Source organism: Equus caballus, chromosome 5 (assembly GCF_041296265.1).
Source record: "Equus caballus isolate H_3958 breed thoroughbred chromosome 5, TB-T2T, whole genome shotgun sequence".
Classification (NCBI taxonomy): Eukaryota; Metazoa; Chordata; class Mammalia; order Perissodactyla; family Equidae; genus Equus; species Equus caballus.
In genome coordinates, this window is record NC_091688.1 from 29,421,502 (window position 1) to 29,482,449 (window position 60,948).

Below are 60,948 nucleotides of genomic sequence, written 5' to 3' on the forward strand. Positions count from 1 at the left end.
ACATCTACATATTCAGTAAACATGAAAATAGCCACACTCAACTTGCCTCTGAGGCAGGAGATAAAAAAGAAAACAAAGGTTAAATGGGAGACATTTAGGGATCACCAGAAGAGGAATCTCTTTTAAGAACAGAATCATAAAAAAAAGTCTCTGAATAGATATTCCTCTCTTTAAGAAAATCCAAAGATCTCATAGCTTCCTGGTGGCAAGCTAGACCCACAATCCCAGATGCCGGACTCCCTGTCAGAAGCTAATGAGGATAAAGTACCCTGTCCAGTGTCTGGAACATAAACCGACTCACTAGGTACGATTCCCCTTTCGTGCCCATCTAATTCACACCCATTGCACTGGCAGCCTTCTGTCATATGCAGTGCACCCTCAGATGGACAGGTGGTATTTTAACAGGGTAATGAAGTTTGATGATATGGAAATCAGCATTGGCATTGACCTTCTATTCACAGTGTACAAACTTTCTGGTTCTCCATGTTGGTAAGGCTCATAGAGAACATCATCGACCAAGAGGCCATGCCAAACCAAGTTATTAGAGAATTCCTTAAAGTCATCCATTGGTGGGTACCAAAAAATTCTATTTTTTGGGGTAAAATCACAATGTGATTTTATCCAGATTTTTGCATGTGCTTGTATCTTTAAAAGAATATTGGGGCTACCAGCTTAAGTACACAGGGGGATCCTAAATTGCACTAGCAGCAGAAAATCTGGAGATGCTCAAAATACCCTCCAGCTAGCAGGGCCCAGCCAGGAGAGGCTACCCTGAGAGGCAGGAACCATCGATACTGTTTGTTGCTTCCCTTTGGTGCTTATTCTGTTTATCCATGTTTGCATTTCCGTCCGCCCCCATCCTGTGTGCATCCTCACCCTCCCCCTCTTCCCATCTGCAGGCTCCCTATTCTTATGAAAAGCTGCTCCTCTTCTCCAGATCATGTAATGCCCGTTACCATAGCACCCGGGGACTTCGCATTATTAAGACAATCTCTTTATTAGTAAGCCTGCTCCTCCCAGGAAGCCAGGCGCTTTGAAGACCATTTGACAAAGTGATGAACCTGTGTCTCAGGAGGCTTAGGGGTTTGTCAAGGGGTCAGGACAGACAGGCCCAGAGGGCCTGGACCTCACGTCCCACTCCTGGATTTCACCTCCCTGCTCAGAATAAGACTCTCACAGCCACATTTCATTTCGTTGCCTTTTCCTTTCATCATGCATTCATAATAATTATACATGTTATCACACTTCACATTTCATAAAAGACATTCAAATACATCCCTTCTTTCAATCCTGCAATATCCCCGTGAACTATCTATTTTGTGCTCATTTTAGAGGCTGAGGAAACTGGAAACTGACATGCAGAGTTGCCTGACCATTCAAAGTCATACAGACACTGAGGGGCAAAGCTAGGACTCAAAACAGACCCTCTGCTGTCTCTGTAGCCAATTCTCTTATCGTAGACAAACAGATAGGTAGACAGGCACACAGGTAGACAGACAAATAAATCTATGCCTTTTTGCAGAATGGGTGATCAATTATTTGTTGATTTAATAGATTAAATGTGTCTACTCTTGAATCAAATATGATGTTACTGACCCACCATCCCTGGCTTTGGATTGCTTTCCCAGTGGAGGCGTTATTTTTCTTTTCTTTTCTTCCTTTTTTTTTTGAGCACCTGCTATGAACAAGACACTAGTGGAAGTGTTGGGGGTGTACAGAGTGCCCTCCTTCACCTGTGTTCTTAGACAGTGGAGGGTGGATGAAATATGTATTACAGATTCAAAGCTATAATCCGGCACAGAGTGTGATAAATGCCATTTGCCAATTCATCAACTGTTTATTGCCTACCAACGATGGCCCAGGATTCAATGATGAATAAAAGAGATATGGGCCCTGCTCTCATGGAGCTTTCTATCTGTGGACGGAGGCAGGTGTTAAAAAAACAGTTATACAATTATTTCATTATAATTGTGATATGTGCTGGAGAGGAAGAGTAGATATAGCTTAGGAGCATAGAAATGGAGGTTTTGACCTTGGCTGGGGTGGAAGGATGGAGGTGCAGCATGGAAAGGAAGAGACTTTGATCTGAAGAGGAAGGATGATGCGCTTCATTCCCTCTCGAGATGGAAAGTGAGGTCCCTGCCTCATCACAACCAGGCCAAGCCCTTAGTGAAAGATGAGGAAACAGCATGAATTAAAAAGGCAAAAGTAAAGGGCATGAAGGATGGGTTTTCATGAAGCAGCAAGTTCAATGATATCTGTCTGTGAGTATGCTTCATGTTGAGAAAACCCAAAGGTCACATGGCTAAGCTGGTTGTGGATTGGAACAGAGAGGTGCTTAACGCTAGAGGCAGAAGCAGGGAGAGAAAGAAAGAGATACAGAGAAACACAGAGAGGGAGGGGGGAGATCGAGATAGAAAGAGAGACTACCTAGCTGGGGAGGATAAGGAAGAGGAGGCATTTAGGATGCCCAGAGAAGGATAAGCTAGGATTCAGCTAAAGGGAATGGGTGATGGGAAGATGGTATTCTGGAGGGCAAAGCAGCTTGAATAAAAGCAGGGAACAAAGGAGCATGCAAGGGATGTTTAGGGAAAGAGGACACTGTCACTGTGCCCTTTTCTGGAGATTAGAATGTGCTCAGTGAAGGACAGGGCTGAAGGGCTTGGAGAAGTGAGATGGGACCCAGTGTAGATACCTCTGTGGGCAAAGGGGGAGCCATTAAGAGTATTTGGTCCAAGGAGTCATATCAGAGTTATGCATTAGGAAGATTAATCTGTCAGGAGTGCACAGGATGGATGGACAGAGAAGGAGGAAGGGCGGCAGCTGCCCCTACCATTGCTGCCCCTCCAACTCATTCACTGCATCTTCTTGGTCTGCCACTGGCAAACTGATCAATAAATGGAAGTTTTCAAACAGTCCTCTGCCCCTCCTGCAATGGAAAACGGGTGATTAATTTCTAGCACTAAGCATGATTGTTTTCTTGATTACTAGGCATGACTGATCCCTCACTGAAGTATAAAGAGGGTACATCCCTGTCTCTCAAACAGGTGGGGTGATAATGGATGTCCAAGAACTACTTGTTGGATTAATTGAATTTCCGCCCTTTTTGCTTTAGCTTTTGGTGGCCTAATGTCCTTGGAAGATATTTTCTCCACCAGGATATCAAGGGCAAGTCCTCTCTGCCGCCGTTGTCTTCTCCATCTCTGCTTTCAGAGCCCTTCCAGTCTTGGCTGGCTGAAACCTGCAAAGGATCTAGACCAGACACATCAGTGCAGGGCCAAGGTGGGAGGAGGGCACTGTCAGCCTCACATAGAAGCTTTGATTTGGTGTCAGAATGGCTCCAGTCCCTAAATATCTGCGCCCCAGCCTGCTGATGTGCCTGAAATTCCACCTTGAGAGTCACTGATGTTTGGGCAATTTCAGAAATAGCATTGTGTACTTAACAGCTGCTCATGGGTGAAGTCACAGGCAGCCAGAAAAGCCTTCCCCTCGGCATGCCATTGCATCAGGAAGCTGCTTCTAGATCTGGCCCCTCTCCTCACCAACTCTTCAAATCCTCCAGCTCAGTCTCTCTATCTGGAGATCTTCTGGGACTGCTTTTCAGGCTGTGTCTCTTCACCCAACCCTCTGTATACTAAATGCTTTGAACTATTTCTTGTCTTTGGGGCCTACTTTCTCCCAACTAAGTCTTTCCGAGACCTGTAGCTGCAGCTCAGCACCACCTCATTCCCAACTCACCCTACATGCAATCTACTTTCCAGAACCTTCATGTGACCAGAGCCTGAGCCTCCTGCTTTCCAGGAGCAGAGGTTTGGACAGTTCAAGGATTGCATCTCCAAGGTGAAGTGTAGTGGAAAGAGCACCGAATTTAGAGTCAAAAGAATTGGTTCTTAAGCTTGACTCTACTCCTTAATAGCTGTGATCTTAGGAAATCAGTTAGGCTATAAAAAGGCATTAATGCTGGATTTACAGAGCAACCAGGAGATGCCAATGAATAATCCCCACCGCTGTAATATGGCAGACATACCCAGTTAAAATTTGGCCTTCTTCAAATACCATTCTGTAAGGCTGTAATTCTCAAATTTCCCTGCTCATAGGAATCACTTGTGGAGCTTGTTAAAGATGCATACGTCTAGGTACTCTCTAGCCCCAAAGGTTCTGATTTAGAGAGTTGAGACAGAAATCTCTGTGTTTAACACACCTCCCAGATGAATCTGATACAGATGGTGCCTGGATCCTTTGAGCAATCTAGCTGCAAGGGGGATGTCTCGGATCCCATCTCCTCTACCTCCCACAGAGCAGATACCACTAATTCTTGGTGTGCTATGGTTGATACCAGCTACCCTGGGGCCAGTCCCTCTTCTAAGGCTAATACAATGCACTAAACACAGAGACTCCTCAAATTCTGTCTGGTATTGCTAGACAATCTGACTGTAAGGTCTTCCTTGTGCCCTCCTCCACACTTCCATCCTCCACCCCAGATCAACTATTTCTCTACCTTTAGCTATTTCTATTCATTTTTGCTTGGACAGAGTTACCTGAATGCTGGTGGTTAACATACTTGCTCAATTCCTTCTTGAAAATACCTGCTTTCTGGCCTTTTGGGATTAGCTGCCTGGAAATAGAGATGGTTCCACAGTGTTTGGCTTTTTGCAGTAAGAGAACTATGTCTCAGCTGAACAGTAACTCACAAGGTCTTCCCTGTGATAGAGAAAATCATTACAGCAAGATAAATTCTCATGTGCTAATATCCAACATCCTTTCTGACTGCAGCCCCCTTGGATTTTGCTTTTAACAATATTTCAGACCTCTTTACAAATAAGCTACAACAGCATGTTGTAGACTACTAGGTGTTATACACATGGGAAATTTCATTACTATCGCTCATGTAATCACAAGATCTTCCTGCAATATAAATGCCTGAGAACAGAACAAGGTCAGTTTTGCCTAAGTCCTCCTTTGTGGCATCTACATGCTTTGCTCAGTGGATCTTTGAAGGGGACGAAATAATGGTTGTATTTGCCATCCAAAGCCCATGACCAGGATCTGGGTTTTTAAATGAAAACCCAGTCAAATATAACAGACACTTGCCCTTATATAAATATAGCTGTACAAGTGGTGGGGCCTTTGGGCTGTACTGAGGTTAATGGTGAGGCTTCTGACGTCCCTGCCTGCCCCACCCCGCTCAGCTGCCAGCAACGATAATCTGCCTCCCACACTCACTGGAGGGTATATTTAGAGTCTCTTCCCCAAGAGTAAGTGGGATCTGAAAATAGATTGCTTGGCCTGGGTGCGATTGGGTTGCAGCCTCCAAATCTACACCTGAACACGTGTAGCCAGTAGCCAGCTCAATCCATGTCTATTCAATAGAATCCAAGTGACAGTGGCCTGGTCTTGGGGCTGGGCTCTACTCCAGTACTACTCCCTCTCAGGGACTTGCACAGGCCTTCCTGAGGCCTAGAGCTGACTCTTTGGCTGGGACTCCTTGGATCTGGACCCAGTCTGGATTACAGTGCCCCATATTTGCACTGTTAGCCTCTCTCTGGAAGGGACCAGATGTTTCCCTCTGGTCTCAGCCTTATTCTTCTCTCAGCATGATCATAGTTGTTCTGTATCATGAGAGCTCCCATGTGCTTTGCAGCTGTGGTTGAGTTGTTTACGACAGGGAGGGTTTTATGATCGTCATTTGACTGGGAACCAAGAGATGGAGGCATCTATGTAACTGTTCCTTCTACCTTGAAAATGTGACAATGTTATTTAGTTTGGAGTTAAGGGTGGTTATAAGTTACCCTTAAACTCATAGCTTATAGCTCCATGAGAGCAGAAATAAAGCCTGTCCTGTTCATAGTTGTAATCTCAGCATCCACTCAATAAGCATTTATCAAATGCTTACTGTGTACAAAGCAAAATGCTCCATTCTTTGAGAACAGAAAGATGAATAAGAGATTGTCCCTACACTCAAGAAGAGATTTCAGTTTAACCACTAGTTATGATACAAGGGGAAATTAAACTAGTGCTATAATAAGTATTTAAGCAAGTTTTTTTGGAGAATAGTGGAAGTGCTAACTATTTGTTAGGGAAGATTGACGGAGGAAGCGGCCTTTAGGTAGTGCCTTTGATGAGTAAGATTTTGACAGCAGAGGGGGTGGGGTGTGAGCTTGTCATGCTGAGAATACAATGCCAGCAAACCTCAAGCGAGTATATGCTAAGTCTACACGGCAGATGGCCTCAGCCACCACTTCTCCTGCTAAACAAGAGCTTCTTGAGTTCATGCGCCTCGATTGTGTACTCTAGCAGATGGGCAAAGTGGATCTTATTGGTCCCTTGGAATTATCCTGGGAAGTGGTTTCTCATTTTCTGCTTATGGGTCCTCCTTAGCTTCTTATTATAGGGAGGTTTTCTTTAAGTCAAGAGTTCCAAACTGATCTGCACATCAGAATCACCTGAGGTTCTTTTAACAGTTCCCAAACCCAGACCATAAGCCCAGACCAACTGAATACTCTCTGGAGGTGGACAAAAGCATCTGTAATTTTCTAAGCTTCTTGAGTGATTCTAATGCACAGAGAAGTTTGGGAACCACTCCTTTAAGGCAAACTTAACTCAGTCAGCTGGCTTCACCAGTCACTGGAGCAATTAGGAGGATACAAACATGACTGGTTGCTAAGCCATGGATGACACCTCGTAGATTTAGCTTGTGCTTTTGGACACATTTCAGGCCTTGTAGAAATGGCCCGGTTTTTGATGATCGCTGTGACAGTTCTAATTTAAAGTTAATCGGCACTCTTTCTGAATCAGGCACCTCATTTCTGTCCTCAGAGGATCTCAGTCACCAAGACTAAGGTCTTGTACTAATGCCAGTGTCAAGCCTGTCTACACAGGAATCTATGATTCCAGGCAAAGCAGCCTGTGAAAATGAAATTTGGGCTGTAAAAACTGTTGGAACCTATGAACACTCACCTCCTCATGCCTAGTGCCCTAGAGTCGACACCAGAAGATCTTAGCATAGCCAATGAACTTTTATTCATTCATTAATCACGCATTTACTCGATTTCTACTAATTGTTAGACTCTGTTATAAAGGCTGTTGGGGGTACAAAAATGACTCAGATCCAGTTGCCAGTCATTTAGGATTTGCTGTCTAGTAAGAGGGGTTTTCAGAAGGCATACACAGTGATAATACAAGGAGGCACGTGTTGAGTGACACAAGAGTGGTTCCAACCACAGACGATGGGACTCCAGGAGAGAGAGAAAGTGGTTCAACCCGAGGGCACCTGAAAGGTTCCGTGAGAATGGCCTTGGGGAACGGGCAGCATTTGAACAGATGGCAGAAAGACAGGAAGGCTGTTTGGAGCCGAATGAACAAATACACGAAGATGGACTGACGGGGTGGTACCATTGGAAAACAGAGAGTCGTCTGAATTTGACTAGCCTGTGAAGGGAGAAAGCCAAGGAGGCAGGTTTCTAGCAGGGCACAGTTGACATGGCGTGTTGAACACGGAATCATGGGGGACACAGTAGAACCATGCAAATCTTGAAGGCTAGATCATCTAAAGGGGAGACCTCAACATTTTACTGCCCAGCTTCTTGAATGCACTGAACTCATTCCCTTCTCAGAGCTATCAGACCTACTCTTCCTCCCGCCTGGTACACCCTCTCCCCACCTCATCCTTTCTCGCCCAAGCTGAATCCTCCTCATCCTTTAGATCTGAGTGTAACTGTTATTTCCTCAAAGAAGTCTGCCCTGACCTTTCAATTTAAATTAGATTCCCCTGCTATAGTCTCTCATCTCATCCAATTATTTTCCTTCATAGCACTTATCATGGCTTATAATGATATATTTCTGTCTGTGACTATTTGTTTGATATCCATGTCTCCATGTCCTCTATCAGACTGCACAAGCTCCATGAGGTCAGGGACTTTATATATCTTTTTTGTGTATGTGAGGAAGATTGGCCCTGAGCTAACATCTGTTCTCAATCTTCTTTTTGCTTGAGGAAGATTGTCGCTGAGCTAACATCTGTGCCAGTCTTCCTCGATTTTATGCGGGATGCCACCACAGGATGGGTTGACGAGCAGCGCTAGGTCTGCCCCTGGGATCTCAACCTACAAACCCCAGGAGGCCGAAGCAGAGGGTTCAAACTTAACCGATATGCCACAGGGCTGGCAACAGGGACTTTGCCTATCTTCTGTTAGTGTATCCCCAGTGATTGACAGACAAAAAGCTCTCAATAAGCATTGTCTGAACAATAATTGAGTGAATGACGGACAGCAAAGAGAAACAGTATACAGGATACCACCCCCCTCCCCCAACACACACGTATAATAGAAACATAGCATGAATAAGCGAAGGATCATGGTCTGGTAAAAGACATGTTGGCTAGGAATCAGATTGTGCTGGTTTTTAAACCCATTTCTGTCACTTCCCAGCTGTGAGACCGCATCCCAAATCCAATTTGTTAGAGTAGCTATCTTTCCTTCTCTGACTTCACAGCCTTGGTCTCAAATTCCTCGTTTCTAAAACTGGGATAATAGCACAACCAGAAGGACCTACAACTAGAATCTACAACTATGTAGCAGGGGGCTCTGGGGAGAAGACGAAGAAAAGCAAAGAAAGATTGGCAAGAGATGTTAGCTCAGGTTTTAAAAATAAAGTAAAATAAAACTGGGATAATATAGTCTGCCCTATTTAACTTTAATATTTTGGAAAACATGTTGAAAGTTTGTATACTGTTATGTAGGTAAAGTACTACACAAATATAAAAATATTGACCCATATCATCAATGTGGAGATATTTGCATCCAAATTTTATATCTAATGTCTATTGGCAATTATCAAACAAATGACTTTGATCTTTCAGTTGCATTTGTTGCAAAATATTATTTTCTATTGCTACTGGTCAGAAGCAAAAAAAAAAAAAAAAAAAAAGACCATGGTAAAGCTACATCCTTTCATTACCAGGGTGAATATAAGATATTAGGCTGAGTCTGTGTCAAACATACTGGTGAAAACACATGCCCTTTTCATTTACTCAGAGGGACTAATGGCTTTAATAAAAGCAGAATATATCATTTAAGAGGAATAGAAAATTAGCCTTCACAAGAAGTAAGCTCAGAATTCTTATGAATGAGTTAGCTAATTCCCACTGTGGACATTGAGTGTTTGGTCTTTCGTTTGACATCCTAATGAGAATTCAGTAACAGCTGGAGACACAGGAGTGGCTGAAGTCAGTGGGGGTGTCTGGGAAGGGCTTAGGTTAGGATAATGTTGTTGTATCAATGGTTTTAGACAAGACACAGTGGTGCCGAGCAAAAAATGTGGATTGAAAAGAAAAGCCACATTCATATTTCTTGTACTTTAGGCAAAGTTTATGGCTTGTTATGGGATGTTGGACCATATGGAAGGTGTCATGGGGAAAATATGCTGGGATGTTTTTGGTATAAGCATATCAAGCATTTTTTAATGCAAAATTATTTATTGAGTACCTACTGTGTGTCCGAGCATTTATGTGGGAAAACAATTTATATGGGAAAACAGGCAGGAGAAGGTAAATGGGCATGAAAAATGAATCAAAAGTTGGAATGAACATACTGTGCTCCCACAGTGAGCAAAACAGTCAGACCAGAAGGGACCATCAGAGAAAGGGAAGAAAGAACAAGAAGAAAATATTCCTTCCTTGTTTTTGTATAGAACTTTACAGTAAAACAAACATGCAAACAAAAACCCAAAACGAAACACATGCACAACTCTCAACACACTTCACATTCATCATCCACAAAACAAAAAAAAACCCCAGAAACGTCACTGAGGTCAGCAGTGTGGGCACATTCCCCAGAGAGTAAGTGAGCCTACCCAAGTTCACACAGCTGGAGAGTAGTGTTGCTGTGTGTACCCTGGGCCTTGTGATTACTCTCCCAGAGCATTTTCATCTGCATAGAACTCAAAAGGTGGGTTGAGACACAATGCTGAGGCCTTCCCACCCCAGGCTAAGGAAACTGGTCTTTATTCTGGAAGGAAAATAAGTAGACGGTGTACTTAACTTGGTAAGAAAGGAAGAAAGTAGAATCTACCACAAACCACCAACAAATCATCTTGATGTTGATGTTGACCATGGGCAAGGCTCTAGAGAGAACGTTTTTCTTTAATGAATTTTATTTGTTTATTTTTTTGGTGAGGAGATTGGCCCTGAGCTAACATCTGTTGCCAATCTTCCTCTCTCTCTTTTTTTTTCCTGCCCCAAAGCCCCAGTACATAGTTGTGTATCCTAGTTGTACGTCATTCTGGTTCTTCTATGTGGGATGCCACCACAGCATGGCTTGATGAGCAGTGCATACGTCTGCATCCAGGATTTGAACCAGTGAGCCCCAGGCTGCCAAAGTGGAGGGAGCCCCTAGAGAGGACTTTTTTTTGTTTTTGCTGAGGAAGATTTGCCCTGAGCTAACATCTGTGCTAATCTTCCTCTATTTCATATGTGGGATGCCACCACAGCACAGCTGCCAACGAGTGGTGTAGGTCCACACCCAGGAACTGAACCCTGGGCTGCCAAAGCGGAGTGCACTGGACTTAACCACTAGGCCATGGGGCCAGCTGCTCTAGAGAGAACTTCTTAAAGGCTGGTTTTTGAGTACTTGGAGGAATGCTTGCCAGCACCAACACACCCACAAGCCACCATGTTGGAATAACTCGTTTCCTTCTCTGACTGGTGTATGATAGAAAACTAGTTTGTACTTCAGTGAGATACTTGCTTCAGATACCTCTCTGGAGAAAATGGACAATTATAGAATGGGTGGCAGATTAATTTGCATTGAATTTTAAAGTTAAAGGGGATTTTAGAACTCATTTAGCCCTGCTCTATCATTTTACAAATGAGAAAAAGGAAACAAGGGGTAACGTGACTTGCTTAAGTTATATCGTCGTCATCATCATAAAAATAGCTTACACATATTGAGAATTTACTATGTATCTGGCATATTCTAAGTGATTAACATGCACTGATTCATTTAATCCTCACAACGAACATATGTGGTAACCGAGGCCCAGGGAGATTCAGTAACTTGCCAATATCGTGAAGCTGGAAGCAATGGAAGTGGGATTTGTACCCAGCAAAGCTGGCTCCTGAGTTGGTGCTGTCTCTACAGATACAGCCTCTCCAGGCCACATCACTAGTAAATGGCAGAGCAAAGTGTCCATGGCACTAATGAATGGAGTTTCTGGTGGTATTTGTAAGACATTGTCTTTGCTACGTCCTTTTCAACATTTTTTATCAATGAATTGGATAAAATATGGAAAGCGGGTCATCAGATCTTCAGAAATTATGAAATGGGGAGAGCAATAGGAAATACGCTGGACGAAAGGAGCAGAATCCCATAAGATCTGGGATGATGAACGAATCCAAATGTTTTTATTTCAGAGGAATATAGGAAGGTATTGCATCTTGGCCCCCTAACCAATCGCCCAAGAATGGGATGGAGAATGTGTATAAAAGAGAACACAATTTGAGGAGGGGAGGATTTGTCAAGTTAGTTCCGCATGAATGAACATGTGGGGCTGCCCAGAAGCTAATGCAAGTAAGCAAACGGTCCTCCTGTGTTCTGCACTGCCCATGTCCACAATGGTTCTCCAATGATGCTCTGAGCCAGCAACTACCCCAGGGAGCTCCAGGCACTGCAAGGCTCTTCACAGTGATGGGTCTTTCTTCCTCCTTCCTGACTTGTTTTTGCACTGACCCCCATCTTGGTCCCTTCCCCCCTTGTTCTTAGTTTTCGTTCTGGATTCTCTGAGCATTTGGATCTTGATTTTTTTCCCATGGGGCCCTGATTTGACTTACCTCTCTGGCTCTCTCTGTGCCAAGCTGCATCAGGAGAAAACTTCCCATCCTTGTTCCAGCTCCTCAGAGCTCAGCCCATGACACTGACTCCTGATGTGGGGGTGACAGCACCCAAATTACCCTGCCAACACATACGTCATGAGACGATTTGGCCAGATCTGGAACAGTGCATCCAAGTCTGGCCAACCTCCTTCCCCATCATGAGGGTATCAGTGTAAACTGAAGTAGTTTCATAGGAAAAGGATAGGTTGTGAATAGACTTGAACTGTTGGTGATACGTGGAATGAATGAAAGAGGCAAGAATGCTTAGAGGTGGTTGAGGATGGGCATGGGAGATTTGTCCCTGAATTTGTGGAAGATCCCACGGTGCATGACCTCACAGGCTTCTCTTGTGCAGCTCCAGGGAGCAGCCTAGAGCCTGGGGGCAGAAGCTGCAGACAGGAGGCAGATGTCAGCTCAATAAAAACGTTCCTCGTGATAAGAGCTGTCCAGAAAGGGAACGGGATAGTAGTGAGCTCCCCATTATTGGAGGTGTTCAAGTATAGGCTGAGCAGTGGCTTGTGGGAATATATAATAGACTCAAACATCAAAGGGGTACTTAGACTCTTTGATCTGTGGGTTGGTTCCACCCAAGAAAGTCTCTAGTCAGTGAGGACTTAGAGGTGCTTTTTGAACAGGTGGCACAATGACAGTGGTATATAAGGAGAATTCATCCCTCCAGTGAAACATCAGAGAACGACCATTGTGTTGAGCCAACAGGTCCTTCCTACCTGTCTGTCTTCTGTGTGAGCCAGCTGAGCTTCCATTGTTAGAACACAAATACTTCCAGCCACCAAAGCCGAGAGGCCTACCCCAAATCTAAGGGCTGCTCTCTTTTAGTTTTCCATGGCTGGGGATGGAGTCTCACACTTTTCCCATCTCGTGCTTATGAAAGAGCTCTATTCTCTCTTGGCCCCCGCCCCCCACCTCCTTTCGCAGATCAAATACCAAGCGCATTGGATAGATGGAAGTCGGAGAGAAAACGCATTTTAATAAAACCCCATTGATTGGGGTGCGTGCAAGTCGAGGAAAAGGTACCTAAAGCGTCTTCTGCCCCCTGCCACCTCCCCCGACTCTCCTGACCTGCTCTGGGGCGGTCACACATCGATTGGCTTCCTAGATAATAGATCCTGCCACCGGTAGGGACCCCTGGGGAGGCGCAGAGAGCTGGAAGAGTCGCACGCAGCAGCCCAACCCTGAGTTAATCAAACTAGCAACAGGATCTCAAGCGGCAGCGACGGCGGTGGCAAGAGTAGCAGCAGCGGCGGCGGCGGCATTATGCGTGGTTACTGACAGGCACCAGCTGCTGCCGCCACAGCCGGCTCCGACGCACTATGTGGACTCTCAGATCGAGAGGCAGATTCCTGACTAATCCCAGAGGGCTGGGCCAGCCCCAGCTCCCCCGGCTGCGAGGAAGCGATGACCACTCTTGTTAGCCCAAGTTGAAGGGAGCCCGGCCGCGCCTGGGAGCCGGGAGAGGCCGTGCTATTTAGAAGACGCATGAGAACGGACTATGAACTGAAGAGTAAACATGTATGGCAATTATTCTCACTTCATGAAGTTTCCCACAGGCTTTGGCGGTAAGTATGTCACTTGGGCTTCCCTGTGTGGACCTGTCTGGAGAGACGGAGGGGAGGTGGGGAAATAGGGATAACCGGATTAGTACCGAATTAGAAGAAAGGCGTAGGTGTTTATATGCACATACAGTGTGTTTTCGTGTGAACGTGTGTGTGCGCGCGTGCATGAGAGAGAGGAAGAGGGGGAGAAAGAGAGGTAGAGAGAGAGAGAGAGAATGGTCCGTAGGTGAGGCTATGTGCATATCAGAGCGAGCGAACAGATGAGAGGAGATGTGGATATTCTAAGGAGGGTGTCTAATCAACATGCTTGAGAATATATCTGAGACAAAGATAGAATAAGAGCATTGTTATCAGCAGTGTGTTTGCGTGGGTGTGAAAAGTGGGAGAGTTGAAGGGAAATTACTATGATGTGCCTATGATCCAACTTGCAATGAGAAGAAATGTGATTAAGAGGTTTCACCAATATACTAAGGGTCCCTGGGATACTTCATGACTACGGCGTGATGGTTTTATTTAAAAGCAGATTTCCCTGTAATTGGATTTTTAAAAAGAAAACATAGCACTTTAATTTGCCACCGTGTTTTCCTTCCTCTGTTTTCTTCCTTTTTGATTTGCTAATAGCCTCTTGTCCCCTCCCCTGACGCTGGTGCCCCCAATTCCCTTGCAAGGGTCTCTGCTATCATTTGCTCTCCAAGGGTCAGGATCTCGGGATCTAGGTGTGGGGGGTCTGGGCTCTTAGAAAAGCGCAGACTCAAGATCCGAGTCGCCAAGCCAGGAAAGGCAGCCTGGTCACACTTCACGGGGCTGCCTTGATGCCCAGGCGTATGTGACCCAAGGCTCCCCGGATTCAGTGACAGAAGCAGCAGTCGCCCAGCTCTGAGTAAATGGAACCAACAGCTGACCAACTGGCCTCTCACTTGTCAGTTGGTGGCACGTAGACCGTGTTCTTGGGAGCCAAAGTGGAGCTTTTGCCCTGCGGATGCTGGCAGGCAGGACAAAGCAGAAATCCTTGTTAGTTCTTGAGAACTGAAAAGTCCCTGATCTCCTGACCTCCTCCTGTGTGGACAGATAGGCAATTCATCTGAAGGCTTGGGAGTAAAGCTTGCCTACTTCCCTGGGCAGAACCCTCTATGAGGCACGTGGGGACATTGCAAGGTGGCTGCGGTCCCTGCCTGGGAGGCGTCGGGCCAGGGGGCTTGCTCATCCGTTCAGGTGCACCAGGTGCACCTGAGCCAAGCATGGTGTTAGACGCTGGGAATATAGCTGTGAATGAGACAGTCTCTGCTGCTTGGACCAGGGTAGACTTATCACACAGATGCATTGTAGTGCTGCGTGGTGTGTGCCGTATCAGATGTACAAGGAGGTTATTGCTTGGCGACACAGACTGGAGGGCCATGACGCGTTCCTCAAAGAGGCAATGTTTAAGTTAGTGGGTCCAGTCTTGTGACATGACCCAGTGAGAGTGGTGGCCAAGGCTGTGACCTGGACATCTGATCTCCAGTTTATAGTTGGGTCCTGGGTGTGAAAAGCCTTCCCAGCTCCCGTCTTGGTCCCATTCACAGCTTGGAAGCGCTTTTTTCTGTTCCCTCTGAGTTCAGTTTTCTGAACAAGATTCTCGTTCCATGAGATTCTCGGGACCCCTGAGGTCTGTGAGGTTACGGCTTCATGAATGTCAAGGAGACCCTCTGTGGCAGTTGGGGTGAAGAAAAGGGTTGAAGGCAGAAGGATTTAGAGAGAGAGCCAAGACGAAGACCGGAGAAAGAAGGTCTAGTCCAAAATTCAACGGAGGCTGCCCACTGGAATCTTGAAACGCTAGCGTCAGAGAGCTCAAGGAGCATCTTAGACGTCTCATTTATAGATGTGTAAACTGAGGCCTCGAGGAAGGCAGGGACTAGTCTAAGTTTATGTGGGGTTGAGTGGGAAAGCCCTTCCAGAAAATCCCCTGACTCAAACTTATCACAATATTCCTTCAGTCTGATAGAGTGAAAAAAGCATGAAAGACAGAGAGACAGAGAGAGAAAACTCAGTTGGGTTCCTAGATTTCACTTAGCTGTGTGACCTTGGGCAAGGTATGGAACCTCTCTGAGCCTCAGTGTGTTCATCTCTAAAATGGGGCTTATAATCCCATTGTGAGTACTATTGTGAGAATTAAATGCACTAGTACATGAAAAAGCAGCTACTATGATGTTGCCCATATATTTGGTACTTACCCCTCCATTTTGCTCCAGTACTAACATGCAAATTAATTTAAAAGTCAAACATTGCTATAGAATTAGGAATTTGGTGAAATAAAATTAAATCCACAACGACCCACATATGTTGCTGGTTCAGATTTTCATAATTGTGGGAGCTCTGATACTTAGTATAATTAGGTTTCAGATAAAAGGAAATACACAGTGCAGTGTGGAAGAAAGGGGGTTGCCACAACATGGGGAGTGGGAGGGTAGGGTCATCTAGGTTGTTTAAATGACTCCCTCTACTGCTGCTTTTCCTTGTCATTCCTGAGGGAGGAGAACAATTATTTTGATTAGTTCTGTTGATTTTTTCCATTTTGTCTGCGTGCACCAGTTAAGTGGCTGCTGAAACACTGGCCCAAGGGACACAGCCCCCATCTGCAGGGAGGTCTGTCTGAGCACTTGCAGTGAGGAGGGAGGGAAGGAGGGAGTGAGGCAGGACTCGCCCACAGGTACAGGGGAAACCTGAAGATTGGAGCGGGTGTCACCTGCAGCCTCTCCCCACCTTTGCCCCAATGCAGTGAGTTGCGCCGCACACATTAAATGACTTGGTGTATACCCTCCGCCCTTTTATATATTAGCAAATGGAGCCACAGGGGTCTCCTGTGGTTTGTGTGAGGCTCTCTAGGGAAGTAGTGTCACCCTTGGGAGGTAACACCTGGGATTTGTGTCTGGGGCTGTGTGTACCAGATGTCAGACTCTCATCCGATCATTGAACCAGAGACTGGTCCAACTGGCTGAAGGGTGGTGACTACCTGGGCACCCACAAAGGTGCCCACTCTCCAACCTCCGGGCCCTGCCACGTGATGAGGACAGAACTCTTCTCTTCTCCTTCCCTGCCAAGTCCTGGCTTTGCCAGCTGCTCAGTAAGAGATTTGCCTGGATGAGACAGTTGCTGCCTCTAAGAAGATGGCAAAACAAAGCCTGTAATCCCCCCATCCAATTGTGCAGTAATCCTCAGGGTGAGAAGGAGATCAGGGAGAGGGGATGGCTTTCGTTTTGGCTAACAAGCGCGCTGTAGCTCTTGCTAAGAGCAGCTACCGCTGCAAGCACTTTACCACTAGCAACTTATTTAATCGTCATGACAACCTTTTGAGTAGGTACAGTTACCATCAGCATCATACTCCTGTTGTAGATGAGGAAACTGAGGTATTGTGAGGTGGAGTAACTTCTTTAAGATCCCATGGCTAGAAAATGGCACAGCCAAGGATTGGAACCCAGGTAGTCTGGCTCCAGACTCGATGCTCTAATGAGCTGCTTCTCACAGCTTCTGGGGGCCTCAGACTTGCTCTGGGAAGCCTTGAGCAGGTGAGGAGCCCTAATCCAGCCTCAGCACTGCTCAGGGGTTGCACACACAATGGACTGGCCATTGAGGAATAAAACACAGGGTAGCTTAGCAGTCACTCAGGAGCAATAGTGACCTCTGGAGAATTAATTGGTGGCTTCTCCTGGGGGCCTAGTGATTTGCAAGGGTCCTGCCCAACTGACCCTGACCATTTGTGTAGCATACTCTGCTTTTCACCTAAGAAAAGCCATAGAGGAGGGGTTGAGTTGGAGGTACTTGTGTGTGTGCGCATGTGCGTGTGTGTGCATGTGTGTTTGTATGGGGGGTAATGTGAGAATGCGGGAGGAGGGTGTGTGTGTGTATGTGTGTGTGTTTGTGTGTATGTGTATTTTTATGCCAGAACATAATTTTCCCCTCCACAGATGTGTGGGTGGCTAACGGGCCTATCATGGGCGTAAGTGGTTAGGGTTTATGTAGGAAGGAGTAATTGTTTATGAGATTTAGGAAGGAATATATTTAGTATAAACTATTTTTTGAAACATTTACAATCTTACCAAGAGATAGAGAGCTGAATAGCAAGTCAGGGAAGAAATTGTGCAAAGAGTAATCTAAATTCCCCACCTCTTCCTTCCTCTCATTATGTAGCTTCTGGGTCTGCCGAGAACTTAGCCACCAGAACTGGGTGGCTGGAATGCCAGGGGCTTCCAGAGGAAGCTGCTATTTTTCTCTTCTTATTTAACAGTAGAAGATATGGAGGTCCAGGGAATGTACGAAGTTTATTTTCTAGAATGGCTGGGTTTTGCTGGCTCTCATGAGATTGACCAGGTCCTGACTCAGTGATCTTCACAAAAGAAAGAAAATAATAGCTAACATTTACTAGGACCTACTATGTGCCAAATCCCCTTCCAAGGGCGTTACGTGCAGCATCTCATTGAATATTCTCAAGGACTGTAGGAGACAAGGAAGTATTATTGTTACCACCCCAATTTTACAGACAGGAATGTCGAGCCACAGGGAGGGTGGGTATCCTGCCCAAGATCCCCCAGCTCGCAAGGAGCAAACCCAGGATCCAAATCCAGGCAGAGGCCAGGGCTGCTGTGCTTAAGCCCGACACTGTGCTTGCTGCTTGCTGGGGGCAAAGGGTGGGGACGAGGTGGGGTGTGGGGATGGAATCCCAGATCTGCCTCAAATGGGTGAATTATGTGAAACAAGAGCAACTAATATATTCAGTTCTTACTCTGTGCTCTTCACAACTTACTTAGGGCTCATAATGCATTTTTTCTTTTGAGCATGCATAATGACAGCAAATGAGTACAGTGACTGGGGTAGGGGGCAGGGGACTGAGCTCTCAAAGGTGTTGCTACAACAAAGGCCAAAATTTTTCCAGGTGGACCCCGCTTTCTTCTAACGCATTCTAGGGCAAGCATCAGCGGACTTTTCCTCTTAAGAGCCAGATAATAAACGGTTTAGTCTTTGCTGGCCATTGGATCTCTGTCACAACTGCTCAAATCTTCTGTCATAGGGCGAAAGCCACTGTGGTCAATGCACAAACTAATGCACAGAGATGTGCTGTGTCCTAGGAGGTTGCCGACGCCTGGGCGATCGTTCTGGGGAAGTTTTGGTACCATTTCTGATTGTTCTCCAGTTACCAGTGGTTCCCAACACTAGCTCTAAACAGCTCTTCCTTCCCCCAGCTTCCCTGTCACAAGCTGAATCTTCAAAGCTAGACAGAAAGGCGTGCAGGTCATCGGGTCCAGCCCCCCAGCTACAGATGGGGACATTTGGGAAAGCAGGCATGGACTTCCCAGGACCTGTAGCTGTTTGTGGTCTTCAAACTAGGTTCCCCTGAGCCCGCTCAGAGAGGGGGGACACATGGGGTGGCAGGAAGAGGACAGGGAGGCGGAACCACAAAGAGTCGTCCCTCCAGCCTTTGGTAAAACAACTCAGTAACTATCAACCACGTAGGGTCAGCATTAACCTTCCACGGTGTAGGGATTAAATAAAATAAAGCCTGGAAAATTGTAAACACACAATAAAAGTTAGTTCCCCTTTCCCATTTCAGAAAAATTGGAGACCATGGTACTAGACTCGAATTTTGTACGTAGAGTTTTTTTAGAGGAGGTACGCCTGTCCTTAAAGTGTCAGACTGCGCACTATGAGATGCTGACAGGGTGAAGTAAGCAAGACACGGATTCTGCACCAGTTACAGACAATTATGTTTTAGCAAATCATTCCAGGGCAGGTGCTCATGAGATCTGGCAGAAAGAGAGACTTGACCTGGGACCTCGAAGCCCCACAATCTTCGGGAGAGCCTGGCCCCAGGCCAGTGACCCGGATAAGTCATGACCCCCTGAGTTTCCTCAATTGCAAACTAAACAAGCTGGAGCCCCTTGCTCCCTTTATCAGATACTGTAAGTGATGGTGAAAGAGTGAAAGAGACAGCAAGAGTTTCTAGGTCCAACATCAACCTCAAATGCCTGATGGAATTTCAGAGTTCAACATCTGAACTTAAAAAATGGGAAGGCTTGTGGTCTTTAATTCCAAAAGTATTTACAAGAAGTTGGAAGAGCAGTAAAGAAAGTCCTTAATAAATGTATTGAGATATGTCTTCTGGGCTGATTGGGTTTCATTTTTGCCACTCAATATCTCCTTTGTCCCTCCTTTTGCTGGTCACCAGTGTCATGGGGAAACACTCTCCTGGGGGATTTGGGGCTCATAGTACCTGTGTTTTCTCAGCCCCAGTAATGTGGGGAGCAGAGCAAAGGTTAGTGATCACAGCAAGGAAAGAATATCCTAGACTGTGCCGAGAATGCCCGTCAATCAGTCATCCAGCACACGTTGGCTAAGCATCTGGCTTGTGCAAGAGTTGTGCAGGATACCAAGAATTAAGACCCATCCCCTGCCCTGAAGGAATGTATAAACTGGTTACAAGCTCTGAAGTCTGCAGAGCATTTAGAGATGGATTATTTCTGGAAATGTTTCTTGAGACTGAGGTTAAGTGAATGGATCCAAAGAACTTAGGTATTTAGAACCTGAGAACAAATATCGCTACGTGCATTACCCAGTGGTGGCATTGCGCTGGGGATGTTGTTCATTGTGTTTTAAGATGACGGCGGGCTTTAGAAGACAGTCTATGTTTAGAGGCTGGGGAGAGCATATCTGATCCAGAAGTCCAGACAGACAGAGAAAGAGATTGGGATCTTGGATTCAAGAGCTGGGTGTGGACAGAATTGGTGTTCGAGGACTTCAGGAACAAGGAGTGTGGGGGTTGGGGGGCACTCTCCGCAAATGCCTGAAACACTCACTGGCATTTGTCTTCGTGAACTGACTGGTACATGATGTACCAGGATATGGAAGGGGTTTAAAGGGACAGACAGCCATTCCTTGTGATTGGATCCCTTGCTCCAGGATCCTCTGGTGCTTCTTATGTGTTAGGAATGGCATAACATCCATCTGTACCAGCAAGGGTCATAATTTGGTCCCAGGTGGGAAGGGTGGTGTGTAAGCAAAATGCCATTAGTTACATGCAGAAAGGTTGACAAAAATTGTGCTAGACTGAACTTGGATTCTAGGTCTGTAATAATTCACAAAAAGTACTTGAAAAGGCCACTTAATCATTCTGAACCTTAGTCTTCTAATCTGTCTAATGGGGATAATTCCTGCCCTGTCGACTATTCTGAGACAGTTTGAAGCTTGATTGGGATAGACAGTGGCCTCCAGGAAGGACCACTATATCCAGTCTCTAGCAAAGGGCCTGGCACATAGTAGGCATTCGACAAATATTTTTTGACTGACTGAACCAATAATTGGTATGGAAATAAATGGCAGATAATTATAAAGAGTTTTGTGAAGGTAAGGCAGTATGTAATGGATGAAATAAGCTGGGACCTGGGAGCCAGAAGACTCTGTGTTTTTGTCCTGACTGTGTGGCCTTGAGCAAGTCATGCAACCTCTCTGGGATTATTTTCTCTTCTATAAAATGAGGTGGTTCTTCAAGTCCTGACAGTCTGATTTCTAACCCCAAACAATATGGCCTTATTAATTTAGGACATAATTAATTTGGAATGGTGATTAAATTGCTCATGGTATGAACTATTTTCTCATTCACCAAAAAAATAACCAAAAAAGGTTGTTAAGCAAATAAGATTGTAGAAGTGTTGAGCCTATTTAAGTTACATCTGTTTTCAAGCAATTTAAAAAGCATGGTGGAGCATCATTAGCATAGTAACGGGGTGTTAATTACAAAAGTCTTTTAAAGCAGATTTTATAAAATCCCCACTTAATAACCATTAGCTTGTGGTACTTGAAACACAAACTCTTCACGTGTATTACTTAGAAGTAATAAAAATGTAATTTAAAAGTAATCTGCCAACTTGTCAAGAATTTAGACTGATTTTTCTCTCAATTGATCCAAATGAGTGAGATTTTGCTATAATTATATATAATGCTGGTAATAATGAGGCTGATTATCAATCTTTGCCTGCTTTTCACTACCTCCATCTTTACAGATTTTAGGGGAGGGGGCGACAGTGGAAGGAGATGGGAGGAAGGCAGGGGGAGTGGAGGAGAGGGAGAGAGAGGAAGGCATGCCACTCTCCTCCTCCCCCTCATCTAAGCGCTAGAAGAAGCAATCCCCATCCCCCATCCTGAACAGCCAGCCAGCCTTCCTTTGGGGATTGCAGGAAGGAGGAACTGCCCTGTGTGGGCCCTGAAAGGCTGGCTGGCTGGGCTAGTCGGGGCTGCACGCAGCGGAGTCAGCCCGTCCACAGGCAGCTGCATTTTTGTGTCCTTACGTTCCTGCTGAGGGGCCAAGGGGGCTGAACCTCTGGGCAGAAGGAGAATCTCTTCTCCAAGACGCTCTCCACTTCCATCACTGTTCCTTTATTTTCCATTAGAAAGCCAGAAAGGGCTTTGATGGCAGAGAAAGCTTTCTATCAAAAAATGTGGCTTCTTCTACTTCTGCTCCCCAAACCCTGGGAATTCAGCATCTAATATCTTGGCATCCACATCTGTTAAAATGTGGAGCTCTGTGCCTGGAAGATACCTTCCTGTCCAATCTCAGGGTGGCTGTGCAGCTCTGATGTTTATGTGAAAGTGCTGATAACAATTTAAGTGTACGATGCATATTAACAAATCCATGGCATCTGAGAGCTCTTCTGTGGAAGGAAGAGGGAGGGAAAAGTTGGGCTGAGCTGGGAGCTCAGGATGGGGAGTATCCTAGTCAGAAAGTGCCAGGGTCAAAATCCTGAGAGAGGCCACGAGTTGGGTTGGGAAGGTCAGGAATGGGGACAGAAATTGGGCTGGGGAGGCATAAAGGAGGAGCTGTCCTGAGGAAGGGCCATAACGAATTGCACAGCAGTGTAGCACACGGTGGGGCTGGAATTAAAATCCGCATCTGCCGCTTTTCCCCTAGATCCAAGTGCCACTTGTATAATTTACTAGCCGTGTTCCTTTGGGAAAGTTACTTAATTTCTCTGTCCCCCAGTTTTTGCATTTGTCCAATAGAGCTAAGAAGGCCAACCTCAAAGGGGTTTGTATGTATGAGCTGCATCAATATATGTAAAGTGTTTAGAACCATGTCTGGCTCATGGCAGTTGCTCAATAAATATTATCTGTTGTTGTTGTTGTTGTTGTTACTCAGCGGAGGAGGTGACATTAAAGTGTCAATTAAATGCCTTCATATGGCAAGCCCCTGCCTACCTTGCTTAGCAGCCTGTCTGTGTATTACAAGCCAAGCGGGGAAAGGATGTGTGAATAAGTTTCCCTCAGACTAGAAAGAATAAGCCAGGTTCTGAATATTCTACAATTCTTAAGCTTATGCACCACATCCCTCCATTGGAGAAAAGGAGGCAGGCTTGAGTGTGCGATTGTGCCACCCCCTGTGGGAGAGAGAAGAGTGGGACAGGGCCCCATGATGCTCCCTGGACTTCAAATGGAGACGCCTGACTCTTAGAAATAGCAAGTGTTTACCTCTGTCGCCTTCCTCGTGGGTGGGTATTAGCCCATATCAATGATTCATTACAAGTTTCCATTCCATCCTGAAGAGGGTTGCTAACGGGACAGCCAACTCTCTACCCTGGCACAGCAGCAAAGGGGTGGAAGCGCCCAGCCTTTGCTCCCTTGTCTAGCCAGTCAGGAAGACTCGCATTTGACATTTTACTTTTATTGGCTGAGGATGAGGTTGCTAAGCAACTTCCTCACCTTGGTAAGAATTCTGTAGTTCCAAGCACCCGGGCTTCTCTTTCTCAATAAGTCCCCCCTCAACACACATGCAATTCGTTATTCAGTGATTTCGATTTTGGTAAACATCAGGGACATAGATTTCTTATGCAAATAATTTCTGTTGACGAACTCTATTATAGTTATACACATTAATTAACAAAAAATTACCTCATCATTGATTAGTCAACAAATATTTTTTGAGCATCTCCCACATGCCAGGCACAGTGCTAGGCACCACAATGATATTTGTTAACAGCAAGGGGGTGAAATTAAAAATACGTGACAACCTCTAGGGCATCAGGCATGAAGAAAAGAAGTCAGCACAGAGGATATCTCTGTGCCAGGCTGGATTTGGGGGAGATTGGGGGGATCTCAGGGGAATGGTTGGGGTGGCTGGGATGATGGAGGGGTGCTCTGAGCTCAGAACAGGGGCTAATTACTAGCCAACTTGGAAAATTAAATATTATAAGCAACTTACACTGTATGGTAATGACTATCCTTAAGAGAGCATTTACCATTGACCTGGCTTGGGCTAAACCCTGTACGTACATAATCCTCTACAATAACAGTCAAGCCAGACACAGCCCCTCCCTCACATTTACCATGTAGCAGATAACTGCAGCTGCTACCATTGGGCCAGTGGTCTCAGGTGCTCTCAGCAGTCCCCTGAGTTAGACATGTACATCTCCACTTATGGATGAGAAATTGAGGTTCAGAGAGGTCAAGATCCTTGCTCAAGTTTACATGACTGTAAAGAGGTGGAGCCTCGAATCCAGCCCAGGATGTTTTGGCTTCAGAGTCTCATGTTCTGCATAGACTGGATCGCTGACGCTGTGGTGCCCTGACGCACACACAGACTTTAGAAATCAGTGTAGTGTGTGTACCCTGCAGATTGCATAAGGGTTTTGGTTCCTGGTGACGCTCTCGGCATCTCAGACTGCAATTTGGGATCCCCAGCAACCTGGAGGTCTAACATTGCCCAGGGTGTGATGACTGGGGTTTCTTGGCAAGTGGTCCAGACTCAGACCATTCCAGACTGCCGTCACCTGCACTTCCTTCTTTTAGATGCCAATGAGCCATTTCCTACCTCAATGTTCACAGGAGTGTGCTGAAAGGGATTTAGAGGCCCCGAGTGCCGGCTCCTTACTGGGGAGCGTGAGGCCCAGGAATAAGAAAGACTTTTCTTAGATATGTTGCCAAGGGAGAAGAGAAGCTCCTTTTCCATCGGCTAAGTTGATTTTTAGAAAAATCATTGCCTGAGCAAAGAGAATGAACTCTGTGGAGTACAGAATTTGTGCATTTCCCAGGCGTCTGGCAGTGGGCATGCTGTGAGCGGTTAAAGAGGATCTACAGGGTGTGGGTCAGGGAGTAAGTAAGCCTGATGGGATGCAGAGGCCAGGGAGAAGCATTAGAGCAAATCTTGACTTTGAATTTGGACTAAAAACCAGGTTTCTAGAAAACTTGTGGTGCCTTTTAGTACTGGCCATAGTTCCCATGTGGCTATGAAAAAAGAATGAGCTGGAGCAAAAGAGGCTGATGAAAATGTCATGGACGGGCACGCTTTAGGGTCTATTTGTGAGAACAGATTAATTTTCCAGGGAGAAACACTTTGTCATTAAAGGCATTATTTTCCACCTTTTCTAAAAGCAAAGGTATTTGTTTCTAAGGACCACTGGGTCATTGTGAGAGGCAAAGAACCAAAATGCATTTGTGTAAGATGTATTTGTCCTTCTTCTTCTTCTTCTTTTTTTTTTTTTTTGGTGATGAAGATTGGCCCTGAGCTAACAACTGGTGCCAATCTTCCTCTATTTTGTATGTGGGATGCCACCACAATGTGGCTTGACTGAGTAGTGTGTAGGTCCACACTTGGGATCTGAACCCACAAACCCTGGGCTGCTGAAGCAGAGGTTGTGAACTTAACCACTACGCCACCAGGTCAGCCCCTATATTTGTCTTTTTGAATTTTATTTTTTTAAAAAAGTGGTTATAAAGTCGCCTGCTTCTTCTGAGTCACTGACTCAGCAGAAATAAACCACATTTTTAAGGCCATTGCAAACCAAACTTTAACTCACTATTTCCTTCTACAACTGTGCACCATTTTCATCACTGAGCAGTCAAGGCATACCCTGATTGTCTTAACTTTTTATCACTATTAATAATAATAAAACCGTGCACTTTTAATTTAAAATCTCTCTCACATCATCTCAATTGAATCTTGAAACAGCTTCTGAGTTCTCCAAAGTCCATATTTATATATTTTTGTGCGGCTGATATTTCTCTTAAGCATTATTCCTTTGCATACTATTTTCATGATATTCTACATAGCGAGTGTCCTTGCACGTAGACTTTTTCTTGGGTCAATTTACTCTCTTTTTGAAGACTTAAATAGCTATTTTTAGGAGGATAATTTTATACAAAAATAGAAGCCCAGTCGCTTGCTATAAACAGAAGGCAACAGTAAAAATAAACATAAAACTATTAATATTTTTTAAAAATTTGCCTCCATATCACCTAAAATACCACCTAAAATGTCTGTTACCACCGTCTTACGCCTTGGAAACTCTTGGGTGGGTGAATGTGTGAAGCAGCACCTTGTTGCTGTCTGTCCCATAGCTCTGGGTCTGGTGTCAGACACTGGCCTTCGCCCTGGGGATACAGAAATGAGAGGCACAGTCTCTCTGAGATCCATGTAAAGCAGAATATAAAGGGGAGTGCAGGGCCCTTCGGTCTGTTTTTGGAAGGCCAAAGCTGGCAGGGAAAGTCGGTTTCCTTCAGATGGCCTGGCAGTGGAGAAGGACAGCTGCCGTCCCAGTGGAGTTCACGGCTCCTCCCTCGCCCATCAAGTCGGGCTGGCTCCTACCTCACCTGTCACATGTTATCTTAGTAACAGGCTCAAGGTATACATGGGCCTCTGTAAATGTCACCGCCTTCCAGGGCTGCAGAAGAGTCTAAGATTGTTCTTTCCACTTGGTGGCCGTCTGGGAAGATTGTTGGTTTTTCTGGCTCGAGGTCTTGGAAGCTGCCCTCTTCTCTCTCCTTCAGATGAACTTTCAGCTTGAGATCACTTCATAATGGATTCATCTTGTACTTTGCGTTGCGATGGCTCTCCAAATCATCTTTGCTGTCCTTGACAGCACACACAGGAGACAGCGTGGGCTGCAGACTAACAGTTTGAGTCTAGGCTCTGCCATTTCCTACCCAGGCAGTGCCAGCTACCGTGCTACGAGTGGGGAAACAAAAATAGGCACTATTTTTCCCCCCTCTCAGTTTAGTCGAAAAGACAGGGAAATAAACAAATATAGCAACACAGTACACTAAGTGCTAAGATACAAGTAAGCGCAGGCTGTTATTAGGAAACAGAAAAGGGCATCAAACCAGACCAGGAACACCAGGGAAGGCTTTCTGGAGGAGGTGACCCTTGAGTTAGACCTTGAAGGATGAATAGGAGCTTGCTAGACAATGGAGGTGGGGACAAGTCACCCTAGGAAGCAGCATGGGGATAAGACTGAGCCTAAGTTTTCTCATCTGTAAAAGGTTGAAACGGTCCTCACAGCCTCATTGTCAGGATAGAATGGGTTAATGTTTGGAAATTGCCTGATGCTATTCAGGACGTGTAGTAAGTGTCTGACGTGTTCATTTGAACGCCTTCACCACTCCTCTGTGGACCCACAGCATGTGGTTCATCCTCAGTTGTGGTACTTAGAACACGATGATGGGGATTTATCTGTTCATGAGACAGTTGTCCTGAGAGACTGAAACTCTCTAGGTAGAGTGACTAGAAGGTCACAGCTTCCCTGGATGTGGGAGTGACTGTTCTCTCCACAGGTGGACCTCGACTAAGCTAGCAGAAGCTCCAAGAGAAACTCCAGGTTGACATTTTTCCAGTGGGATGTTTATGTTTAAGAATAGTTCCACAGTGAAAACACGAACTCAAAAGATAGGTGCACCTCCATGTTCATTGCAGCATTATTCATACTAGCCAAGACGGAGGAGCAACCTGAGTGTCCATCAATGGATGAGTGGGTAAAGAAAATGTGGCATATAAATACACACACACACACACACACACACACACACACAGTGGAATATTATTCAGCTGTAAAAAAGATGAAATATTGCCATTTGTGACAACATGGATGGACCTAGAGCACATTTTGCTAAGTGAAATAAGTCAGAGAGAGAAAAACAAATACCATATGATCTCACTTATATGTGGAATCTAAAAAAAAAAGTCAAACTCATATCTACAGAGAACAGATTGATGGTTCCAGAGGCCAGGGTGGGAGGTGGGTGAAATGGGTGAAGGAGGTTAAAAGGTACACACTTCCAGTTATAAAATAAATAAGTCCTGGGCATGTACTGTACAGCATGGTGACTATAGTTAATAATACTGTGTTGTATGTATGAAAGTTGCTAACAGAGTAGATCTTAAAAGTTCTCATCATAAGAAAAAAAGGGTAACTATCTGTAGTGATGGATGTTAACTAGACTTCTTGTAGTAACCATTTTGCAATATGTACAAATATCAAATTGTTATGTTGTACCCCTGAAACTGTATAATGTTATATGTCAATTATATCCCAATAAAAACAAAGAATATACTTCTGACGCTCCCTACCCGCCTCCAGAATTGGAAGGGAGCACATCCCCCGCTGCGTTCTACTCCTAACGTTACACTTCGTGCCCACTGATGTCTCCTAAAGGCTCAGGACTGTGCCCTGCATGGAGTAGGCACTCAAGAGGTAGTCCTTGGACGAACATGGACCCATGCAGCGACCCAGTACTGTGACTCCGGGTGGACTGCCCTCTTGATTTTCATCTCTGCTTTGGGGCTGCAGATCCTGAGGTTTATAGCTCCTCTCTTCTGGAGAGAATGTTCCATGCTGGGCTCCTGAGATGACAGTGGGGAACCCTCCTTCTCTTTCATCTTGAGTTGTGACTGACCATAAGAGAACTTGGGCTCAACCTGTCTGGGAAAAATGGTACCAGATGACCATCTGCCCAGAGCCCTTCCACACACGCTTCTGGCCACAGCTCCTTATCCCTGGAAGCAGAAATGGTCTGCACAGGCCTGTCCACACTTGCCTTCCTGGGCCTCTGTGGTCACTAAGCCATGCTCAGCCCTCCTGAGCCTTCTTCCCTGAGGGTTGATAAACCCTGTGCTATAGACACAAGCAGGACAAGAACCTAATGGGCATAAGGCTGCAAAAGATTCAGTCAGTCGAGAGTCTCATAATAGCCTCTGCCCTCCCCATCATCATTATGGAATGTGACCCCGACAGGAGGAAGTGTCTTCTCTTCAGCTCTGAATCCCCAGCACCTGGCATAGTACCTGCACCTTAATAAATGCTTGTTGCACGTGAGTGAATGAATTTCTCCTGACTTGCAGGCTTAGCCCTGCCCCAATTCTCAGAGCAATATGAGCTTGAGGCAGGGAATTCTGGAGCAGCCTGGGCACGTGCTCACTCCACCCCCGACCTGGAGGTTTGATATTGACTCACCTTCCCTGTCTGGCCGGCCCAGGCCACAGTGGCCCAGGCCCAGAGGCTTGTAGGCTGTGTCCCTTGTGGCCCTGGCTGTTGATCTGATGCAATCCAAGGTGGATTCCAGGCAGGGCACCAGAGAAGTAAAACTTCAATGAGTATTTCTGTCCTAGAGCGGGCCCTCTTCCCTCTCTGTTCTTTGCTTGCCTTTATTTGACCAGCTCAGTGTAAGTGTGAGCACCTTGGGTTCACAGGTATGCAGATGTGGCTGGAAAAAGGGTAAAGATGCAGGAAACAAAAGTGGGGGCTCTGTCCTCACAGGTGCTCCACAGCCTCCATCACCCATGCTCTTCTTCTCCTTACAGGCTCCCCCGGCCACTCTGGCTCCACGTCCATGAGCCCATCGGCAGCCTTGTCCACAGGGAAACCAATGGACAGCCACTCCAGCTACACGGACACCCCAGTGAGTGCCCCACGGACTCTGAGTGCAGTGGGGACCCCCCTTAATGCCCTGGGTTCTCCATATCGAGTCATCACTTCTGCCATGGGCCCACCCTCAGGAACGCTGGCAGCCCCTCCGGGAATCAATTTGGTTGCTCCACCCAGCTCTCAGGTAAGTGTCCTTCCTCTCTAAGGACTTTCCAGCCACCTTAAACAGTTTCACCCAGGCTGCTCCTGGAGTGGAGCCAGTACTCAGCAGGTGCTTAATGTGTGCTTGCTGTAGGGATTGGGTTGTCTCTGCAGATTTCTCTCCTGAAGGGCCTTCATTAAGTGTGTCCTTAGGCAGGACAGGCTCAGAGAACTGACAAGACCTCATGGTCCAGGAGACTGTGGCCAAAAGGGAACCACCCTTGTGGTTTTAATGGTTCAGCCCTGGCTGTGATTTCAGCATCTCTCAGGGCTGTTTGTCATCCACGGGGTGGGCCCACTTTATTCTTCTCAACTCAACACCGAGTATTTTTCAAGTCAATGAAACGTCCATCGCTCTACTACATGCTCTACGGGATACAAAATGATCAGGACGTAGTCTTTGCTCTCCAGGAGCTTATAGTTGAGAGGGAAAATAGCAGGTATGGCACATGGATAAATCTAGAACAAGGCAGTCTGTGTTACATTACATGTTGTCTCAGAGATAGAGGAAAAGATTGTGGGAATTCAGAAAGGAAACCTCACCTTAATTCCTCATGCCTTCTGCTACAGCAGAAGAGAGGAGGTGTGTGCATGGTACACACTGCATGGCTGTTCTGAGGAGCCTACAGGATGGCCAGATGCCTTTTACTTCCATCTGGCAACATCACACTGAGATCATCAACCTTCCCTTCTTGCAGTGGTCAGCTATTGCCGTAATAATGCCGCATAAAAAATAATCCCCGAATTGTCATGGTTTACAAGAACACACTTTTATTTTCACCCACAAGTTTATGTGTTGGCCAGGATGGTTCTGATTCAGATGGTGGATGAGCTGGGCTAGGCTACAGGCTGAGTGCAAGTCTGTTCTTTATTTCCCAGACTGAAGGAGTAGCATCTTCTTAGGGCATGCTTTTTTCATGGTAGTTCAGTGTGAAAATCCAAACCAAATCAGGAAAGTATAGTCAAGTCTCTGCTTACATCATGTCCATTAGTATCCTACCAGCCTAAAGAGAACTGTATGGATGACCCCAACCCTGGTGGGGCAGGGAAATGGGCTGTTCATATTCTAGTGAGAGATACTACAAAGACACAATGCAGAAAATGTGAAGAATTAGGAGGAGTGAAGATTTAGAAACGATAATCCCATCGACCACACCCTCCTTTCTCACTATATTCGTATCTCAGTATTGGGCCAGACTCCCTCCTGCCCCGACCATCAGGACATCTAGAAGCAGAGTTAGTAGGTCCTGAAGCCTCCTTTGAATTTCTAGTTTTGGAGAAGAGGCAGGACTCGCAGTGTATTAACATTTCTTATTACCACAGAGAGAACGTCAGAGACCATCCCTGGAGTCCCTTTCAAGACACTTCATGTGCTCGGGTCTGAAAGGAAAGCCATGTGGAACCATAGAATTTTGGAGACAGTGAGGACTTCAGAAATGTACTGATCCATGGATTAGAGATCTGGGGACGACTTTAGAGATCGTCTAACATAGGGATTACAGGAGTCGGGGACCAGGCAGGTAACACAAGTGAGTGAATGAGGGTGCATATAAGTCAACAGAGTTGGTGGAGTCTGTAGAGAGCTGCCCCCTTTCGTTGAAGCCATTCACATTCAAAGACTTTAAAGCATTCCACAGACCAAGCAAAATACTTCTGTGGGTCACATTTGGCCAGCCCTTTTAACCCCAATTTATAATCTAATGGTTCTCATCTGAAGGATCGTTTTCAGAGTACACATTTCTCCTCCATCTCATATTTTGACCCTTGTACAGGTTATAAAAACCCCACAGGGGATTCTAATCCACCGCACCTCATCAGCACTTGAGAACCACTAATTCTGTCCAAATCCTTCATCCTACGATGAAGTAGCTAGGTTCAGTGAGCTGAAGTGATGTGTCCAACCTCACACAGCCAGTCAGCAACAGAGCTAGGGTTAGACTCCAAGTCTTCTGACCCCCACTCTGTCATGATACTGCATTCACCTACTGCTGTGATGTATGCTGACTTAATTAGTGACCCCAGGATCTTCCTATTGGTTGCCAAGGATTGAAAGAGGAATAATCAGTCAGGATGTGCCCTCTCTTTTTCAATTTTTTGGAAGAGTTTGAGAAGGATAGGTATTAAATCTTCTTTGAATGTTTACTAGAATTCACCAGAGAAGCTGTCTGGTCCTGGACTTTTGTTTTTGGAAGGTTTTTGGTTACTGTTTCAATGTCTTTACTAGTGACTGGTCTATTCAAATTCTCTGTTTCTTCTTGATACAGTTTTGGAAGGTTGTATGATTCTAAGAATTTATCCATTTTTCTAGGTTGTCCAATTTGTTGGGCTTTCATAGTATTCTCTTATAATCCTTTGCATTTCTGTGGCTTCCATTGTGATTTCTCCTCTTACATTTCTGATTTTATTTATTTAAGCCTTCTCTCTTTTTTTTTTAGTGAGTGTAGCTGTTTGTCATTTTTAAAAATCTTTTCAAAGAACCAGCTTTTATTTTCATTGCTCTTTTTTGTTGTCTTTTTAGTCTCTATTTCATTTATTTCTGCTCTGGTTTTTATTATTTCCTTCCTTCTACTGACTTTGGGCTCCATTTGGTCTTCTTTTTCTAGTTCTTTTTGGTGTAGTGTAGATTGTTTATTTGCGATTTTTCTTATTTCTTGAGGTAGGCCTGTATTGCTATATACTGCCCTCTTAGTACCACTTATGTTGTATCCCATAGATTTTTGTATGTTTGTTTTCATTTTTATTTGTCTCCAGGTTTTTTTTTTTTATTTCTCCTTTAGTTTCTTCATTGATCCAATAGTTGTTCTGTAGCATGTTGTTTAATCTCTACAGCTTTCTTCTTATAGTTGATTTTTAGTTTCATATAATTATGATCAAAGAAGATACGTGACATGATTTCAGTCTTCTTAAATTTATTAAGACTTGTTTTGTCTCCCAACGTATGGTCTATCTTTGAGAATGTTCCATGTGCACTTGAGAAGAATGTGTATGCTGCTGCTTTTGGATGGAATGTCCCATATATATCTATTAAGTCCACCTGGTCTAGTGTTTCTTTTAAGGCCAATGTTTCCTTGTTGATTTTCTGTCTAGATGATCTATCCATTGAAGTAAGTGAGGTATTAAAGTTCACAACTATTATTGTGTTGCTGTCAATTTCTCCATTTAGGTCTGTTAATAATTGCCTTATATACTTTGGTGCTCCTATGTTAGGTGCATATATATTAACAAATTTTATATCTTCCTGGTGGATTGTCCCCTTTATCATTATATAATGTCCGTCTTTGTTTCTTGTTATCTTTTTTGGCTTGAAGTCTATTTTGTGTGATATAAGTATAGCTATACCTGCTTTCTTTTGGTTGCCATTGATACCAAAACCAGACAAGAACAATACAAAAAAAGAAAATTACAGGCCAATGTTACTGATGAACATAAATGCACAAATCCTTAACAAAATATTAGCAGATCAAATACAACAATACATTAAAAAGATTGTACACTAAGATCAAGTGGTATTTATTCCAGGGATGCAAAGAGATTCAACATCCACAAATCAATCAATTTGATACACCACATTAACAAATTGAAGAATTAAAATCACATGATGGTGCCAATGGATGCAGAGAAAGCATTTAACAAGATTCAACCTTCATTTATAATAAAAATCTCTCAATAAAATGGGTATAGAAGGAAAGTGCCTCAACATAGTAAAGGCCATATATCACAAACCCACAGCCAACATCATACTCAGTGGTGAAAAACTGAAAGCTATTCCTCTAAGAACAGGAACAAGACAAGGATGCCCACTCTTGCCACTCATTCAACATCATGTTGGAAGTCCCAGCCAGAGAAATTAGGCAAGAAAAAGAAATAAAATCTACCCAAATTGGAAAGGAAGAAGTAAAACTCACTATTTGCAGATGACTGATTTTACAGATGGAAAACTCAAAAAAATCTACCAACAAAACTGTTCAAAATAATAAACAAAAACAGTAAAGTTTCGGGGTACAAAATCAACATACAAAAATCAGTTGCATTCTATACACTGACAACAAACTACCATACAAAGGAATCAAGAATATAATCCAATTTACAATCACAACAAAAAGAATAAAACATCCATGAATAAATTTAATGAAGGAGGTGAAAGACGTGAAAACTAAGACCCTAAAAACTATAAGACATTGTTGAAAGAAATCAAAGGCATGAAGAAATGCAAAGGTATTCCGTGCTCATGGATTGGAAGAATTAACATAGTTAAAATGTTCATATTACCCAAAGCAATCTACAGATTCAGCACAACCCCTATCAAAATCCTAATGACAGTTTTCACAGAAATAGAACAAAGAATCCTAAAATTTATATAGAACAATAAAAGACCCTGAATAGCTAAAGTAAACCTGAGAAAAAAGAACAAAGCTGGAGATACTACACTCTCTGATTTCAAAATATACTACAAAGCTATAGTAATCAAAACAGCATTGTACTGGCAGAAAAACAGACACACAGATCAATGGAACAGAATTGACAGCCCAGAAATAAACCCACATATTTATGCACAGCTAATATTCGACAAGGGAGCCAAGGACATACAGCAGAGAAAGGAAAGTCTCTTCAATAAATGTTGTTGGGAAAACTGGACAGTCCACATGCAAAAGAAGTAAGTAGACCACTATTTTACACCATGCACAAAAATTAACTCAAAATGGATTAAAAAATTGAATGTAAGACCTGAAATAATAAAAACCCTAGGAGAAAACATAGGCAGGATGTTCTTTGACATTTGTCTTAGCACCATCTTTTTGAATATGTCTCCTCAGGCAAGAGAAACAAAAGAAATAATAAACAAATGGGACTACATCAAACTAAAAATATTCTGCACAGCAAAGGAAACCAGCAATGAAATGAAAAGACAATCTACCAATTGTGAGAAGATATCTGCAAATCATATATCCAATAAGGGGTTAATACTCAAAATATTAAAGAACTCATAGAACTCAACAAAGAAAACCCAAACAATCTGATTAAAAAATGGGCAGAGGTTCTGAACACATGTTTTTCCAAAGAAGGTATACCTGTCAGAATGGCTATTACTAAAAAGTAGGTATGGGGCTGCCCTATGGCCAGGAGTTAAAGTTCTGCACACTCTACTTCGGCGGCCTGGGTTCACAGGTTTGGACCTACTCTATTCATCAGCCAGGCTGTGGAGGCATCCCATATACAAAGTAGAGGAAGATTGGCACAGATGTTACCTCAGGGTGAATCTTCCTCACACACACACACAAAAAGTAGGTGTACCCATCAGAATGGCTATTATTAAAAAGAACAGAAACAATAACTGTTGGTGAGGTTGGGGAGAAAAGGGAACCCTCATACACTGCTGGTGAGAATGTAAATTGGTGCAGCCACTATGAAAACCAGTATGTGGATTTCTCAAAAAATTAAAAATAGAACTACCCTATGATCCAGCAATTCCACTTCAGGGTATTTATCTAAAGAACACACAAAAGCTAATTTGAAAAGATATATGCACCCTTACTTTCATTGCAGCTTTATTCACAATAGCCAAGACTTAGAAACAACCTAAGTGCCCATTGACAGATGAATGGATAAAGGAAATGTGGTATATACATACAATGGAATGCTACTCAGCTGTAAAAAAGATGCGATCTTGCCATTTGTGACAACATGGATGAACCTCGAGAGTGTTATGCTAAGTGAAATAAGTCAGATGGAGAAAGACAAGTACAGTACGATTTCACTCATATGTGGAAGATAAACAAACAAACACATAGATACAGAGAACAGATTGGTGCTCACCAGTGGGGAGCAGGGGTGGGCAGAGGGCAAAAGGGGTAAAGGGGCACATGTATATGGCAATGGATGGCAACTAGACTTTTGGTGGTGAACATGATGTAGCCTATACAAAAGCTGAAATATAATGATGTACACCTGAAATGTATATGATGTTATACACCAAGGTTACTTCAATAAAAAAAGATAATAATGTTCAATATCAAAAGGATTGTTTAATATGTTTCTGGAAGTACCAGCAAATCTAATTATCTAAGAAAATAAAATTAGATATGTAACTTTAAAGAAAAAAAAAAGAGGAATAATCAGTGCTCTTAAGGAGTCTTGTGAGGGATGTGGCACTTTATGCAGATAATTGCAATGCAGTGTTGTATGTGCTATCATAGATGTAGGAGCGGAACTGAAGGGAACGTAGAAAAGGGACCTGTGAACTTCCCCCTCTTGTGTTCCAGGAGGGTGTGCAACCACTCAGAGGAGTGGGGACTGGACAGCAGTGGGGATGGCCATGGATTTGTGTCACACTCACCCCCTGTAATTGGCAGAGCTGGTGATATCCTACCCTTCAGAAGGTGGGACCCTGAAGAGGTTTGTTTGTTCATCTTTTTCACATGAATGGATTCCAGGAAGAAAGGTCAAAGCGAACAGGTTAGGGACAGACAGACATTTTAAAGTTCTGGGACAAAAGTAAAAATCTATAAAGTGCGTCCCCATTCATTCAAATAATTATTTATGAGGACCTACTATGTATCAGGCACTATCTGACACTGTGCTAGGTTCTAGAGGCAGGCTCTGAATAAAGTGGCTAAAGTCTTTACTCTCATAGCAATTACACTGTAGCAGGCAAGACAGACAAAAATCAAACGAATGTGCAAGATAGATTCAAATAGCAATCACTATGTCTATGAAGAAATAAAGCAGAGTGAGGTGATAGACAGTGACAGGGCTGTGGGTGGGGAGTGGGCAAGCCATCGTCCCTCCAAGGCTGCTTTTAGCAACCACGCTCCAGTCTGTTTGAGCCAAACTGGCCAACAAATTCAGCTTCATAGCCGTGTGAGTGGTAGGGCCGCTATTCCTGGACCGTATGTCTGTACAGAGGGATTGGGGTTGAAAGGTCAGCTGAAAGCTTTGGTCCTGGCCAACTGGGCTGTGTGCAGAGGCCGTGGCCAAGTTTGGCTTTGGGAGCTATATTAAGCTTGCCAAGCGCTGGTGAAGCTCACAGCCTCAGACACCGAGCAGCGTTGTGGGCTTGGGCTCCGGAACCACACAGCAGCAAAACTCTGCCCAGTTAACTAGATGACACAGGACGAAAGCCCTCGGTGTCAGCCACGGTGAGTTGGACTTTGAATAACCTGGAGAGACTAGTCCTATGCATGCTATCTTCCTTGCCCATCATTGGGTCTGAGCGGGGCTTGTATGGGAGCATGCTCTTTTGGTGACCTGGATGTAGGGTAAGTAGGATTTCGGGGAGGGGGAGGAGGGAGGTGCTCTGGTGTGGGAGCAGCAGGCAGGGTCTCCTGTTCCAAGCTCTGTCATTCTGGTGTTTCTCTTTTTTGCTGTTGTTGAGTTTTCAATCTTGAGGAGTAAAGGAGAACTGAACTGATAGTATGGAGGCACGGACTGAGTCACCCTTTCCAAACCCCTTTAGCTTATTTCCACCTCAGTTCCTTTTTCTCTGTTGTAGGGTAAGAAATATTGGCCCTGATTACCTTAGAGGGCTTTTTATGAATATCCAAGGAGATGTAGATTCGAAAAATCACTTCTTAAGCACTTACAAAGCTCTATGGCAGTAAGGTTGGTATTATTATTATTATACCTAGGTGATATATTATGCACCTAGGTGATATGTATTTTATACCTACATGATCATTGATTCAGGTGCACTCTGTTGCTCAAAGGTGCTAGAGAAGTCCATTTCAATGAGCATTCATTGAACCAGGCTCTGGAGATTTAAAAAAAAATGTATACAACTTAGTCCCTGCTCTGGGGAGTATCTAAGTGGAGTGAGCAATTTCCAAACACACCAAATATGTCATGGGGAAGATATTTATGCAGCTTTCAGATAAAACGATCTGGGCCACATTTTCCTGAGTGTGAGTGTGTGTGTGTAATGCTTTCTGTTCATAAGCGTGATGTCTGTTGGCTGGACTCAAGCAGGCCCTGCAAGTCTTCAGAATGCTTCTCTCTCTTTCTCCCTCCCTAACCCTGCTGCCTGCCCTGGGTCTGTGCCTGATAATTCCTGGTCAGATATTGATTGATAACCTTTACGATCCCTTCAGATATTGGCATAATTTATAGAGAATACTTAGGCAAAAATTGCAAATATTAGAGGTGGAATAGATCTTAAAGATCATCTTGTTTAATGATTTTTTTAAAAATTAAGCCATGAAGTCTTTTCTTCCAGGGAAAGCACATTTGGAAGCCTAATATACATGTTAAATCAACACAGGTCTGGGTGAAGTAGGGGCGGGAGGTATGAAACCTTCTCCTTCTGCCTCCCCACTCCCCTGCTACGCATGCGCTCTGAGTTTGAAAACCACTGAACTGGTCTGTACATGAGGAAGCGGAGTCTCTCAGCGAAGGAAACTGATCAAGATCACACAGTGAGGAAGCGGCAGGTCTAGACCAGAACCCAGGGCTCCTCTCTCCCTGGTTGGAGGTCCAGCCTCCTGACTCCTCGAGAGGAAGACCCTCAGTAAATGAAAGCAATGCCCTCTAAGGATCCTACTCCCTGGAGAAGGAGCGCCTGCCTGCAGCCTGGCCAGCTGGCTGCCTATCTGCCTTTGGTGGAATAATTTGGGCTGAAAGCAGCTCAGAAATGTGGGACCCGATGTTCTGTGACGGCTTCAGGGCGTCCAGGAGGCATTCGGTTCCTGGCTGAGAGTGCAAATGGACTACAGGCCAGCCAAGTGTGTTTCTACCCTGTTCTCAGGGAGCAGCCAGCCGCCTGGTGCATCCCCGCTCTAAAGTGCTCACTTCAGCAGAGCTGCTTCTAATGGAACAAGACAGCCGGGGCTGAGGGACTCGGGGGCCAGGCAGCTAATGGGTTTGTGCTCTGCTGGCTGCCTTAGATCTCATCTACCATTGCTCTGAGCCCCCACAACTCCAAGCCAGCGAAGAGGCTGACGGAGAAGAGCGCCTCATCCCACCTGTCTCAACCTCTTCCCCTCACTGCCATGGGGACTCACGAAGAGGAGAGTGTTGGAGAGTTGGAGAGGGGCTGCTGGCTCAGACCTTGAGAGAGTGCTCAGAAGTGAGGCTCCTCCAGGGGCTTCTCGCAAGAAGCTGGGGGCAGGAAGCTGCTGGGGCAAGGGAGATCTGAGACAGATGATGTGGTGAAGGAGGAATGATGACCGGGGATCTAGGAGCCCGGGGTTCCAGCTCCAATCTGTTAGACCTGGGAAGGCACCCAACCTGGTACCTGTGCAGGTGCAATAGCCTGGGATGTCTCTCTCCTTGTGCTGCCGCCTCGCTTACTTCACTGAGGCAGAATTTTGAGGGCAGTATTCCTCTGCTTCAAACCTCCAATGGCTCCTCGTTGCCTCTCAGATTAAATGCACTCTCCTTAGCCAGGCAATCAAGCCTCAGGCTCTGCCACAGCCTGCCTGCCTGCCTTGTCTCACATCCATCTATGGGACACAAACACCTGCGCTTCCCTCCAGGCCTTTGTTCTCAAAGCCTTTTGCCCATCACTGGCCCAACCAAATCTTACCCAATTTTGCAGGCTGTTGAGTCCCAGCTCAAATGCCGCCTCCTTCAAGAAGTCTTCCCTAATCTCAATTGCTTGTGGTCTTTCCTTCCTTAACTATCCCACTGACTTTTAATCTCATTGATGGCCAGTTCCCTGATACAGTGCCTGCATCGTCTTCCTTTTTGTGTCCCCATAGTATTTCCAAATAAATGAATGAATAAACCTCTTTGAGGCTCAATTTCTTCATCTGAAAAATAGGAAGACCTCATAGGCTTGTTGTGAGAATTAAAACAGTCAATTCGCACCGAGTAAGCTTTCCATAGGCAGTAGCACTAACAGTAGCTATAACAATAGTTTCTGTTCTGTGGTTGTGGCAGGCCTGAGGTGGTGGTACTGGTCCTGCTGGCAATGGGAGTGGGAAGGAAAGGTGCGTGAGGCCTCCTGAGCCCCAGGTGATGGTGGCCTTCTCCTTATTCCCATGACCTGTCTTGTCCTTCTCAGGATTTGGGGACAGAGCCGTGGTCAGCTAGAGCGCTCTTTCTTTGGGGTCATCTGACTAAGTGCTTCCATGGGGTGGATCTAAGTGCTAATGTCTGTTTCCTCGAGGCACTTAGGAAAAGTTGTTGCCTAGAATTCACACTGACAGAAACTCCCTCACCTATTTCTTAAAAGTCAATATGCATCTAAATATATCACATATCTTGAAATAATAATAACCTAGTATTATGACAATATCAAATAATTTTTTGACACTCCCCCTCCCCTAGTGAGAAATGGAATCATTTAACCCCCTTGGTGAATGAGGTCTCATTTACTGCAGACTTCTGAGCACACAGTAGACTCTTGGCTTATAATAAATACTCAAAATTCTTGTCTGAATTAACCAGATTTTACTGGGATGATGATAGCTACAATTTATGGAACACTTACTGTGTGCTGGGGCACTGTGGTGGGCATTTTACATCATGATCTCATCTAATCCTCCCAGTGCTTCTGTAAATGAGGGTTACTATGTTCATTTTACAGATAAGGAAATTAAAGGTCAAAGAAGATCAAGAACTTCTTTGAAGTCCTGCAGCCAATCAGGGCAGACTGGGAGTGAACCAGGCTTGTGTGGCTCCAAAGCGATGTTTCCCCCCCTACATCAGTGATTCTTGACTCTGGCTGCACATTAGCATTACCTGGCAAACTTCCAGAAATTCCAGTACCAATGGCCCTCAGACCCATTGAATCAGAATTTCTGGGTGTGGGGCTCAGGCATTAGTGTTTTTCACAGCTCCCAGGTGTACATCCAGGGTTGACAGCCATCAAAATACACCAAAACAAAACAAAATACTGGATCTAAGACCTAGATGTCTTGTCTTAGCCTTGTACAGAAAAGAGGGAAGAGGAGCGGGGAGGAAGAGAAGAAGAGAGAGAATTCTCCCATCACATATGTGTTTTCATCCTTCATACAAATTAATTTTTAAAAATTCCTGGTGACTTTGATTTCAAGGCAATGTGCTGAAGGCTATGTCTTTTCTCTTTTGCATCCCTCGCAGCATTTAACCCAGAGCCTCTGCCCACCCCCTGTGCTCAATAAATATTTGCTTAGTGAATTGAAAAGCTGGTCAATTTAGAAGGAACCTAACTCAGGCTCTGTTCTATTTTATGTTTTATTGATCATTCCTTCTGTCCCAAAGGCCTTCAATAGAGAAGAAAATCTTACCTTGGGTTCCTTTGGTTCAGTTTGAGAACTGCAGTCACTTTGGTTAGGCAATCTGCCTGAAAATTCACACAGACCATCCAGGAGTCAGTGGACTTCCGCTTCACCCCAGATATTCACCAGGCTCCTCTACTGGACACTTAAACATACGCAAACTCCACACCACTTTTGTTTGAATTTACTTGTAAGTGTTCTTAATTTTTGTGCATGTCCTGATTCCTCAATGGGATTGTGCATTTTGAGGAATGAGTGACAGATCTTCTAGATTTTATATGTCCCTTCTCAGGCCTCGAGTGTTGATCTGTACCCATGGGCACGCAGAAATGCTGCTTATTGGATGACTGGCTCATATTTATTTAACTCTTCTTTGATGAACACAAACCCATAGCAGGGGCTGCTCAGTCATGTCTCAAAAAGCACTGGGAGACGGGGGCACGTGGTGGTGAGGACCTAATGTTAACTTGTGATGAGGGCCAAGAAGAGGGGCTCATTTATTCAGCCGTTCAAATCTACTGACTCCCGCTGATGTGCCGGGCCCGCATCAGGCACTGGGAAGACAAAGCAGACAGCCTCTGGCTCTCCAGATTTTATAGTTTCCTGGGAAGATAATTTGTTCCTTACAGACAAGTTCAAAAACATGGTCTGAGGCTTTCTACCTAATTTTCAATGCTACTGCAATGATTTGAGCATTTGGTTTAGCATCCTCAGTGTGCTCATTGAGATGACTGCTACACATATCTTCTCCTCCATCTTCCTGTGAATTCCTTAAGAGCGTGTATCTATATTCACCTTTGTACCCCAGAGCCTGGCACAGTACCTGGCATGGGGAGCACTAGGTGACTGTTTATTCACTAAATGAATGGATTTGCATTTTTTGCTTGGCTCTCTAGGAGTCTAAGTCTTTTGCCTGAGGCCATAGCTCCTCCTGGAACACTCCCGAACAGGCAGTCAGTAGTTAATAAAAAATTTAAAAACACACAGCTGACTTGTCCTAAGTGTGCCATTCAGCGTGGATTTCTAGCTCAAATGCTCAGACGCATAAAATGAGTACAAGCAGGGAGCTCTGATGGAGATGTGTTGTGATTTTCAAGTTAGGTTTTGGCTTTCTAGAAATGATTTAGTTCCTCTGTGCCACTCTTTTTCTCCCTTACACTCATATCCCCATCGGCAGTGTCAGATCCTCTATCCTTGGAAACTACTTCTTGAAATAGAACTGGTCTTTTCTCGAGGATGCCCTTGTTGCTTTGCTCTCGGGGATTGGGTTTACCCTGGCTCGGTGTTTTATTGTATTTTTTTCTCTTGTAGCTAAATGTGGTCAACAGTGTCAGCATTTCAGAGGACATCAAGCCTTTGCCAGGGCTTCCTGGGATTGGAAACATGAACTACCCGTCCACCAGCCCTGGATCTCTGGTTAAACACATCTGTGCCATCTGTGGGGACAGATCCTCAGGTATGTGCAGAAGCAGTCGCCCCTTCTCAGTGCCCCATGCAACGAGGCTCCCAGAGAAGGTACCTGCTCCACTGCCCTCCTGGCTGCTTTGTATCCAATGAAGGAAAAAGGCCCTTTAGTGTGGTCCAGCATGGGGTTCAGGCTGTAAGTGTTCATAGCCTGTATTCTTGATGAATTTAAAGTATGATTTCATTTCCGAGGATTAGATTTATAGGAAGCATTTCAGAAGAACTTTTCTGGAGTTATTGGGTCGCATGTGTACCTGGGATAGAGAAGTTGTGATTAGCAAGTATCTCAAGATAGAGTTTCCTCAATTAAAAAAAAAAAATTGTAATTCTAAAAAGTATATACCAATGTGGAAAATTTGGAATAACTAGAAAAGTACAAAAGAAAACTAAAAATGTTATCTATAATGTCCCCCATGAAGATAAGCCCTTTAATATTTTAGCATGTTTCCTTCTGCAACATTCTAGGTTTTTAACATGTTTTCATGGGTGGAAATAAATGTGTTTTCAGTGATTTCATCTTCTCCAATCCTCTTCCACCTTTGCCCAAATTATTTCTCTCCTGACTTCTTTCCCTTCCTCCGTCATTCCTGCCCCCCACTTCCCACCCCACCAATCTTGATGGCATTTGAATCTCTGATTCAATGAATGAGAAGATGGGGAAGCTTCTTTTCTATAGCTGTCCATGATGGTTGACTGCATATTTCCTCATCTTCTTATTGTCACCAAAGCTACAACAAAATGTCACTCCATTGAAAGTTCCCGGTGCCTGGAACTTACTTAGCTGCATGGCTGATGTTTGCTTGCTCTCAGAAAGTTGTTGTCAAGTCATGCAGACTTGGCCATTGCCATAGCAACAAAGTGCCAGCCATACCCTGACAGAGTTTTCTGTGCTATGGTTTAGCTGAAAGTCTGGGAGGTTCATTCATATGTTGAAAAGACATGAGAACGACAAGTTGGTCCCATGTTTCTCAAAGACAAATACTTCAGAGCTGAGAGCATTAGGTTTGTTGAGCCCAAGATAAAATTGCATATTTATTATTGCTGTGAGTTCACTAAATTAGTATAGTCAACTGATCAGGCACAGACTGACTTTTCATCAGGCGGGCTATCTCTAGCTACTGTTTCATCTTAGGCTTCCTCTGAAATGTAAGGTCCCAGGATGCAGATATTTTCCATTTCCTAGTTCTCAGAGATTTCAAATTCACTTTAATATCAGCCTAAATACAACAGAATTGGACAGCGATGTCAGGTCTGTAGCTAAATGGCATCACATATGATACTCAAGAATCAGACATAGATATGTTTTGAATTATCTATTACTTTTTACTTTTCAAGTCCCATAAGTCCAATCAATTGAGCATAGCTGGCTGTAGTGAGAAGATTTCTACTTAGAAAGACTATTGTGATTGACTCAATGATGCCTGTGAGGGGATGGTTGTGGTGGATCTCCAGATACAAATTAGCCATCCCCGGCTGGGGTCACTGAAAACTGAATGTGTGAAACAGGTAATAAAGGCAATGAAACATGTAACAAATTATTCTGGATCAAGCAAAACCACCTTCCATCAGATCTTTATGTCATATCTCAAGATTGCATGTCATATTACTCTATAAAGATCATATACCAATTTATTTCTCCAACAGGCAACAGCGTTTACAAAATTCAAAACTTAGGATCCTGTGCATAGTTTATGGTGAAGGATAATACTTTTAAGTGGAGTTCCTAAGTCCTTGGGCTTCAATTATGGAGAAATATTAGTGAAGCTGAGGTTCTTTTCCTGCTAGATAATACTTAACGAGCATAAATATTTTTATATATTATGTATACTAATGTCTTGAATGGAGGCAGAACGTTTTGCTTAACTAAACACAAGAGTTGCCTTGATAAAATAAATGTAAACAAAATCCTAGGTCAGGAATTTTCTAATAATGCTCTGTAATTAGCAATTCCAGAGAATCGCTTCCACAGGGAAGACAGCAGGAAAGGCAAATTTCCTCTGCCTTAGTTTGGTTCCTGTGATCAAGCCTGTATTCTCTGCTAGTTATTCTCCTGTCCCAGTGCCCAAGTGATGTGCCAGTTTCTCTGGGGGAGAGCCAAGTGATTCTTTTAAATGAATGATCCAAATAAACACAAGAACAACCTACGGAATGTTCTTTTCTTGTGACCAGGAAAGCACTATGGTGTGTACAGCTGTGAAGGCTGCAAAGGGTTCTTCAAGAGAACCATAAGGAAAGACCTCATCTACACGTGTCGGGATAATAAAGACTGCCTCATTGACAAGCGTCAGCGCAACCGCTGCCAGTACTGTCGCTATCAGAAGTGCCTTGTCATGGGCATGAAGAGGGAAGGTGAGGCTCCCCACAGCCCCTCCCTCCTCTCAAGGGAGAGCTGTTGGCATATAAATAACGGTTGGAGACAAATTCAATATGTAGGAAAGAGCCCTGCTAGGCTGGACTATGTAGGAAGAAGTCTGAAGTGGAGGCTGGGATGACTTTGGGTCCCATGATTTCTCAAGTATTGCAATTGAATGCCCCTTGCCCTAGGAATTGTGTACCTCAGGGCAAAGGGAGCAAGAACATCTTCCTCCTCCTCTTTCACCCATCATCTCCTGGAGCTCAGATTATGGTCCCCAAACTGGACCCTCTCCCTTGCTCTTCGATAGTCAGGCAACAAGTCTCAGAGCCAAGGTTCGAGGGTCCCAGTGTGCTGCCCTACAAAGAGAACATCAAATTGACCCTCTGGGTGGAGCCAGTTTCTCCCCTCTCATCCTGGGGAAACCTGCTGGTTTGATTCCTCTCTCTGGGTTTTTATAACTTTGATCTGCTACAAATCCTTTGAGATTGGTGTATTCCAAGGTCTTTTGGAATTATTGGCATTACCAATACTCAGACTTAGGCTTGTCATTCAGAGAGACCATCATTGCGGATTTTTAAACTGTTACATCTTTCAATTTATAGTATGGGTTAGCTGGATTGTTGTAGAGTCAAAAAAAAAAAAAAAAGAAACCAATCTGAAGGTGCTTTCTGTTCATTTATAAGATCAAAAAGTCTTTCCATTAAATAACACAAATAAATTGAATTGGACAGTTAATTAGCTTGTGAATTCAAGCAGGTACACGGTCTAAACGGTGACTCAATAGATTTCAGAGTGAGAAAGACTTGCCTCTCTCTCTAGGAAATAGAAACAAGGAATTTAGTCAGTCCCAAGTGGCTCCGCATCCGTGAAGAACTTCTTTTCTGTGAGGAGGGGTAGGCTGATTGAAAAGACCAATGAAAGAAAAGGTTCTTTGAGTCTCTGTTAAGAGAAAATGCTATCAAGAAGGAAAACAAATGTTGTTATTGGAATCTTAGCATGTCCGAGATGGAGGTGGCCCTTCAGAAGCATTGAGTCAACCCTAACCATTCTACAGCTGAGGAAACAGGCTTAGGGAGGTGAGGTGAGTTTTCCAAGGTCCCAAAGGCAGGTAATGAGCAGAGACCACATCTTCTCACTCCCGGATCAGAGCTCATCTCGAGTCTCCTCTCCTGCCAGGGTGTGAAGGACCTCTGGGACTAAGGACAGCCCTCACTCTGACATCTGACAGGAATCTCAGATTGACAGACCCAACCTGGACTCCTGATAATCTGTGCTCCCCAGTCTGTTCATTGCACAGTTTTCCCCATTTTAGGAAATGGCCATTTTTCAGTTGCTCTAACCAGACACCACTGGACTCCTTTCTTTCTTTCAAACATCACATTCAATGAGTGAGGAAATCTTTTCTCTCCTTCAAAATGTGTCTGGAATCTTTCCATGTCTCATTACTTTTACTGCAACCCCTATATTCCAAGCCACCATTATCTTTTGTAATAATCCAAACAGGCTTCTAAGAATTCTCCCTGCTCCCACTTTGTTGTCTTACAGTCTCTCCTTAACACAGCTGACAGAGGGAGGCTTTCAACAAGTGGGTAAGCTCAAGCCTTTCCTTTACCAAAAGCCTTTGAAGCCTTCCCATCTAACTCAGAAAAGAAGCTAAGTCTCGTTTATGACTTCAAGGTTGTACAGGTTCTGGCTGCCCAGGTCTCTGCTTCAGCCTTCCTGGTCTCTTTGCTGGGCCGCCAGGGTGCTCCCACCTCAGGGTCTGCACTTTGTCTGCTTGGAATGCCCTCTTCCTAGGTATCTGCTTGGCTCACTTCTTCTCTCCCTTCAGCACTTTCCTCCGTTGTTAACTTCTTAGTAAAGCCTTGCCTGACTGCACTGTCTAAAACTGCATCAGCCATCCCCCATACTTCCTAGTCTCTTTTCCACAGCACTTATCACTATCTAACATATTTATTTGGTCTAGTATCTGTCTCCAAAAAAGGCAGGGTTTTTTTCCTGCTTTTTTTTCCCACTGCTATATCACCAATGACTAGCACATAGTAGACATTCAATAAATAATTGTTGAATGAATAGATGAGTAGTTTAAACTGAATATTGGAACAAAAGTTTTAGTAATGCAGGAGCTTCTAAAAAATGACTCATTCACTCACTCATTCATTCCTTCATTCATTCATCAAGTATGAATTGAGTGCCTACTTTATGCTCATGTCATAATTGCTGTAGAGGGGTCAATGATCTTCTAGATTGGAACATGTGATGTGAAAAACCAGCTGCTGGAGACTGCCTTCTCTTCACCAAGATAGAATTGATACCCTTTGTAGCTTCCACCACCGTGATAGTCAAAACATTGAATTAGTGACTCCGAAGTGTGTCTCCCATCAGCAAGAGTGTGATTGATGCAGGGCTCATTGCCCCTCCCAGGACAGATGATATAAATTTCAGGTTGACGTGGAAAAATAATAATTATCCTTAAGCATATGAGATGGATTAAAGGAAAGTGAAACACTTTCGTCAGAGAAGTGGTCTTTTCTACTTCTTCACACTCTAATTCTCTCTCTCAAAACTCAACTTAAAACTCAAGTGATCTCACTTTTATGTGAAATCTACCCGTCCCCGCCCCCCGCAATAAGCTTATAGATACTGAGAAGAGATTGATGGTTGCCAGAGTTGGGATGTGTGGGAGGTGGGCAAAATGGGTGAAAGGGTCAAAAGCACAAACTTCTACTTATAAAATAAATAAGTCCTGGGGATGTAATGAACAGCATGGTGGCTATTGTTAATAATACTCTACTGTATATTTCAAAGTTGCTAAGAGAGTAGATCTTAAACGTTCTCATCACAAAAAAAAAGATTTGTAACTATATACGGTGATGGATGTTAACTAGACTTTTTGTGGTGATTATTTTGCAATAGATACAAATATAGAAACGTTATGTTGTACACTTGAAACTAATATAACATGTTAATTATTCCTCAATAAAAACAAAAAAAATATCAACCTGAATATCCCTCAGCTCCATTAGGGTCAGAGAGGTCCACAAGTTAAATGGTGGAAAGTGTGATTCTTTCATTAAAAAAAAAAAGAGGGCCAGCCTAGTGGCACAGTGGTTAAGTTCGCACCTTTTGCTTCAGCAGCCTGGGGTTTGCCGGTTTGGATCCCGGGTGCAGACCTACACACTGCTTGTCAAGCCATGCTCTGGCAGGCATCCCACATATAAAGTAGAGAAAGATGGGCACAGATGTTAGCTCAGGGCCAGTCTTCCTCAGCAAAAAGAGGAGGCTTGGTGGCGGATGTTAGCTCAGGGCTAATCTTCCTCAAAAACAAACAAACAAAAAAGAGTAAGTCAAACAGGGACATGTGGATTGTAAGAGTCTGGGTGGTCCTTCTTTTAATCTAGCATGGTAATGATTCTTTAATGGAAAATTGGGTCCAATTTTGACTCCTGCCTTTTTAAAAAGAATGTAAAGAAAAGAGAGTGATGAAAAGCTGAGCAGTAAACATTAGGAGGGTGAAAGGGGCTCTTAGAGAAATTTCTAAATGAATTGATACTATTTGCCATGACAAAGAGAAGGCAAAGAAGTAAATCAATTTCTCATATCATGATATGAAAGACCACTTTCAAAAGGCACCCAGACAGCCTTTCCTTCACCACTATCATTCCTGGCCTTGATTTACAGAACTTGAGGCTCAGTCTGGACACCTACTTGAGGACAAGAGCAATAGAATTATGGAACAGATAATTGAGGGAGACTAGGGAATTTTAGAGAGTTGGACAGAATGAAGGAGATGAAGTTGGGGTGGGCTCAGAATTCACCTGCCTGGCGCCAGGGGCGAAGACCTTTTGCCTTTTTAGGATACATAATAGTGAAGCTGGAATGGACATTTGCTATTCTCCGATGTAACACATTCATTTCCTGAAAGAAGAAACAGAGGTTCTGAGAGGCTAGGGCCCTGCCTAAGCTTACACGGCCAGCTAATGGCAGAGCTGGTATAGGGCTGGAACTCTCTAACTTCCAGGCCACCAAACAATCCTCGGGGGTTCTGGGGTAGTCTATGTCCATGATTTCCGGTCAGGTGATGTAGTTTGGACAGTTAGAGAGTGGATTATTTTTGAGGCTGGCTCCACCGCTTCCTAGCTGTGTGACCTTAGGCGGGTTACCTAACTTCTCTGCAGTTTCTAGTACTTCAGAGGGTTATTGTGAGGATTAAATGAAATGTAATCTATATAAAGTGTGGAGCATAATTCCTGACACAGGGAAAGAGCTCCATAAATTTTGGCTATTATAGTATACACACAATAAATATATGTTGGAATAATGGATAAAATCCTGTTGTAAGGCAGGAGTTTGTTACTATTTTAAATCACCCACTGTCTCCTAGATGTACCCTAATATATGTAGTGGCGGTAGCTCAGAATGTCTGCCACATAGATTTCCTCCAACAACAGACATCTGACTTCTCATTTATGACCTAAAATAAAGAGGAGAAATGATAGCAAAGGGTTGCTCAATTAATGGCAAAACTGGGATTAGAATCTAATTCTCTTAAGCCAAGGCTATTTGCTTTGAAACTTGAAGGTTATTTTCCTGGAGTGTTACAAATCTGTAGAAGAAATCAGTTGAGGACTACAAAAGGAACTTAAGTTGCTTTTCCCCATCTTTTAAAATTAAGACAAATAGAAGCCCATGAACCTACTTGAAAAACATAATACAAGAAGCATTCAACTTTAACCAGTAAATCTGATAATAAAAATATATATGATAGTTGCTGTATGTTGACAGTGAAGGAAGACTGACAGAACAGACAGGAAGGAAGGATGGGAGAGGAAGAGAAATAAGGAGAGGGAGGAAGAGGCCAAAAAGAGAGATGTAGAGAGGACCGGAGAAGCCCAAGAGCATAAAGAGAGACACAGAGGAGGGAAAAATAACTACCTTTTTTTGAATTTTTTTATAATTATTTCATTTAATCCTCACAAAACAATCTCAGCTAAGTACTATAATCTCCACTTTATAGATAGGGAAAGTGAGGCTTAGTAGGCTAAATAGTATGTCCGATGTCATTTAGCTAGGAAGTGCTAGCATTTTGAAAAAGATTTCCTTGACTCCAAGATACGTGTTTTTGCTCTTCTCTCTCCTACTTTTCCCTCTCTCTTCTGTTTCTTCTTTTTCTTCCTCCTCTGCTTTATTCTCTCTTCCCTTGCTTCCTTTACTCCTTCCTTCCTATCATCACTCTGTCCCAACCAGTGAATAGCATTCTCATCCTGAGGCTTCTTGGTGAATCTCTACAGAGACTTCAGAGTATAAGTTGTGTTTTGCAATCATACCCTTCTCTGACCTACCTTGAGAGATCAGTGACATCGCTTGCATCACAAACTAGATGTCCAGTGTCTGGTTGCAGTTCCTTCTGCAGCCTTTGTGGCTCCTTATCCCCCTCAGAGAGTAAGAGGTGCTTCTGGGAGTGGATGGTGGGGAAGAAGGGAGAGAAGCAGAGAGATAATAGCTGCTAGAGGAGTAGCTGTCACTGAGTTCCAGGTTAGCCACCTGCCTAGAACATAATTTTCTTGATTCTTGGGATTAAAAAAAATGCATAATACTGAATTCTGCTTATTGCTACTGGGAATAACAAGATGGAACCCATAGCTTTCTAGATGATGGAAATTAACCCATAAGAGACTGTTGTCTCAAGGAAGAGGACAGAACTGGAGAACGGCCCTGCCTGCATCCTAATGTACAGATCCAGAGGGTTCTGGGAGTTAGAATGAACTTTGATAAAAACCCTAAATTTTGGGAGGCTGAGATAATCCCAGCTTATGTCTTTGCCTATATACCCTCCCCACCCCCCAAATCAGCTGCTGTTTCTGAAATGTCATCTAAGTGACATTCCTCCACCCCTTCACTTACTAAATACCCACATGGCTCCCTGAAGGTCTTTCCTGACAAGTCAGATCAGGTGATGTTGTGTTCAGGCTGGTGCACCAGGGGCAGACCTAATGGGACGTGAATGCCAAGCATGATGCATAGGATCTGACAGAGGGAGTTTTTAAAGTAACGTGCTTACTACTTAACCATTGCGTGCTCACGGTTTGTTAGATGTAGCAGGTAGAGGGAGGATGTGGGACCCTGCAGGGACAGTAAGGCTCATTAAAAGAGCACAGAATTGGAGATTATTAAAACTTAAAATGCAAACTTCTCAGAGTGGTCACCATAATGAACTGGAAAGAATATGGACTAAAGAAGCCATAGTTGGTTCTGCACAGACATAAGCCAATAGCTTTGCTTTCTTTGTTTCATCTGTCAACCTTACAACATCCCTGATTCAGTGCCATGATGACACCCATTTGACAGACGAGGAAACTGAGGCTTAGGTGGGGAACTAACTTTCCCACCATTATCCTGGGCCTATGGTAACTCTTCATGTACTTCCGCATGCCAGCTGTGCAAGAAGAAAGGCAGAGGAGCCGTGAGCGTGCCGAGAGTGAGGCGGAATGTGCCAGTAGTGGCCATGAAGATATGCCGGTGGAGAGGATTCTAGAAGCTGAACTTGCTGTTGAACCAAAGACGGAATCCTATGGTGACATGAACATGGAGAACTCAGTATGTGGTCTTCAACCTCCATCATCTCCCATTTCTTAGATGGGGTGGTACATGGGAAAGAGGTGTATTAGAGTCCTGGAATCTGTCCCTCACAATACCTTGTTCCTTTTTCAGACGAATGACCCCGTCACCAACATATGCCATGCTGCTGATAAGCAGCTTTTCACTCTCGTTGAATGGGCCAAGCGCATTCCCCACTTCTCTGACCTCACCTTGGAGGACCAGGTCATTCTGCTCCGGGCAGGTAAAGGATATCGGGGATCCTTTCTTCTTGGGACAATCTTTTGGGCTGCCATTTTGAAATTACCCTTGGGATCCTAAAACAAGTAACCCGGTGGAGCTCTAACCCAGCCAAGCTGACAGGATAACCCTATCCAGCGTTGTTCTTTTTCATATTATTTGTAGGCTCTTAAATTTGGATGGTCCTCTCAAAAACCTTTCATTCTCAAATGAGACATCGTTTGTTAACGGAGGGTGAGACTCTTTCCATGCAAATTTTACCATGGCTTTATAACTAATTTCAAACACAGTTATATCATCGTTATTGAGCACAATCTGAAGCAGTGCCTCATTATTGTTATGAAATTCAAAAATAGAGATATTCCCATGTCTCAGGTGAAGTAAGGGAAGCCAAAGATTTTTGCCCAGGCTTTACTAGATGGATTCCAGGGTCCCTTCCTATTTTAAGATTCTATGTGTTGTATTCTTTCTTGCCTCCCATTTCTGGGACACTGTGCAGTTGACATGTGCCATATCTCCTCTTTGTCACTGAGCCAGTGGGAAATTTCTGAAGATTGGCTGAGCATTGGGAGCCAGTCCACTCATATCAGCCGCGTTAGATAATGAGGAATCACTGAGTGTCGACTGAAAGCTACATACTGTGCTGGGTGCTACTAGACAATGCCAAAGAAATAAAACTAGGTTGTCAGGTCCTGGGGGCAGAGACTGCAAGGTATAGTCACTTTATCAATCATGGCAGCTAACATAGTGACTATTACCTGTTAAGTGTTCAATCCATATTTGTTGACTGACTGGGAAAAAAAGAGTTCTTGTCCTCCAGCTGCCATTCTGGGCTGCATTCGGGAGACTGTAGGGGATGTGCAGAGCCACAAGTCAGGGGACCCCAGCCTTATCTTTTGTTTCTTCACTAATTAGCTGTGTTGTCTGGAACTAGTTTTTAAACTCCCTGAATTTCTGATTTTGCTTTTATTAAGTGGGGATAGTAATACATGCATTGGATGATTATCAATGAAGCAAGAATGTGCTGGGTCTTCATTCAAGGTCTCTTTCTTATCCTTGCAGGGTGGAATGAATTGCTGATTGCCTCCTTCTCCCACCGCTCAGTTTCCGTGCAGGATGGCATCCTTCTGGCCACGGGTTTACACGTCCACAGGAGCAGTGCCCACAGTGCTGGGGTTGGCTCCATCTTTGACAGGTGGCTCTCTTCTGCTTCCAGTGCTTGTGTGTGTATGTGTATACATGTGTGCATGTGTGTGCGTGTACCTGTGGGTAGTCCTGGGATATAGGATGGACAGCTCAAACAGCTGCACATGGCAAGAAGCAGAGACCATTAAGCACATGAGAACATAAACTTGGAGAATGAGAGAAGGATTAGAAGAAAGGTTGATACAATGAAGTAGAGCCAGTCAGAGGCCAGCATAGTTGCTGGGCAGCTGGGAGAATCTATTGTCCCTGTGGATTTCCAAAGAAGAGACTGGATTATTGACATTACCTAGTAAGTTGGGGGTGGGGAGGTTGAACTGCTTATCCTAGGGGGCCGAGATGGAGATCAGGGTCCGGGATCTGACTTTAGGAGTCTGGGAAGGATGAGCTGAGGCTTTTGCTGGACTCTGCACCAGGATATCCGGGGAAGGTCTGTAACAGAAGCAGACCCACCTTGGTCAGGCAATGACACCCTCAGTCCAGGATTCTGTGCCCTAAATGGTGCTAAAGGAAAATTAAGCCATGTGACTTAAGAAGACGAATGAAATGAGTAGAGATGAATGACTTGCGGGTGATAGGATGGAGAACTGGGAGAGAGGAAGATAAGGTTGAAACTAGTCTCTCTGTCCAACACCAGGGCCCCGTGGCTCCTTTCCACTTCCATCATAAATGACCTTCTAGGGCCATGTGCCTGTCCATCTAAGATGTCTCTACTTCTCTCCTTCCCTTTCTCACAACATGTTTCAAGACAGAGACCAATATGGTCTTTGGGTGGCTCAGCCCTCCTCATGGTGCCTGGAGATTTCTACCCTGTCAGTGAATGCTGTCCTCTGCTGTACTCCTGCAGACATGTGATGCCTTCAGCCTGCTTTGGCTGTTGCATTTCTGCTCATTTCAAACTCCTCTAGTCTGCCTTTCCAGCCCCCACCCAGAGTTCACTGTCTCCTCCGTGGTGGTATTCCCTTGGATTTTACTCGCCGCCATTACTGGCTTTGTTTTGCTGTATTTATTTCCATATCTGTTTCTTCAGTTACTGTGAGCTCCTTGAGATCAGGGACTGTAATCTTATTCATCTCTGTGCCCCTAGTACCTGGCGCATCATCTGGAAAACAGGATGGGTACATAATAAATGTTGCTTGCATTCATTTTATCAGCCCTTAGCCTGGAACTCATGATTTTCTCATCACCTGCCATTCTTTCCTGTGAACAGAGTTCTGACTGAGCTGGTCTCCAAAATGAAAGACATGCAGATGGATAAGTCTGAGCTGGGGTGTCTGCGAGCCATCGTGCTGTTTAACCCAGGTGACTATGTAGTGGTTAGCCCTCCTCCACGGTCAGCCTCCAGTGCTCCAACATTCCCTGGTCCTCTAGCTCAGCTGAGCCAGAGGAAGCAGGCCAGGAAACCTGTCCTTGGGGAGGGCAGAGAGTCAACTCCTTGTAGCGTCTACTTCTAGAGCCATCTTGAAAAGTTCTGTGAATGGGTGTGGAATGTGCATGTTTGGGGGCAGGTGAGGAAGACAAGAGATGACAGTGGTCTAGGGTAGTGGTAAAAAGTGGTCAGATTCTGCATAAATTTTTAGGCAAAGCCAATGGATTTGTTGATGGATTAGATATAGGGTATGAAAGAAAGACAAGCATTAAATATAATTCTCAGGGGTTTTTTGTTTGGTTTTCCTGAACAACTAGAAAAATGGAATTTCCATTTACTGAGATAGAGGTTCTAAGGGTGAGTGAGCAGGAGTCAGGACTTGGTCTTTAGACATTAAAATCTGAGATGGATCATAGACATCCAAGAGTAGCTGCCCAGGAAGCAATTGTTTATATGAACCTGGAGTTCAGAGGAGAAGCCAGGACCAGAGATGCACATTTGAGAGCTGTCAGCCTGGTACGAGCTCATCCAGGGAGAAAGTAAACAGAGGGCAGAGAAGAGGGCTGAGGGCTGAGTGCTGGGGCATACCATCACACAGAGGTTAGGGAGTAAAGGAAGAGCCAGCTAAGCAGCCTGAGGAGGGGCAGTGGGTGAAACAGGCAGAGACCCAGAAGGGTGGTGTCCTGGAGGCCCAGAGAAGAAAAGAATTTCAAGAAGGAGGAAGTGATCAGCTTTGCCGGATGCCACTCTGGGTCAAGAAAGATGAGTATTGAGAATTACATAGTAATTCATGCACATGTTTCATATCCTGGATTAGATGGTTAGTTAGTTGATGCAGAACATGGGTCTATCAGGTTTTTCTACCCTATCTCATCACACAGTCCATGCTTAGCACATAGTAGGCACTCAACACGTGTGAAGGTAATATTTCTAGAATGGCCTGGATAAAATAAAACTCTCCTCCTGGAGTCAGTGGTGGGTGCCTTTGCCCCAAGAGTTTGTTGGGTAGGTTGGGCACGGAAAGGACAGCTGGTGGGCACAAAGGACCAGCTTTGTGTATTTCACAATTGTTCCCCATCTAGCAACTCTAGGGCAGATGGTCAAGGTGAAAGGGTATTGCATCTGTGGGAGGGTATCCCCCTGAGGTGTGTCACCAAAGGTTAAATCAGTCATCTTTTTCAGATGCCAAGGGTCTGTCCAACCCCTCTGAGGTAGAGACTCTGCGAGAGAAGGTTTATGCCACCCTCGAGGCCTACACCAAGCAGAAGTATCCGGAACAACCAGGCAGGTGAGGGAGTGCTGGAAGAATGTACTAACAGCAGCAGCTCTCCTTCCTTCCATGAATGAATGGCAGTGGGCAACAGGCACTGTCTAGATTTTTTCCAATGTTATTTAATCTTTTTAACAAGCTGGAAGCCACTAAAGCATTGGCTCCAGGAAACCAGAGGTCTTGTCTGTCTTGTTCACTGTTCACCACTTTAGCATCAGAGCCTAGAGCTGTGCCTGACAAATAATATACATCTTTACATGTTGAGTGAACGAGCAAATGGATGAACGAATGTGGGTATCATTATCCCCCATTTCTAATGAAGCACTGGGCTCAGAAAGGGTATGGAACTTGCCCAAGGTTATAGAGCTGGTGCACAGTAGAGCTGGGATGTGTCTGTCTGATTTCAAAGAGGTTGTTCTTGTCAGTGTGACTGCATTGCCTTCTGCTCTGGCCCAATGGAAAGGCCCCTGCAGTAGACGATGCAGGCTTTGGTAGCCAGGAGAGGTGACTACTGCCCCCCAGGATGCCATCTGTGTGGGCTCTGGCAAGGTGCAGGGTCTGGGTCTAGACTCCTTGTCTGAAAAGGAAGACATTGGTCAGAAGATCTCTGAGGCCATCTACCAGTAAAGGTATTCCTCAGTTGTTACAAAAATACTTTTCTCAAATATTTCCCCTAAAGCACAGCTAAATAAAAGTTTTCCTCTTCTGCTAACTCTAGTTAAAGAGAGAGAATATGATCCTCAAATTTCACAGAAAACTGAAAATGAAACTTGAAAAAACTGCCTGAAAGACATTAGTTTTGTTTTTAGGATTAATTTTATATGCTCCCGATTCTCACTAATGACCTTCCTTCCTCTGTGAAGGAATTTCTTTTCAGCCGTTTTTCCTGGATCATAAGCCAATGTTGATCAATTGTCCAGAAGAGGCTGGGCTTTGGGTTTCTCGGAGGCTATGAATACATGGGAGTGGGTGGGTTTCAGCCTTCGGTACAACGAATGGGCAGGGCTGCGTATCAGGAGGATTAGCTGTGATCACAGATCCCCCAAATGTTGGTAGCTGTGAACACACTAGAAGTTTATTTCTTGCTGGCAATTCAGTCCTGGGAGGTCAGTTCAGAGAGGCAACTCTCTTCCCTGCCATCACTCAGGGACCCAGGCTCCTTCCTTCTTGGGGCTCCACCATATCCAGAGCCACATTGTGTTTTGCATCCAGATGGTGGAAGGGGAGAGAGGGGGTGGAGCACAGAAGTGAGGCTCCATGGGCAAGACCTGGACCTGGAAAGGGCTCCCATCTCTTCACTCACTTCCATTGGCTACAACTTAGTCACGCAGCCCAGCCAGCTGCAAAGGAGACTGAGGATGTGGAAAGCTGCATGCCAGGGAAGTAGTGGACGCCTGGCAGTGTCCTCTACACCTGCAATGGTTGAGACTGAAAGAGCCCTACCCAGCAGGTCGGGGCCGGCCGCCAGCAGCAGCTCAGCCTCCAGCTGGTGGGAGCTAACTGAAGGCCCCTGGTGGATGATTTCTACTGAACCTCCCAGCTCTAAGGCAATATTAACATGTTTTTTGGAGCACATATTGTGTGCAGAGTGTTAGGAATAAGAAGGCTCATACTCATCCTTTTCCTGGAATTGGATCTAAGTCATGCTGTTTATCTCTTTAAAAAAACAAAAACAAAATTCTCTTTTTCCTGATTATAAAAGCACAGCATGCTTTGGTAAGAAATAAGGAAAATATTTTTAAAAAATAAAGCAGGTAATAGAAATTGATTATAATTTTGTTTTGGTATATTTCTTTTCAGTATCCTTATGTATCAATGCATGTAAACAATGAAATATGTATTTACAGTATGAAATCATACACATTATTTTTCTCCTTTAGCCATTTTAGACATTTTACCAGATTATTGAAAAGTACGAAATTATCATTTTCAATGATTTTGTAATATTTCACAGAGTGGATCTATCCCAATGCATTTAGTCATTGCCCTGTGGTTGACAGTTAGGTTGTTTCTAATGAATATCACTTTAAAACTTTGGAGCTTATCCATTTTCCTAGGGAGGGGTGCCAAGGCCCTGGGCTATCTCCAGGCACTAGGGAGAGATGCCAACTCTTGTTGCCTGGACCACAGCAGAGCCTGGGAGTTCCAGGAGGGGGTGCAGAATTTGGGCCCCCTGCATGTCCTTTGAGTATGTCCAGCACAGCCTGGACGGAGCATGACCACCTGAGGCTGAGCAGGTACAGCAGGGGTGCCACTCGGCTCAACCAGGTAGGTACGTGTGCTGAAGGCTGCTCACCTCTGGTTTGTGGAAACTGGTTGAATGGGATCCTGGCACGGCCCGGTCAAGGCAGTTTTCTCGGTGGTAGAGTGCTGCCACCCCGTGGAGGCTTTTCAGAAGTACACATCACTGGGGCCGAGTTCTGCCTTCAGCCGGAAGGCAGAGCTCCAACACCAGGAGCGGGCAGAGCTTGCAGGCACCTTCACTCTCCCATGGCGGGCACCTTCAGAGGCTGTGAATCCTCCTTGCTGCCAAACCCATGAGTGAGGAATGTGATGGCCTCCCCCATGGCTCTGGCTATTAGTGGGCGTGTCTATTTCTATCGTCCTCATCTCGTTTCCTAAATCAAGGTCAGACAGCAAAGAGAGCAGTATTATTGTGTATTTAGCTTTTAATATATGGTAAAAGTTTGGCATTTTTAGAGTATCCAAAACACCTTTTCAGAGTTAGCCTCCGCCTAACTTTGCACTGTATGGAGAAGTGACTTCCTCTGCCTAGTTCCATACTTCATGGCACAGCCACCAGCAGGAACCCAGCCTCCCAACTCTATCTAATGGTCTCTTCGCTGCAGGGTGACGCCAGTCAGATGCATTCAGAGGCTTTATAACCAACATTTTTAAGAGTTTGTGTTAGCATTTGCTTAAACCTTTAAGTTTTCCATGTAGAGAAGTAATTTGTGCCTTTCTAGATGGTGCCATTTTAGATTCTTTTTATATTGCCCCATTTCCTTAAAACTTCATGTGGCATGAATATAGAAATATATGCATTTTCAAGGAGTATTAAAATTCCAATTTGAATTTTCATGAAATTCACGAACCTTCTCATGAAATGATGTCATGACACCCAGGAAAGGCCCACCCCAGCCAGGAGTCTCTGCTGTAAAGCCATAGCGACTGATGTGGCTTTGGTCCCTGTACTTTTTATTGGAAGTTGTAAGGAGAGTTGCTTGATTTCCAGTTCTCGTTAATAGCATTAAAATAAGCTTTATTGGCAAAAAGGATTTTGAGAGATGAAGAGGGGCCCCAGAAGCAAGTTGGAAAATGTCACAGTTGGAGGGGGCTAAAAAGGATGTGCAGATGGGAGGCCAGTTCTTCCACACACTGGCCTCTCACCTTTTGGTGAACCTCACAAGCAAGGGCCTTAATTAAACAAAAGTGTGTATGAATATGTGCATGCACTTGTGTGAGTATGTGCACGCATGTGAGAGCATTGTGCAAGTATGTGTGTGAGGTGTATAATAGAGTGAGTGAATGTGTGCACACGTGTGGGGGGAGAGTGGTAAGGATGTGTACGCATGTTTATGAGGCATGTATTGTGTGCGAGCATGCATAAGAATGTATGAGTGAGTGTGTAGAGGTGTGTGGGAGGATGTGTGTGTGTGCATGTGTCCGTGTGACAGTGGTGAAGGTGTGTGTGTGCAGGCACATGCATGCATGTGTGAGGCATGTGTAAGTGTGTATGAGAATGTGTGTATAGGTGTGTATGAGGGTATTGTGCATGTGCATCTGTGTATATCTGACAGTGGTGAGGGTGTATGTGCACATGTGTGGGAGGCAGTGTGTGAGTGTGTGTGAGAGTGTGTGAGAGTGTATGTGTGAGTGTGTATGCAAGAGACCACGGGCTTCTCAGAGGCAGAGACTACTATTTTCTGTCTCCTTCTCTTCCTAACTTAAAGGTAAGCACTGACTAAGAAGCTGGTCTTACAAATTGGTAACAAAAACAAAAACTGAGGCAAATTGAGGTCTCGTTGCATAAAGCGCCTGTGGTGTGAGGAAAAGCATTGTCTGCTGAGGAGAGAAGAACTGCTAATCCTGCGAGCTCAACAGAACCCAGCGGAATGCCTGGCGCACAGTAGGGACTCAAGCTAACTTCATCTGAGGAGGACAGCAACCATGGGTGCAGTGTATGCAGTGTGCCGTGCTCTGGTCTTAGAGCTTCGGCAAATCCTCCCCGAGAATGTGAGGAGCACAGCTGGTTAGGGGTGGAGACGTGAGTCCATGCCAGCAACTAGTTCTCCTCTTGCCCACCAGGAATGGGGGACATGCCACAGAATTCAAAAGATTCTCAAGAGGCCTCAGGGTCTAACTTCCTCCTTTAAGAAGATTAGCCCCTTGGCCCATTTCTGAAGCTCCCTAGGATTAGAGATTCTCTGACTCCGACAGTCTCCCCTTCCAGGCTCTCTGCTATCACAGATCGGTCGAGAAGACCAAACGCACTGCCTTCTGCCAGCAGCTGCCCTGGGCGTGCTGGCGCCCGGGTCCTAACCCCTCCCCGGCTTCCCTGCAGGTTTGCCAAGCTGCTGCTGCGCCTCCCAGCCCTGCGCTCCATCGGCTTGAAGTGCCTGGAGCATCTCTTCTTCTTCAAGCTCATCGGGGACACGCCCATCGACACCTTCCTCATGGAGATGTTGGAGACCCCGCTGCAGATCCCCTGAGCCCCACCAGCCACAGCCTCCCCACCCAGGATGGCCCCTGGGCAGGTGTGTGTGGACCCCCACCCTGCACATGTTCCTCCGCCTCCCACCCTGACCCCCTTCCTGTTCCCAAAACATGATGCTTATAATAAAGAAACCTTTCTACACGTGAGACTTTTATAGGTGGAGTTTTGTATAGATGTTAAGGGCAACTCTTCTTTGCTATCTAACGGGCTGGGCATCTTTCTGGAAGTTCTTGGGAAAACTTAACCAAGCCTCTGTACATATAATTGGTTTAAATTATTTTTTCACTTGCCATGGAAAGCAAACGAACGAATAATAAAATAATATATCTGATATTGGCACCGCTTGGAGCACGGGGTGTGTTATTGGTCCACAGAAAAGTTACCTCTGGTGTGGGAGCAGATATGTTGAGGGTTGGGGGCGGGCAAAGGGGCTGTGGTCCTGAGGGCAGCCCCTGGAGAGACTAGGAAGAAATTTTGTCTTTCAGAGTCAGCTTGTTTTTTGGGTTTTTTCCTTCTAAAATAATGAGCACAAGCAGCCTTGTCCTGATTGGGGGCAATTGAGTACAAGACCAAGGGAAGATGTTCTCTTGATGGGGGGAGATTCTTGGGTCCTGGGAGTTGGTGAGACATAGTAACAAAAGAATGGATTTTCTGTCATTGAGCAGCAACAATAGCAGAAAGAGCAGAGTACATCAAGTTGCTTTTCCATCATTATCTAACACAATGTAGCCAGTTCTTGAAAGGGAAAAAGAGAAAACCTCTCCCAGCTTCTAGCCTAGGATCACCCAGTGGTCTTGGAGCCCTAGTGTTTGCTGGACAATGAGCTCCTTGAGGGAGGGAGCTGTGTCTAACTGATGCCACAGCTAGCCTGTACAGTCCATCTTTTTCAAGTCCCCTTCCTCTCATTTGCAGGAACAGGGTTTAATAGATACACAAATCTATGCTATGATTTACGTGGTGTCCCTTAGGATTGTAGAGTGTACAACGTGAACAACTGCATGTGGCAGTCCTGCTTACCTTCTCTGTGTCATCAGAACCTACCTGGAGCCTGGCATGCAGTAGGCACACAGTAAATGTGTGCTGTTGAATTGGCTTCCACACAACTGGAAAGAATTCCCTAAAGCACATTGTGGATGGCAGTTGCCTCCTTCCCCATCAACAACTTGTCGTCTTAGAAAATCCCAGGGCTCAACTCTCCAGTCCAAATACATCCATCAGTGATCACACAATTCTGAAAAAATTA

At 44.6% G+C, this 60,948-nt stretch overlaps 1 protein-coding gene across 4 annotated transcripts; it reads left to right on the top strand.

Moving 5' to 3' along the window:
* Positions 1-12,788: 12,788 nt before the first annotated feature.
* Positions 12,789-59,851, top strand: RXRG (retinoid X receptor gamma). Of its 4 annotated transcripts, none has more exons than XM_023640805.2 (10): positions 12,789-13,443; positions 29,030-29,277; positions 41,801-41,945; positions 44,123-44,302; positions 50,746-50,906; positions 51,021-51,150; positions 52,209-52,341; positions 53,560-53,651; positions 54,901-55,006; positions 59,553-59,851. In XM_023640805.2, exons 1-10 carry the CDS (start codon positions 13,395-13,397, stop codon positions 59,698-59,700), a joined length of 1,392 nt encoding a protein of 463 aa, XP_023496573.1. In that variant the 5' UTR covers positions 12,789-13,394; the 3' UTR covers positions 59,701-59,851. The 4 variants fall into 4 exon arrangements, with proteins under 4 accessions (XP_023496573.1, XP_023496574.1, XP_070122902.1 ...); XM_023640806.2 differs by having other exon boundaries at positions 12,817-13,443; positions 54,901-55,002; XM_070266801.1 differs by lacking the exon at positions 44,123-44,302 and having other exon boundaries at positions 12,884-13,443.
* Positions 59,852-60,948: the final 1,097 nt, after the last annotated feature.

What these genes read in the sequence shown, in the direction of transcription:
- RXRG (XM_023640805.2), top strand. Translation starts at nt 13,395, where the DNA reads ATGTATGGCAATTATTCTCACTTCATGAAGTTTCCCACAGGCTTTGGC. An exon ending in ACATGAACATGGAGAACTCA is followed by an intron (nt 50,907 to 51,020) that starts GTATGTGGTCTT and finishes TTCCTTTTTCAG; the next exon opens with ACGAATGACCCCGTCACCAA. An exon ending in CATCGTGCTGTTTAACCCAG is followed by an intron (nt 53,652 to 54,900) that starts GTGACTATGTAG and finishes CATCTTTTTCAG; the next exon opens with ATGCCAAGGGTCTGTCCAAC.